Source organism: Pristiophorus japonicus, chromosome 9, assembly GCF_044704955.1.
Source record: "Pristiophorus japonicus isolate sPriJap1 chromosome 9, sPriJap1.hap1, whole genome shotgun sequence".
Lineage (NCBI taxonomy): Eukaryota > Metazoa > Chordata > Chondrichthyes > Pristiophoridae > Pristiophorus > Pristiophorus japonicus.
Genome location: NC_091985.1, coordinates 124,222,026 through 124,293,953, shown reverse-complemented (window position 1 = coordinate 124,293,953; position 71,928 = coordinate 124,222,026). Strand labels below are relative to the sequence as shown.

The window sequence follows — 71,928 nt, the reverse complement described above, 5'->3', positions numbered from 1 at the left end:
TGGTGCCTCTCTGGGTGTATGTGTTGTACTGGCGCACGCATGAATCTAAATCTGAATCGATGCCGGGCCACCACACATGGAATCTGGCTGTGGCTTTCATCATTACAATGCCTGGGTGGGTGCTGTGCAGTTCACAAATGGACATATCAGCGGCATTTGGTGAGAGGCGGGAGCAGCGTCGGAGCGGCCTATAAAGGCCCAGCGGGTGTTCCACAGGCAGCAGCAGTTGGTGAGAGGCGGGAGCAGCGTCGGAGCGGCCGATAAAGGCCCAGCGGGTGTTCCACAGGCAGCGGCAGTTGGTGAGAGGCGGGAGCAGCGTCGGAGCGGCCTATAAAGGTGTACTTGTTCAGCTACAGCGGGGAGAGAAGGCAAAAAAGAATTAGAAAGGAATCAAAAGGTGACGTCACAGCCAAGGGGGTAAGTGATTGGCTGGTGATTGGTGAGTAGCTTTTCTTTTTATTTTTTATATCAGTCAATAAACTGTAACATTGTTGTTACCAATTTAAGGGTATCTAAGGGTTAAGGCATGTCAGGAGAGCTCGGTCACATGATATGCTCCTCCTGTACCATGTGGGAACTCAGGGACACTTCCGGTGTCCCTGACGACCACGTGTGTGAGAAATGTATCCGCCTCCATCTCCTGACGGACCGCGTTGCGGAATTGGAGCTGAGGGTGGATTCACTCTGGAGCATCCACGATGCTGAGAATGACATAAGTGGCACGTGTAGTGAGTTGGTCTTAACACATGAGAAGGATCCACAGCCAGCTAGGGAATGGAAGACCAGCAGGAAGAGTAGTACAAAGAAGGTAGTGCAGGGGTCCCATCTGGTCATCCCCCTGCAAAACAGATACACTGCTTTGAGTGCTGTTGAGGGAGATGACTCATCAGGGGAGAGCAGCAGCAGCCAAGTTCATGGCACCGTGGCTGACTCTGTTGTACAGGAGGGCATGAAAAAGAGTGGGAGAGCGATAGTGATAGGGGATTCAATCATAAGGGGAATAGATAGGCGTTTCTGCGGCCGCAATCGAAACTCCAGGATGGTATGTTGCCTCCCTGGTGCAAGGGTCAAGGATGTCTCCGAGCGAGTGCAGGACATTCTAAAAAGGGAGGGAGAACAGCCAGTTGTCGTGGTGCACATTGGTACCAACGATATAGGTAAAAAAAGGGATGAGGTCCTACGAGACGAATTTAAGGAGCTAGGAGCTAAATTAAAAAGTAGGACCTCAAAAGTAGTAATCTCGGATTGCTACCAGTGCCACGTGCTAGTCAGAGTAGGAATCGCAGGATAGCACAGATGAATACGTGGCTTGAGCAGTGGTGCAGCAGGGAGGGATTCAAATTCGTGGGGCATTGGAATAGGTTCTGGGGGAAGTGGGACCAGTACAAACAGGACGGTCTGCACTTGGGCAGGACCGGAACCAATGTCCTAGGGGGAGTGTTTGCTAGTGCTGTTGGGGAGGAGTTAAACTAATATGGCAGGGGGATGGGAACCAATACAGGGAGACAGAGGGAAACAAAAAGGAGACAAAAACAAAAGACAGAAAAGAGATGAGTAAAAGTGGAGGGCAGAGAAACCAAAGGCAAGAAACAAAAAGGGCCACTGAATATAAAAGGGCTGCAGGAGGGGTAAAAACTAAAAATCATGGTTTAAAAACTAGGATGAAAACACTCTACCTAAATGCACGCAGCATTAGAAATAAAGTAAATGAGTTGACGGCACAAATCATTACAAATGGGTATGATTTGGTGGCCATTACAGAAACATGGTTGCAAGGTGGCCAAGACTGGAAATTAAACATACAGGGGTATCTGACGATTCAGAAAGATAGGCAAGAAGGGAAAGGAGGTGGGGTAGCTCTGTTAATAAAAGATAATATCAGGGCAGTTGTGAGGGATGATATTGGCTCCAATGAACAAAATGTTGAATCATTGTGGGTGGAGATTAGAGATAGTAAGGGGAAAAAGTCACTGGTGGGTGTAGTTTATAGGCCCCCAAATAATAACTTCACAGTGGGGCAGGCAATAATCAAGGGAATAATGGAGGCATGTGAAAAAGGAACGGCAGTAGTCATGGGGGATTTTAACCTACATATCAATTGGTCAAATCAAATCGCAAGGGGTAGCCTGGAGGAGGAATTCATAGAATGCATACGGGATTGTTTCTTAGAACAGTATGTAACAGAACCTACAAGGGAGCAAGCCATCTTAGATCTGGTCCTGTGTAATGAGACAGGAAAAATAAACGATCTCCCAGTAAAAGATCCTCTCGGAATGAGTGATCACAATATGGTTGAATTTGTAATACAGATTGAGGATGAGGAAGTTGTGTCAGAAACGAGCGTACTATGCTTAAACAAAGGGGACTACAGTGGGATGAGGGCAGAGTTGGCTAAAGTAGACTGGAAACAAGGACTAAACGGTGGCACAATTGAGGAACAGTGGAGAACTTTTAAGGAGCTCTTTCATAGTGCGCAACAAAAATATATTCCAGTGAAAAAGAAGGGCGGCAAGAGAAGGGATAACCAGCCGTGGATAACCAAGGAAATAAAGGAAAGTATCAAATCAAAGACCAATGCGTATAAGGTGCCCAAGGTTAGTGGGAAACTAGAGGATTGGGAAAATTTTAAACAACAGCAAAGAATGACTAAAAAAGCAATAAAGAAAGGGAAGATAGATTACGAAGGTAAACTTGCGCAAAACATAAAAACAGATAGTAAAAGCTTTTACAGATATATAAAATGGAAAAGAGTGACTAAAGTAAATGTTGGTCCCTTAGAAGATGAAAAGGGGGATTTAATAATGGGAAATGTGGAAATGGCTGAGACCTTAAACAATTATTTTGCTTCCGTCTTCACAGTGGAAGACACAAAAACCATGCCAAAATTTGCAGGCCACAGGAATGTGGGAAGGGAGGACCTTGAGACAATCACTATCACTAGCGGGGTAGTGCTGGACAGGCTAATGGGACTGAAGGTAGACAAGTCCCCTGGTCCTGATGAAATGCATCCCAGGGTATTAAAAAGATGGCAGAAGTTAGAGCAGATGCATTCGTTATAATCTATCAAAATTCTCTGGACTCTGGGGAGGTACCAGCGGATTGGAAAGCAGCTAATGTAACGCCTCTGTTTAAAAAAGGGGGCAAGCAAAAGGCAGGTAACTATAGGCCGGTTAGTTTAACATCTGTAGTGGGGAAAATGCTTGAAACTATCATTAAGGAAGAAATAGCGGGACATCTAGATAGGAATAGTGCAATCAAGCAGACGCAGCATGGATTCATGAAAGGGAAATCATGTTTAACTAACTTACTGGAATTCTTTGAGGATATAAATAGCATGGTGGATAGAGGTGTACCGATGGATGTGGTGTATTTAGATTTCCGAAAGGCATTCGATAAGGCGCCACACAAAAGGTTACTGCAGAAGATAAAGGTACACGGAGTCAGAGGAAATGTATTAGCATGGATAGAGAATTGGCTGGTGAACAGAAAGCAGAGAGTCGGGATAAATGGATCCTTTTACGGTTGGAAATCAGTGGTTAGTGGTGTGCCACAGGGATCAGTGCTGGGACCACAACTGTTTACAATATACATAGATGACCTAGAAGAGGGGACAGAGTGTAGTGCAACAAAATTTGCAGATGACACAAAGATTAGTGGGAAAGCGGGTTGTGTAGAGGACTCAGAGAGGCTGCAAGGAGATTTGGATAGGTTAAGCGAATGGGCTAAGGTTTGGTAGATGGAAAACAATGTCGGAAAGTGTGAGGTCATCCACCTTGGGAAAAAAAACAGAAAAAAGGGAATATTATTTGAATGGGGAGAAATTACAACATGCTGTGGTGCAGAGGGATCTGGGGGTCCTTGTGTATGAATCCCAAAAGGTTAGTTTGCAAGTGCAGCAGGTAATCAGGAAGGCGAATGGAATGTTGGCCTTCATTGCGAGAGGGATGGAGTACAAAAGCTGGGAGGTCTTGCTGCAACTGTATAAGGTATTGGTAAGGCCACACCTGGAGTACTGCGTGCAGTTTTGTTCACCTTACTTAAGGAAGGATATACTAGCTTTGGAAGGGGTACAGAGACGATTCACTAGGCTGATTCCAGAAATGAGGGGGTTACCTTATGATGATAGATTGAGTAGACTGGGTCTTTACTCGTTGGAGTTCAGAAGGATGAGGGGTGATCTTATAGAAACATTTAAAATCATGAAAGGGATAGACAGGATAAAGGCAGAGAGGTTGTTTCCATTGGTGGGGGAGACTAGAACTAGGGGGCACAGCCTGAAAATACGGAGGAGCCAATTTAAAACCGAGTTGAGAAAGAATTTCTTCTCCCAGAGTGTTGTGAATCTGTGGAATTCTCTGCCCAAGGAAGCAGTTGAGGCTAGCTCATTGAATGTTGTCAAGTCAAAGATAGATAGATTTTTAACCAATAAGGGAATTAAGGGTTACGGGGAGAGGGCGGGTAAGTGGAGCTGAGTCCACGACCAGATCAGCCATGATCTTATTGAATGGCGGAGCAGGCTCGAAGGACTAGATGGCCTACTCCTGTTCGTAATTCTTATGTTCTTATGTATCTCTGCCTTTCTTGGGTAAGACCACACGATTGCCCCACAGAAGACAGTCCGCCTGCAGGGACAACGCATATTTGCATCTGTGGAACGGCTTAATCGGCTCCTGCATCTCCGCTGGGACACTGGACCAGCTCCCATGGAGGACACAGTTTTTTAACAAGAACAACAAAGAATCCTGGCTGGTCCAGATCCTGATCTGGCGGGCCATAACGGGGGACTTTTCTTTCTCGAATGACTCCATGACCATGAGCAAGTCTGCTGGCTGTGCCATTTCTACCCGGTGGTGGGCAATGGCAGCCGAGTAAGAGCATCTGCGCAGTTCTCTATGCCCGGTCTGTAACGGATTACATAGTTGTATGTCGACAGCGTGAGCACCCATCTTTGGATGCGGGCAGAGGCATTAGTATTAATCCCTTTGCTCTCAGAGAACAGCGATATGAGCGGCTTGTGGTCAGTTTCAAACTCAAACTTGAGGCCAAGTAAGTACTGGTGCATTTTTTTTACCTCTTAATGCACACCACAGCCTCTTTTTCAATCATGCTGTCAGCCTTGGGCAAACTCCTTGATGCATAAGCGACCGGTTGCGAAATCCCCGATTCGTTAGCCTGTTGTAACACACGCCCGACCCCATATGACGATGCATTTCAAGCTAGCACTAGTCGTTTACAAGGGTTATACAGGACAAGCAGTTTGTTTGAACACAACAGATTTCTGGCTTTCTTAAAGGCAGCCTCTTGTGAATTCCCCCATACCCAGTCGTCTCCCTTGCGCAGTAGCGCATGTAGGGGTTCTAGCAGGGTGCTTAACCCAGGTAGGAAGTTACCGAAATAGTCAAGGAGTCCCAGGGATGACTGCAGCTCTGTTACGTTCTGTGGTCTCGGTGCGCTCTTGATGGCCTCCATCTTCGCGTCAGTGGATCTGATGCCGTCTGCTGCGATTCTTCTTCCCAAGAACTCGACCTCCTGCGCCTGGAAAACACATTTCGAGCGTTTCAACCTGAGCCTCACATGATCCAACCGACTAAGAACCTCTTTCAGATTCTTCAAGTGCTCAATAATGTCCCGACCTGTAACCAGTATGTCGTCCTGGAAGACCACGGTGTGCGGAACCGACTTTAGCAGGCTCTCCATGTTCCACTGGAAGATAGCCACAGCCGACCGAATCCCCAACGGGCACCGGTTATAGATGAACAGACCTTTGTGCGTGTTGATGCAGGTGACGCCTTTCGAAGACTCCTCCAGCTCCTGTGTCATGTAAGCCGAGGTCAGGTCCAGCTTGGTGAATGTCTTCCCTCCAGCCAGGGTCTGCCTTGGGTAATGGGTACTGGTCCTGCAGCGAAAAATGGTTAATCGTTACTTTATAGTCCCCACAAATTCTAACCGTGCTCACCTGCACTTTCGCTGGAGGTGTCCCATTGTGCTGCAGCCGTTGCACGCATTGTGCTTGAAGCGGCATTGATGGGGCCGATGATCACCTCCACAACACCAACAAGGTGTTAACTGCCTCGCATTAACAATTGATGGCGGACTCTGGGTCATCTGAGGTTGGGCAGCAGCAGCCGGCGGGTACGTTCTGCCATGTACATTTCTGCTCAAAGCCGACGTTACTTTATGCACAATACTGGCCGAAACTTCTTTACTTTGCGAAATCTGTTTGGTGTTGTTGCTGGTGGACATAAATGCCTCGGCTATCGTTATGGCTTTACTTAGATTCGGAGTTTCTACAGTCAACAGTTTGCGAAGGATTGTCTCATAGCCAATGCCCAATACAAAAACGTCTCCAAGCATTTGTTCTAGGAATCCCTCAAACTCACAATGTCCTGCGAGGCGCCTTAATTCGGTGACATAGCTCACCACTTCCTGGCCCTCCGATCGTTGACACTTGTAGAACCGATATCTCGCCATCAATACACTTTCCTTAGGATTTAGGTGCTCCCAGAATAACGTACACAATTCTTTATAGGATTTCTCTGTTGGTTTTGCCGGAGCTAAGAGATTCTTCATGAGGCCATAGGTTGTAGGCCCACAGACGGTTAGGAGGATCGCCCTTTGTTTGACAACATTCTCGTCCCCTTCCAGTTCATTGGCCACGAAGTATTGGTTGAGTATCTCCACGAAGGTCTCCCAATTGTCCCCTTCTGAGAACTTCTCCAGAACACCGACTGTTCTTTGCATTTTCGCGCGGTTGTTCGTTACCTTGTCGCCAATTGGTACACTCATAATAAAGGATGAAACCAAATACTTTGTACAATGAGCAAGTGTGACCTTAGCTCTTTTAATAAGACTCCAGAGTGCAGGTACCTGGTGGGTGGCCTGCTTATATACCGTGTTCCTAAGGGATGCTGGGATCCCTTGGGACTCCAACAGGTGGGTCCTCTGGTGGTCAGGTGTTATACAGGTTGCAAGGGGTTAAATATATAACAAAATATATCGGCAAATTCTGAGAAGTGCAAAAACAATAGGGTAGTAATAGTTGGGGATTTCAACTGCGCTAATATTAACTGAGATAGAATTAGTGTAAAAGGAATAGAGGGCGCAGAATTCTTAAAATGCTTCCAAGAGAACTTTTTTAGCCAGTACATAACAAGACCAACAAGAGAGGGACAGTTCTGGACTTAGGGGCCGAAATTCATCAACTCACCACCCGCTGCCGTCGACTGCCGCCCACTGCCGCCAACATTATTCTTGCAGATCCGCCCAGTGCCACTTTCGAGGTGGCCTGGAGCGGTGGGAGGGGAGTGCTGCCAGGAACCGCCCGCTGACGTCAGCGGATGGCCGAGTGGTGCAACTGACCTCCCGCCCACCGAGCTCCCATATTCATGCGGGCGGGAGTCGGTGGGAGTTGGCGCCAGAACGGAGGTGGACCGCTGGCTGGAGGTTGGTCTGTCCCCGACGGTAAGTATGAAGAACTTGAAAAAAAGGTTTGTGCACATTTTATAGATTTTTTTCCACAGCGACTTACCTGGATGGTCTTCTGATAGCTTTTTACATTTTTTACTGATGATTTTTTTTTCAGGTCCTCGACCCTCCATGGGCCTGACTCCATCCTCGGCAGCACTTGGGCAGCAAGCGCCTTTGTCGTCTAGAATGAGAGCTCCCGCCCGTTGCCGCCCAGATTGGCGGCGTATGTCGTCCATTTGCCACCCGCCGACCTTCGAGGGACCTCTGTGATGAATATCCCACCCAAAGTACCATCCGGTACCTCGGCGGCCATCGGCAGCACTTTGGGTGGCACTTGGGCGGGCGGAAGCCTTGATCAAAATCGGCCCCTTAGTTTTAAGGAATGAAGCTGGGCGGGTGGATAGGGTATCAGTGGGAGAGCATTTTGGTGGTAGTGATTATAATTCAGTTAGATTTAGCATAGCTATTGAACAGGACAGAGATAGACCAGGTACAAAAGTTCTCGATTGGGAAAAGGTCAATTTTACTAAGCTGAGATGTGATTTAGCAAAAGTGAACTGGAAACAGCTACTTGAAGGTATATCAGTATCAGAGCAATGGGAGGCATTCAAGGAGGTGATAGGAAAGGTCCACAGCAAATATATTCCCACAAAGACAAAGAGTAGGACTCGCAAATCTAGAGCCCCCTGGATGTCAAGCAGCATACAGGGTAGGATAAGGAAATAAAGGGAAGCTTTTGTCAGATACCGAGAGCTCAATACTACAGAAAGCCTAGAGGAGTATAAAAAGTGCAGGGGTGAAATTAAAAAGGATATTAGGAAAGCAGAGAGGGCATGATAAAATACTGGCATATAATCAAGAAAAACCCGAAGATGTTTTATAAATACATAAAGAGCAAGAGGATAACTAACGAAAGAGTAGGGCCTGTTAGAGACCAAAAAGATAACCTATGTGTAGAGGCAGAAGACGTGGGCATAGTTCTCAATGAATACATTACATCTGTCTTCAGGAGGAAGAGTAGTTAAGGAGGAAGAGTGTGAAATATTAGATGGGATAAACATAGAGAGAGGAAGTATTAAGAGGTTTAGCATCTTTGAAAGTACATCAATTGCAAGGCCCAAATGAAATGTATCCCAGGCTGTTAAGAGAGGCAAGGGAGAAAATAGCGGAGGATCTGACCATCATTTTCCAATCCTGTCTGGCTACTGGCATGCTGCTAGAGGACTGGAGAACTGCTAACATTATGCCATTGTTTAAGAAGGGAGAAAGGGGTTGTTATGTATGTACATAAGATTACACCTGGTCACTGGCTCACAATACGGAGTTAATTGTATAATTTCATACACTACAACTGGCGACGAGTCAAATACGAACATGCAAAAGTATGGCGAGCACAACACGATCGAGTATTGTTGGAATTCTTGAGAAATTCAATGAGGGGGAGGATTGGGGCGATTTCATGGATCGTCTTGACCAGTATTTCGTGGCAAAGTGGGTGAGAGCAGATCAAGAATCTGCTCTCACCCACTCTTCCTACAGAAAAGAATTACAAAGAACTGTGTGCTCTAGTTCAGAAACACCTCAAACCCACGGAAGGAATCCTCAGATCCAGATATTGCTTCTATACGCACGTTCGTCCAGAAGGCCAGGACGTAGCCGCATTTGTTGCCAACCTGAGACGTCTTGCAGGGCTTTGCAAATTTGGGCCTGCATTGGAAGACATGCTGCGTGACTTTTTCATGATCGGGGTCAACCACGAGGCGATCTTAAGTAAGCTGCTGGCTGCAGAGACGCCAGACCTCAGCAAAGTCATCACCATTGCCCAGGCTTGCATGTCCACACAGAAAAGCACAAAGCAGATATCGCGACAAAACAGGAACTCCACGGCAAGTACTGTGTACAAAATTGTATCGACGGCCGGCAGAGCTGCACATGGCAGGGCCTATTTGAGTGCATCTGCAAAACCGGGAGCCGCTCAAAGTTTGCCATCGAGGGCCTACTCGACTGCGTATGCGAGAACGGGAGCCGCTCAAAGCCCTCCATCAGGCGCAAATCCGAGCTCAACGTGTTGGCGTTGCGGGGGCAATCACTGACCACATCAGTGCCGCTTCAGGCAGTATGTATGCAGAGGGTGTGCAAAGACGGGGCATCTTCAGCGGACATGTCCACAACAGAGCAAGCGAGCTGCGACCCGCCATGTGGATGATGATCAATTCAGCGTGGATCTGGCGATGCAGCCCGAGGCATTTGAGAGCTCCGAGGAAGAAGTGCATAGCGTACGTGCATCCCTAACAAAGAGCCAACTGATAATGATGGTGGTAAAATTAAACGGCGTGCCGGTATCCATGGAATTAGACACGGGTGCGAGTCAATCGATAATGAGCCAGAGGACTTTTGAAAAGCTGTGGGAGACCAAGGCAGATAGACCCAAGCTGAGTCCGATAAATGCGAAGTTGCGTACCTGCACCAAAGCGCTCATACCAGTGATCAGTAGTGCAGCAGGGAGCGGTTCATGATCTACCGTTCTGGATTATCTCAGGCAACGGCCCATCATTTTTCAGCAGGAGTTGGCTCGAGAAAATAAAATGGAAATGGTACGATATCAAAGCTTTGTCATCAGCGGATGATGATTTGTGTGCTCAAATGCTGAGCAAATTTCCCTCATTGTTTGAACCGGGAATTGGCAGCTTCAAGGGAGCCAAGGTGCAGATTCACCTAGGCCCAGATGCAAGGCCCATCTGTCACAAAGCCAGGACGGTCCCGCACATGATGAGAGAAAAGGTCGAGCTTGAATTGGTCAGGCTACAACACGAGGGGTCATCTCACCAGTCGAATTTAATGAATGGGCCAGCCCCATTGTTCTGGTGTTAAAGAGCGATGGCACGGTCAGGATTTGTGAAGAATACAAGGTCACGATCAACCGAGTTTCGAAACAAGATCAGTACATGCTACCGAAAGCTGATGACCTGTTTGCAACACTAGCCGGGGAAAAATTGTTCACCAAATTGGATCTAACATCGGCCTACATGCCACAGGAACTGGTTGAATCATCAAAGAAACTTATGTGCATCAACATGCACAAAGGACTGTTTATTTACAACAGGTGCCCTTTAGCCATTCAGAGAAACATGGAGAGCCGATTGAAATCCGTCCCTAGGACCGTGGTATTCCAAGATGACATCCTAGTCACAGGTCATGACACCGCCAAGCATCTGCACAATCTGGAAGAGGTTCTGCGTCGTCTGGACAAAGTGGAACTCAGGTTGAAACGTTTGAAGTGCATTTTCATGGCACCAGAGGTCGAATTCCTTGGACGAAAGATTGCTGCAGACAGAATCAGGCCTACAGACGCGAAAACAGAGTCCATCAAAAATGCGCCCAGGCCCCAGAATGTGACGGAGCTGCATTCGTTTCTGGGTCTTCTCAACTACTTCGGTAACTTCTTACCCAAATTCAGCACAGTTTTAGAGCCTTTGCACAAGCTGCTCAGGATAGGAGACGACTGGTGGTGGGGTGAACTTCAAGACAGAGCTTTTGAGAAGGCTAGAAATCTGTTGTGTTCCCACAAGCTACTGGTACTGTATGACCCATGCAAGCGTCTAGTTTTGACCTGTGATGCGTCGTCCTATGGGGTCGGCTGCGTACTCCAGCAAGCCAATGAGTCAGGCAAACTACAACCAGTTGCATACATGTCTCGAAGCCTGTCCAAGGCGGAAAGAGCCTATGGCATGGTAGAGAAAGAGGCTTTAGCATGCGTTTATGGGTAAAAAAAAATGCACCAGTACCTGTTTGGGCTCGCTTCGAGCTGGAAACCAATCACAAGCCACTTATATCGTTGTTCTCGGAACATAAAGGTATCATTACCAATGCATCGTTCCGCATCCAGAGTGGGTGCTGACATTATCTGTCTATGATTATGTCATTCGCCATAGACCAGGCACCGACAACTGCGCTGATGCATTGAGCCGGTTACCATTGCCCACACCAGAGGTGGAAACGCCAATGCCCACAGAGCTACTCATGGTCATGGATGCCTTTTAGAGTGAAGGGTCGCCTGTCACTGCTCAACAAGTTAAGACCTGGACCAACCAGGATCCGACCCTATCAGTTGTAAAATGTTGTGTTCTTAACAGGGACTGGTTGACCATCCCCAAGGAAATGGGTGATGAAACCAAACCGTACAGCCGTCGCAAAGATGAGTTTTCCACCCAGTCCGACTGTTTACTGTGGGGTAATTGTGTTGTAATGCCCAAGAAAGGCAGGGTGAGATTTGTACAGGAGTTACATAGTACGCATCCCGGTTTTGTCATGATGAAGGCCATCGCCAGGTCCCATGTTTGGTGGCCTGGCATTGACTCGGACTTGGAGTTATGCATGCATCAGTGCAGCACTTGCATGCAGTTAAGCAATACCCCAAAGGAAGCTCCACTCAGTCTGTGGTCATGGCCATCCAAATCGTGCTCTAGAATCCACATCGACTTTGCGGGCTCCTTCCTCGGTAAAATGTTTTTTGTGGAGGTGGATGCATACTGCAAATGGATAGAATGTGTGATCATGTCATTCAGCACTTCCACTGCCACCATTGAGAACCTGAGAGCCATGTTTGCCACACATGGTCTGCCAGACATCGTTGTCAGCAACAACAGACCATGTTTCACGAGCCTGGAGTTTCAAGAGTTCATGAAACGCAACGGCATAAAACACATGAGGTCAACCTCGTTCAAATCCGCGTCCAATGGTCAAGCGGAGTGGGCAGTTCAAACCATCAAGCAGAGCCTGAAATGCATAACACGCGGTTCCTTGCATACACGTCTAACATGCATACTGCTCAGTTACAGGACAAAGCTACACATGCTCACCGGGGTCCCGCCTGCGGAACTATTGATGAAGAGAGGCCTCAAAACCAGGCTCTCGCTAGTCCATCCTGACCTTAACGATCATGTCGAAACCCGACGTCAACGTCAGCAGTGGTATCACGACCACGCCGCAGTGTCACGCGACATATCTGTAAATGACCCAGTGTATGTACTTAATCATGGTCAAGGGCTCACATGGCTCCCGGGCAATGTTACAGATAAGGAGGGTAACTGGGTGTATATGGTTAAGCTCAAGAATGGGCAGATGTGCAGGAAACACATTGATCAAATCAAGCTAAGACACACTGACGAAACGGAACAGTTGGAAGAAGACACCTCGAGCTTAAAGACGACCAACCAACTCACGTCCAGCCATCAGAAGTACCCACTCTGGTCAACGCCCAGCCCCAAGTCGTGAGAGACTCGGAAAGCACTGGGATTGTACTGAGACGGTCAACCAGGGAGCGAAGGGCTCCGGACTGTCTGAACTTGTAATATGGACATGTGCCAAAAACTGGGGGGGGAAATGATGCAATGTATGTACATAAGGTCTATCCACCAATAGGGGGCACTGCCGTCGGAGGTCCTAGGGTCATAGGTACCCTCGGTGCTTGGCCCGGTATATAAGCTGAACTTCACCTTTGTATCTTCACTTCAGGAAACCATTAAAGACTGACCAGGTTACACCTGGTCACTGGCTCACAGTATGGGGTTCATTGTAATTTTTCATACACTGCAGGGATAAACTGAGTAATTACAGACCAGTCAGCTTAACCTCGCTGGTGGGAAAATTATTGAAGAATATAAATCATCATTTAGAAAGTGACAAATTAATCAAGGACAGTCAGCATGGATTTGTTAATGGAAGATCACTAACTTGATTGAATTTTTTGAGGAGATAACGAGGAGGGTCGATGAGGGTAGAGCATTTGATGTAGTCTACATGGATTTTAACAAGGCCTTTGACAAGATCCTGCATAGCAGGTTGGTCAAAAAAGTAAAAGCCCATGGGATCCAAGGGAAAGTAGCAAGTTGGATCCAAAATTAGCTCAGTGGCAAGAAGCAATGTGTAATGGTCGACGGGTGTTCTGTGTCTGGAAGGGCGCAGTACTAGGTCCCTTGCTTTTTGTGGTATACATCAATGATTTAGACTTCAATGTAGGGGGCATGATTAAGATGTTTGCAGCTGATACAAAAAGTTGACATTGAGACTGCAGGAAGATAGCAATGGACTGGTCAGGTGGGCAGAAAATGCTAACAAAACAAGGGAATATACAATAAATGGTAGGATATTGAGAAATGTGGAGGAACAGAGGGACCTTGGAGTGCATGTCCACAGATCCCCGAAGGTAGCAGGACAGATAGATACGTAGTTAAGAAGGGATCATTTCCTTTATTAGCCGAGCCATAGAAGATAAGAGCAGGGAGGTTATGCTAGAACTGTATAAAACACTAATTAGGCCACAGCTGCACACAGTTCTGGTCACCACATTACAGGAAGGATGTGATTGCATTATGGAGGATATTTATGAGGATGTTGCCAGGACTGGAGAATTTTAGGCAGTTGGCGAGAGGTGGGAGCAGCGTCGGAGCGGCCTATAAAGGCCCAGCGGGAGCTCGAGGACCAGCAGCAGTTGGCGAGAAGTGGGAGCAGCGTCGGAGCGGCCAATAAAGGCCCAGCGGGAGCTCGAGTACCATCGGCAGTTGGCGAGAGGTGGGAGCAGCGTCGGAGCGGCCTATAAAGGCCCAGCGGGAGCTCGAGTACCAGCGGCAGTTGGCGAGAGGTGGGAGCAGCGTCGGAGCGGCCTATAAAGGCGTACTTGTACAGCTACAGCGGGAGAGAAAGCAAAATAGAAGTAGAAAGGAATCAAAAAGTGACGTCACAGCCAATGGGGTAAGTGATTGGCTGGTGATTGGTGAGTAGCTTTTCTTTTTATTTTTTATATCAGTAAGTGAACTGTAACATTGATATTACCAATTTAAGGGTATCTAAAGGTTAAGGCATGGCAGGAGAGCTCAGTCACGTGATATGCTCCTCCTGTACCATGTGGGAACTCGGGGACACTTCCGGTGTCCCTGGGGACTACGTGTGTGGGAAGTGTATCCGCCTCGAGCTCCTGACGGTCCGCGTTGCGGAATTGGAGCTGAGGGTGGATTCACTCTGGAGCATCCACGATGCTGAGAATGACGTGAGTATCACGTGTAGTGAGTTGGTCTTACCGCAGGAGAAGGGTCCACAGCCAGATAGGGAATAGAAGACCAGCAGGAAGAGCAGTGCAAGAAAGGTAGTGCAGGGGTCCCCTGTGGTCAGCCCCCTGCAAAACAGATACACCGCTTTGAGTACTATTGGGGGGGATGACTCATCAGGGGAGGGCAGCAGCAGCCAAGTTCATGGCACCGTGGCTGGCTCTGCTGCACAGGAGGGCAGGAAAAAGAGTGGGAGCACGATAGTGATAGGGGATTCAATGGTGAGGGGAATAGATAGGCGTTTCTGCGGCCGCAACCGAGACTCCAGGATGGTATGTTGCCTCCCTGGTGCAAGGGTCAAGGATGTCTCCGAGCGGGTGCAGGACATTCTGAAATGGGAGGGAGAACAGCCAGTTGTCGTGGTGCACATTGGTACCAACGACATAGGTAAAAAAAGGGATGAGGTCCTACGAAACGAATTTAAGGAGCTAGGAGCTAAATTAAAAAGTAGGACCTCAAAAGTAGTAATCTCGGGATTGCTACCAGTGCCACGTGCTAGTCAGAGTAGGAATCGCAGGATAGTGCAGATGAATACGTGGCTTGAGCAGTGGTGCAGCAGGGAGGGATTCAAATTCCTGGGGCATTGGAACCGGTTCTGGGGGAGGTGGGACCAGTACAAACCGGACGGTCTGCACCTGGGCAGGACCGGAACCAATGTCCTAGGGGGAGTGTTTGCTAGTGCTGTTGGGGAGGAGTTAAACTAATATGGCAGGGGGATGGGAACCAATGCAGGGAGACAGAGGGAGACAAAAAGGAGGCAAAAGCAAAAGACAGAAAGGAGATGAGGAAAAGTGGAGGGCAGAGAAACCGAAGGCAAAGAACAAAAAGGGCCACTGTACAGCAAAATTCTAAAAGGACAAAGGGTGTTAAAAAAACAAGCATGAAGGCTTTGTGTCTTAATGCAAGGAGTATCCGCAATAAGGTGGATGAATTAACTGTGCAAATAGATGTTAACAAATATGATGTGATTGGGATTACGGAGATGTGGCTCCAGGATGTTCAGGGCTGGGAACTCAACATCCAGGGGTATTCAACATTCAGGAAGGATAGAATAAAAGGAAAAGGAGGTGGGATAGCATTGTTGGTTAAAGAGGAGATTAATGCAATAGTTAGGAAAGACATTAGCTTGGATGATGTGGAATCTATATGGGTAGAGCTGCAGAACACCAAAGGGCAAAAAACGTTAGTGGGAGTTGTGTACAGACCTCCAAACAGTAGTAGTGATGTTGGGGAGGGCATCAAACAGGAAATTAGGGGTGCATGCAATAAAGGTGCAGCAGTTATAATGGGTGACTTTAATATGCATATAGATTGGGCTAGCCAAACTGGAAGCAATACGGTGGAGGAGGATTTCCTGGAGTGCATAAGAGATGGTTTTCTAGACCAATATGTCGAGGAACCAACTAGGGGGGATGCCATCTTGGACTGGGTGTTGTGTAATGAGAGAGGATTAATTAGCAATCTCATTATGCGAGGCCCCTTGGGGAAGAGTGACCATAATATGGTGGAATTCTGCATTAGGATGGAGAATGAAACAGTTAATTCAGAGATCATGGTCCAGAACTTAAAGAAGGGTAACTTTGAAGGTATGAGGCATGAATTGGCTAGGATAGATTGGCGAATGATACTTAAGGGGTTGACTGTGGATGGGCAATGGCAGACATTTAGAGACCGCATGGATGAATTACAACAATTGTACATTCCTGTCTGGCGTAAAAATAAAAAAGGGAAGGTGGCTCAACCGTGGCTATCTAGGGAAATCAGGGATAGTATTAAAGCCAAGGCAGTGGCATACAAATTGGCCAGAAATAGCAGCGAACCTGGGGACTGGGAGAAATTTAGAACTCAGCAGAGGAGGACAAAGGGTTTGATTAGGGCAGAGAAAATGGAGTACGAGAAGAAGCTTGCAGGGAACATTAAGGCGGATTGCAAAAGTTTCTATAGGTATGTAAAGAGAAAAAGGTTAGTAAAGACAAACGTAGGTTCCCTGCAGTCAGAATCAGGGGAAGTCATAACGGGGAACAAAGAAATGGCAGACCAATTGAACAAGTACTTTGGTTCAGTATTCACTAAGGAGGACACAAACAACCTTCCGGATTTAAAAGGGGTCAGAGGGTCTAGTAAGGAGGAGGAACTGAGGGAAATCTTTATTAGTCGGGAAATTGTGTTGGGGAAATTGATGGGATTGAAGGCGGATAAATCCCCAGGGCCTGATGGACTACATCCCAGAGTACTTAAGGAGGTGGCCTTGGAAATAGCGGATGCATTGACAGTCATTTTCCAACATTCCATTGACTCTGGATCAGTTCCTATCGAGTGGAGGGTGGCCAATGTAACCCCACTTTTTAAGAAGGGAGGGAGAGAGAAAGCAGGGAATTATAGACCGGTCAGCCTGGCCTCAGTAGTGGGTAAAATGATGGAATCAATTATTAAGGATGTCATAGCAGCACATTTGGAAAATGGTGACATGATAGGTCCAAGTCAGCATGGATTTGTGAAAGGGAAATCATGCTTGACAAATCTTCTGGAATTTTTTGAGGATGTTTCCAGTAAAGTGGACAAAGGAGAACCAGTTGATGTGGTATATTTGGACTTTCAGAAGGCTTTCGACAAGGTCCCACACAAGAGATTAATGTGCAAAGTTAAAGCACATGGGATTGGGGGTAGTGTGCTGACATGGATTGAGAACTGGTTGTCAGACAGGAAGCAAAGAGTAGGAGTAAATGGGTACTTTTCAGAATGGCAGGCAGTGACTAGTGGGGTACCGCAAGGTTCTGTGCTGGGGCCCCAGCTGTTTACATTGTACATTAATGATTTAGACGAGGGGATTAAATGTAGTATCTCCAAATTTGCGGATGACACTAAGTTGGGTGGCAGTGTGAGCTGCGAGGAGGATGCTATGAGGCTGCAGAGTGACTTGGATAGGTTAGGTGAGTGGGCAAATGCATGGCAGATGAAGTATAATGTGGATAAATGTGAGGTTATCCACTTTGGTGGTAAAAACAGAGAGACAGACTATTATCTGAATGGTGACAGATTAGGAAAAGGGAAGGTGCAACAAGACCTGGGTGTCATGGTACATCAGTCATTGAAGGTTGGCATGCAGGTACAGCAGGCGGTTAAGAAAGCAAATGGCATGTTGGCATTCATAGCGAGGGGATTTGAGTACAGGGGCAGGGAGGTGTTGCTACAGTTGTACAGGGCCTTGGTGAGGCCACACCTGGAGTATTGTGTACAGTTTTGGTCTCCTAACTTGAGGAAGGACATTCTTGCTATTGAGGGAGTGCAGCGAAGATTTACCAGACTGATTCCCGGGATGGTGGGACTGACCTATCAAGAAAGACTGGATCAACTGGGCTTGTATTCACTGGAGTTCAGAAGAGTGAGAGGGGACCTCATAGAAACGTTTAAAATTCTGACGGGTTTGGACAGGTTGGATGCAGGAAGAATGTTCCCAATGTTGGGGAAGTCCAGAACCAGGGGTCACAGTCTAAGGATAAGGGGTAAGCCATTTAGGACCGAGATGAGGAGAAACTTCTTCACCCAGAGAGTGATGAACCTGTGGAATTCTCTACCACAGAAAGTAGTTGAGGCCAATTCACTAAATATATTCAAAAGGGAGTTAGATGAAGTCCTTACTACTCGGGGGATCAAGGGGTATGGTGAAAAAGCAGGAAGGGGGTACTAAAGTTGCATGTTCAGCCATGAACTCATTAAATGGCGGTGCAGGCTAGAAGGGCTGAATGGCCTGCTCCTGCACCTATTTTCTATGTTTCTATGTTTCTATGAGAAAAGACAGGATAGGCTGAGGTTGTTTTCTTTGGAACAGAGGAGGCTGAGGTGAGACTTAATTGAGGTGTATAAAATTATGAGGGGCCTAGATAGAGTGGATAGGAAGGACCTATTTCCCTTAGCAGCGAAGTCAATAACCAGGGGGCATAGATTTAAAGTAATTAGCAGAATGATTAAAGAGGAGCTGAGGAGAATTATTTTCACCCTGAGGGTGGTGGGGGTCTGGAACTCACTCTGAAAGTGTGGTAGAGGCAGAAACCCTCATCACATTTAAAAAATACTTGGATATGCACTTGAGGTGCTTAAACTGTAAGGCTAAAGACCAAGAAAAGTGGGATTAGGCTGATTGTTCTTTTTCGACAGGCGCAGACACACGTATAGAATGGGAAGAAGGACTTGTTCTGCAATTAGTAATGAATTATATTTAACAAATGCACGCATACATTTTTATAAAAACAAAATACTGCAGATGCTGAAAATCTGAAATACAAAAACAGAAAATGTTGGAAAACACTCAGCCGGTCAGGCAGCATCTGTCGAGAGAGAAATATCCATTTTCATTAAGATATATTTTACTGGTCTGTGAATATTCATTCATAAACCTTAGTCCAATATGCGACTTTTTTAATATTGTAAGTGGCTGGGTTTTGTTTTTGCACAGAATATATAACAATAAGGATGTTATATAACATGTCATTTTTACTGTTTATAAGAACTGCAGTTCATTAGGCAGTGTCCGACACTGGCGGTGGAGTGCTGACGTCTGTACATTGCAGCGAGGGATTATGTGTGCACTCAGAGTGGATTTAGCCCTTGCAGGTTGATGTTTGTAGTCCTGGTTGTGCAGTGTGCACATACTGAAGGATTTCTACTGACTGCTTCATTGCCCATGGGGTAAGGAGCCAGAACCTCTTTTTTTACTGTACAGTAAGTAGTATTCCCTTCGCCCGTCTCATCGCCGACATTAAGGCGTCCAGTTGCCGATCATGGGCGAAATTCCCAGTTTAGTGAAAATTGCTGTTTCTTTGAAAATCCAACCCGGTGATGGACCTGTGTATTTCAAAGTGGATGGTCAGCGATTCGGACAAAACCGGACCATCAAACTGTTAACAGGAGCCAAGTATAAGATCAATATCGTCTTAAAGCCCGGGGTAGTGTCAGCGAAGTGAGTACAAAAGGCTACACTGGCGAGATCTTTTTATAGCAATTGAGTGTGGGTGGTGTTTATTTTTGCGGATGTTAAATGTTTTAATCACCTGGACCAGATAGCGGCCGTCTTTCCTTGTTAAACCTTGCTTGAGGTGAAAAGGTTCCCGTGGACCATCGATCCCGCGGTTTTGGGCTGCTCAGCTTCTTGCAGAAGATGCTGACATTCTCTACAAGGCGTTTATTAAAACCACCTTTGCTCCTATCGATTTATCTGGACGATTCTCCTTTTTATATGCATAAACATTTCAAATTGTCACACCGCCTGTTACAATGATTTTTTTAATGCCTGATCAATTTTTACTAATTGCTGCCGTTCTAAATCCAAAGAATGGGTATTATCAAACGGAGGGAGCGACAGAAGGTGCAAGCCAGATTGTAAAACAGGGTGTGGGTGCCAAGGCATTGGGTAAACACGGCTGTGGAGCTCCTGCTGGGGTTTTACTGTTGTATAAGACCAGAGCTGGCTCCACACTAATCCAAGACCCTCTCGCTTCTCTTCTCCGTGGCAGGATCATATTGCTAAAGCAAAGTGGAGAACGTGGTTACATTTCATTAAATATTTACAATTTTTTTTAATCAAACCTGCAAATTATATCCTCAACGATGATATGTTTTCCAAAAGTCAAGATCAGTATAGATATGATGGCTGGGATATTGGTTGGAACATTTTCTTTAAACACTAATCTCAAATCTTGTTTGTTTAGTTTGCAAATACAATGTTGACTGTGGCTAAACCGTAAAGCAGCTAAACGGAAGGATGCTGGAGTAACTGAAGGGAGGGCCTTATTTGATTGCAGGTCAATGATGATCGGAACAGTATTGATCCCCCTAGAAGAGAAATCGAGGGACCCGCAAGTGGTGGATTACACTGGGATCTATGACACGGAAGGAGTAGCTCACACGAAAAGCGGGGAACGCCAGCCTGTGCAAGTCAATATCCAGGTAAAAAAAGATTCAGAGATACATTGCTCGTGATGTTATTTTTTTTAGAAATACCTCAGGATTCCAACCTTCCCGAATACTTCTAACAGTTCAGAAGGTTGTTAAATAGTATGTGATTTTAATTTTTGACATTTACTAAATCCAGTTTGAATAGAGCAGGAGAAAATCGATAATATTATGGAGAAGCAAGGCTGGAGTGTTGAATGAAGAAAAACACATCAATGATAAGACTTTAACAATTCTATGCTTTATCAGATTCAGAGAGAGGAGAGAACATTATCATTCTGTATTACATTCGGAATTGTGGATTCCTTAGCGATTCACCTTCCTCGGGGACTTGCTATTCGGTGGGATGCAGCCTCATTTTCCATTAATTATTTTGCCAGACTGCACTATTTTTTAAAAATCCCAATTTTCTGTAAGGTCATTGAATAAAAAATAAAGATTTAAAAAATAAAATTTGTCTATATACATAAAAATAGGTGGCAGAAAATTAATTACGGGCAGGATTGTCGTCCTGTGGTTTGGATGAACAGCTTTTCACTCTTGTTTCCATGGTGTAATCTGAAGCCCAAAACTGAATCGATCTTCTTACCCACTGCTATTCATCGACTACCCTTTGTGTGATGCGAAGGGTAGCCATTCTTTGTGTCACTGGCATCCTGCATGGTTCCACCTCATAAAAGCCATCCTTTGTAAGTTCCTGTGTCCTTCGGCACCACGTTAATGAAAACTCCCGGAACAGCACCTGAAACCAGCCACCATCAACACTGCTGGTTAAAGAGGATAAGACTTGAAGTGATGAAATGCTGTTCATCCCATCAAGCCTGCTCTTTCCAATAGACGATGATTAAAGCAGTTGATAGAGTGAGATAGAAATTTATTCTGGTGGTGGAGTCCAGAACAAGGGGCATAACCTTAAAATTAGAGCTAGGCTGTTCAGGGATGATGTCAGAAAGCACATCTTCACACAAAGGGGAGTGGAAATCTGGAACTCTCTCAAAAAGCTGTTGAGTCTGGGGGGTCAATTGAAAATTTCAAAACTAGGATTGGTAATTTTTTGTTAGGCAAGGGTATTAAGGGTTATGGAACTAAGGCAGGTAGATGAAGTTCAGATAGAGATCAACCATGATCTAATTGAATAGGGTAACAGGCTCGAGGGGCTGAATGGCCTCCTCCTGTTCCTATGTTCGAGACCATGTACAATTTTCAGTCTAATATACTCTACTCAATTCATTTAGTCCTTGAGGGAGATAAATATTCACAGATAAAAATATATAGCTCTGCATAATTTCTTCCTGAACCTTGATGACAATTGAATGAAAACTCCAAGATATCAATATAATACTATAACCTACCACATTATTCAAACCCGAACAGTCACATTTCGCAAATCATATTCCGATGGCTCCAGTAACACAGGAACTATCATGTTCCGTAGAATTTCCTTTATGCTTCTTTTTATCTTTAAAACATTCAGACATGTTCTTAACTGCAAATTCAGCCAGTTCCCTTTTTAAAGGAATTCATTGACACTGCATTAACAGCGTTGCATTCACAGGGAACTGTCTTGGTGGTGTCAGATTGGCATTAGCATCAGTTACCTGCCTACTTTTCCCCTTGAGCCTAGGAACACTGGATAGCTCCCTACATGAAGGGGAATTTTTAATGCAGAAGTAAATATTAAGAATAGTGATTGCCTCAAGGTAAATCAAGATGAACCAGGTGGGAGCCTCGCTGATGTATGCAAATTGGGGACCTATATCGTACATAGGAGCCCGGTGCAAAATTAAGGGTCTACAGCACGGAGCAGGCACTGTGAAGCTTTGCTCAGTAAAACCTACTTTCAGGTTGGGCGGGCTTGCCTCTGGGCAGCCAGATGTGGTGCTGGTCTAGAGCTGGTAAGTTGCAGTGGAGGAGACCAGAACTTAGGCCTAAAAATATAAGATAGTCACTAGTATATCCAATAGGCAATTCAGGAGAAACTTATTTACCCAGAAAGTGGTTAGAATATGGAACTCACTATCACAAATAGTAGTTGAGGCGAATAGCAAAGATGCATTTAAAGTGATGCTAGATAAGCATATGAGGGAGAAAGGAATAGAAGAATATGCTGATAGGGTTAGGTGAAGAAGGGTGGGATGAAGCTCGTGTGGCGCATAAACACCGCATGGACCTGTTGGGCCGAATAGCCTACCTCTGTGCTCTAAATACTATGTAATAATAGGCAGACCACGTACCAGTGTGAGAGAGCAACTGAAATAAAAGCTATAAAACTATCAGGTAGAGGTGATAATGACTTACTCTCAGAAACTCATCAACAAAAAATACATTCCAGCAATAAGTCTTCAAAAAGAGACTATTGTGGAGAACTTGAAAGTCACAAATTGCTTGGTGGAGCCATTAAGCTCTTGAAAATCAAACGTTAAATCTTTCAGATGTGTGTAGGAAGTTGTTTTAGTTTCTTTGTTGGTCTATCACATTTTATTCTTCAGCAATTAGCAGAATTGTCAATTTCAAACTTCCCGACAAGGGAAGCAGTACTGTTAAGGAAATTCATGTGATATTTAGATAAATGTGGATGATGGTGGTCCATTTGAGCTCATCCATTCAGACAACCTACAATCCTCCATCACAGTTTCCAGCCAACGTTCCAAAGTTTTTGCCTCCACCCACTTACCCTAAAGTCCATGCCAAAAATTGGTAACTCCTTGTGTGGAAATGTTCCTGATATCAATCCTAAATTTGCCTATTGACACATTGAACCGTGTCTGACTGTCACGATTTAACTTGTATCTCCCCTGCTTTGTGGTTTTTATGATAGTTTTTGTGATATTATTGGTCCTTGCCATTACCTGTCCTATTGCTCGCTGTTCCAATTGTACAGCAGTGCAACACAGGTTGGGGGCTGAATCCCAGGAATGCATATTCCAAGGAGCGATATATTGAGCAGCAGATCTAGATGGATTTCCTATCAGTAAGTTAATATAGAAGTATTTACAATTGATATGGGGAATGGATTTTTTTTCATCTCTAATACCTCAAACGGAGAATAATTTAAATATACCCTCTAAATGAAATGTATACTTACAGTCTGTTGACAGTGTTAGCTTTTATTGATTCAATGGACGCCCTGTCATTGGTACTTTACTCAAATAATTTCAAGTAAATTAAATAGGTCACTGTGGAACTTAAGACTGGAATTAGTATCAATTTTTCTGACACTGCCCAGTATCAATTTATAGGATCAAAGCATTGAAAAGCAGTATTTTTATTTTGCAGTGGACTTGCTCTGATTAATACACACAACTATTTCTCAGGATCAGGTTCCTTTTATCCACATCTGAAAGACTGAAACATTAATTCAAGATAAACTAAATTACCTTGAAAATATCTCATAAAGGAACAAAAAGACACAAGCGTCAGTTTAAAATCTGGAAGATGATGTTCGTCTGATTACTAAATTGATTTTTATTGAATAGTGCTGCCCATGTTTGACTAGATTGTCTCTGTGTTAGCTTACTTATACATAGATTAAATAAGCAGGTGAAGATTATTTGTACTCCTTAAGAAACATTTTTAAAAAGTTAATCTGAAAGTATGTGTGAATTAAGAATTAGGGTTTGTGTTAGTTAAAAAAATAACCGGATCATTAAATTTGTGTTCTGCATTGCCCTCACAGTTATCAGTTATTAAAGTGAGTGCTCATAGATTAATCGCTTGAGTTTATTAAATTATTTTATAAAGTACATCAGGGAGGCCTTGGAGACCAAACTTGAGAGAATAATCACATTTCTTTACAGCGTGGTTGATAAAATAGAGAACAACATAATTTTAGTAATACCCTCACTATCCTATCTAAGAAGGATGAGTCAAATAGATGAGACAAACTCTAATAATTCAGTGATATTTTTCAAATGAATTTGTTTATTTTTACAAGAGATTGATGTCTCCATATCAAACATAATAAATGTGACATGATTAAGAGAGGAACAATTTTGTTTGTCAACAGAGGCATCTGTGAAAGGGTTTGTGCTGATTTGAAGCATGTATGTTTTCTGTCATCTTTCACTATTCCTAAATCGACTATTATGATCTCTGCAACATCTGGCAGTTTAAGTTCTAGCTATTGCTTGCTGGCTGGATAACTCTTTCTCAAGCTTCCAAACATTGGTTGCTCTTGATTGGCCAAGATTGATGTCATCATTTATGCAACACATCTGTGAGAATTCCTCCAATTAAAAATCACGAGAGCACAACATCAGCAATACGAGTGTCACAAATGAGCTCATTTCTAGAACATATTAGAAAGGTTTAATATGTAAATTGATTTATTAAAATACAGTTCATAATGCTGGCAAGAAGTCATTCAAGTAATACTAACTATACTCTTGCAGGATGCTCCCATGTGCCAGTATTGTTGAGTTAATGCTTTGTATCTCTGGTGCATAGGAGAGGGTCTCAAGACGGTATTCCAAAAAGTGAGATAATTACTTACTGTCTTCTATTAGTATAAATTTGCATAATGCAAACCCTTGGGTTTTAAAGAGGTTCATGTTTTTCAATATAAATAGTGAAACCCAGGTATATAAATCCAAAGGGATTTCAGGAGAAACTTCTTTACCAAAAGAGTGGTGAGAATGTGGAACTCGCTACCACAAGGAGTAGTTGAGGCAAATAGCATAGATGCCTTTAAGGGAAGCTATATAAGCTCATGAGGGAGAAAGAAACAGACGGTTAAGCTGGTAGGGATAGATGAAGAAGGGTGGGAGGAGGCGCGTGTGGAGCATAAACGCCGGCATAGACCAATTGGACTGAATGGCCTGTTTCTGTGCTGTAGATTGTTGGACCCAAGTTTCGGGTGGAGTTGCTCCTAGTTTTTTGGAGCAACTAGTTTAGTTTGGAGTATGTTAGAAATTGCAATTCTCGGATATTAGTTTGCTCCAGTTCTAGTGAGTTAGTTTAGGTTGGCTTTAGGTAAGGTACTTTTTTTTCAAAAGGGGGTGTGTCCAGCCACTCAGGCCTGTTTTGCAAGTTTCGGCAGTGAAAACTTACTACAAACTAACTTAGGATGGAGTGAGTATCCACTTTTGTAAGTTCTGAAAAACCTTACCTAGAGTTAAGTTTAGTGCAGGCACAGCCAGAGACGGCGAGTGGGAAGCATTAAACACAAAGGACACATCAACATCACAACGGGGGAGGGAAGTTAGATGATTTTCCATAAACACCTTCACAACAACATTAAAGAAGCAAAGTACATTTAAAGCACTAAGCACTAAACAAAGCAGTACACTAAACAAAGCACAAAAAGTAATAAGCAATTAATTAATAAAAAATAGAAGGAACCCTGAACCTAAAACACCAAGACCAAAGTAATAAGCAATCAATCAATAAAAAATAGAAGTCCTACCTTTATGTGAAGGGAAGGTGTCTCTGTCAGTGTCTCTCACCGTAGTGTCTCTCTCTCTCTCTGTATCTGACAGTGAGGAGTGGGTGTGTGTGTGTGTGTGTGTGTATGTGTGTGGGGGGGCGGGTGTATGTGGGGGGGGGTGGGAGGGTGTGTGTGTGAGGGGGTGTTTGTGTGGGAGGGTGTGTGTGTGTGGGGGTGTGTATGGGAGGGTGTGTGTGCGTGGGGGGGGGGGGGTTGGGAGGGTGTGTGTGTGTGGGGGGTGGGAGGGTGTGTGTGTGGGGAGGGGTGGGAGGGTGTGTTTGTGGGGGGGTGTGGGAGGGTATGTGTGTGTGGGGAAGGGGTGTGGGGGGGTGCGGAGGGGGTGTGTGTGTGAGGGTGTGTATGTGTGGGGGGTTGTGTGTGGAGCGGGGGGGTGTGTGTTGAGGGGGCGGGGTGTGTGTGGGGGGGGGAGAGACTGGAAGGAGAACAAAGCAGTACACTAAACAAAGCACAAAAAGTAATAAGCAATTAATTAATAAAAAATAGAAGGAACCCTGCATCTAAAACACCAAGACCAAAGTAATAAGCAATCAATCAATAAAAAATAGAAGTCCTACCTTTATGTGAAGGGAAGGTGTCTCTGTCAGTGTCTCTCACCGTAGTGTCTCTCTCTCTCTCTGTATCTGACAGTGAGGAGTGGGTGTGTGTGTGTGGTGTGTGTGTGTTTAGTGTACTGCTTTGTTCTCCTTCCAGTCTCTAACCCCCCCACACACACCCCGCCCCCTCAACACACACCACCCCTGCTTTGCTCTCCGAGCCTTCGATCATTTCGAGTGCCCCCCAACCCACGCTCCTCCATCCCTTGCCACGCTCCCCCTCCATCCCTGTTGCCACACACCCCCTCCCCACCCCGGTACCCACGCTCCCCCTCCACCTCTTGCCACGCTCCCCCTCCATCCCTTGCCACGCTCCCCCCTCCATCCCTTGCCACGCTCTCCCCTCCCCACCCCAGTTGCCACACACCCCCCCCTCCCCACCCCGGTTGCCACACTCCCCCCCTCCCTCCCCAGCCCGGTACCCACGCTCCCCCTCTATCCCTTGCCACGCTCCCCCTCCATCCCTTGCCACGCTCCCCCCCCCATCTCTTGCCACCCTCCCCCCTCCATCCCTTGCCACGCTCCCCCTCCATCCCTTGCCATGCTCCCCCCCCCATCTCTTGCCACCCTCCCCCCTCCATCCCTTGCCACGCTCCCCCTCCATCCCTGTTGCCATGCTCCCCCCCCCACCGGTACCCACGCTCACCCCCCCGGTACCCGCGCTCCCCCCCACGGTACCCACGCTCCCCCCCCCCCCGCCAGTACTCACGCTCCTCCCCCCCCCCCGGTACCCACGTTCCCCCGAGCCATTGCGCAGGTGCGCATGCTCCAGCGTGCCTGCGCAACGCTGATGGCACTGACAAGAAGGCATGATCCCTAGCCCTGCCCCCCTGCAGACTGAGATCGGCTTGCTCCTTCCCAGAGAGACTGCGCTGCGCCACGCCACGCCACGGTCCAGGAGGACCGGAGAATTGCTCCAGAATATTCTGGCGCACCTTCGAACCCAGCCAGGTCACGTAAGTCTCGGAGGTGCCCCCTTTTCACCAGATGCCGAAACTTGGGCCCTATGTAACTATAATTAATCTTGAATGTAAAGAAGTTAACATAGGAAAGAAATTCAATTAATTTAACTTTTGTGCTGCTCCACTCTCATTCATACCTCAGTAGCAGCACACGATAACTCAATCTATTGGCTAATGTTCCAAATGGCCTAGTACTGCCTGATCATTAGAGACACACGAGTTACACATTCTGTCATGTGTCTTACATGGCCACTGTTGGTACCATATCAAGATGTGCCACCAGAGGGCACAGCAGTGGGAGACTTGCAGGTTACCTGTACAGGTGTGCCTGGCCTAGTATAAAAGGCAGGCCACCAAGTGTGATCCTCACTCTGGAGTTAGCTAATAATCATCATCATCATCATCATAGGCAGTCCCTCGGGATCGAGGAAGACTTACTTCCACTCTTAACATGAGTTATTAGGTGGCTGTACAGTCCAATACTAGAGCCACAGACTCTGTCACAAGTGGGACAGATAGTTGTTGAGGGTAAGGGTGGGTAGGACTGGTTTGCGGCACGCTCTTTCCACTGCCTGCGCTTGATTTCTGCATGCTCTCGGCATTGAGACTCGAGGTGCTCAGCGTCCTCTCGGATGCACTTCCTCCACTTAGGGTGGTCTTGGGTCAGGGACTCCCAGGTGTCAGTGGGGATGTCGCACTTTATCAGGGAGGCTTTGAGGGTGTCCTTGTAGCGTTTCCGCTGCCCACCTTTGGCTCGTTTGCCGTCAAGGAGCTCTGAGTAGAGCACTTGCTTTGGGAGTCTCGTGTCTGGCATGCGGACTAGGTGGCCTGCCCGGCGGAGCTGATCGAGTATATCAGTGCTTCAATGCTGGGGATGTTAGCCTGAATGAGGACGCTGATGTTGGTGCGCCTGTCCTCCAGGGAATTTGTAGGATCTTGTGGAGACATCGTTGATGATATTTCTCCAGCAACTCGAGGTGTCTACTGTACATGGTCCATATCTCTGAGCCATACAGGATGACAGGTATTACTACAGCCTTGTAGACCATGAGCTGGGTGGCAGTTTTGAGGGCCTGGTCTTCAAACACTCTTTTCCTCAGGCGGCCGAAGGCTGCATTGGCGTACTGGAAGCATTGTTGGATCTCATCGTCGATGCCTGCTTTTGTTGATAAGAGGCTCCCGAGATATGGGAAGTGGTCCACGGTGTCCAGAGCCGCGCCATGATCTTATTGAATGGTGGTGCAGGCTCGAAGGGCCGAATGGCCTACTCCTGCACCTATTTTCTATGTTTCTATGTTTCATGACTGGGGGGCAGTGCTGTGCGGTGAGGACAGTTTGGTGGAGGACCCTTGTCTTACAGATGTTTAGCGTAAGGCCCATGCTTTCGTACGCCTCAGCAAGTTCGTCGACTATGTCCTGGAGTTCAGCCTCTGTATGTGCGCAGGCGCAGGCGTCGTCCGCTTACTGTAGCTCAACGACAGAGGTTGGGGTGGTCTTGAATCTGACCTGGAGACGGCTCAGGTTGAACAGGTTCCCACTGCTTCTGCAGTTTAGTTCCATTCCAACGGGGAGCTTGTTGACTGTGAGGTGGAGCAAGGCGGCGAGAAAGATTGAGAAACGGGTTGGGGCGATGACGCAGCCCTGTTTCACCCCGGTCCGGACGTGGATTGGGTTTGTGGTGGATCCGTTGGTAAGTTGTCGTGGAGCAGGCGGAGGATGGTGACGAACTTTTGGGGTCATCCAAAACGGAGGAGGACGCTCCGTAGACTCTCGCAGTTGACAGTGTCAAAGGCCTTTGTAAGGTCGAAGAAGGTCATGTATAAGGGCTGGCGCTGTTCCCTGCATTTTTCCTGTAGCTGTCGCGCTGCAAAAATCATGTCCATTGTGCCCCGTAGGGGACGAAATCGCACTGTGACCCTGGGAGGAGCTCCTCAGCCACGGGAAGAAGATGGTTGAGGAGGACTCTAGCGATGACTTTCCTAATGGCTGATAGCAGGGAGATTCCTTTGTAGTTGCCGCAGTCGGACTTGTCCCCTTTTTTAAAGATGGTCACAATTACTGCATCTCTGAGATCCCCTGGCACGCTTTCCTCCATCCAGATGAGAGAGATGAAGACTAAGGTCACCACAGTTCAAGTACAACACACTGCCTCGTGCAGTCATTGTTAGAGAATCTAAGGACACAACAAATGGCGATGGGAATACGAACTTTCACGCGGAAATGGCTAGCTTTGGTAGGTTGCAGCAGTTTGCTGATGGTGATGATTGGGACGCCTTTGTAGAGAGGCTAGAACACTTTTTCCACAGCAAACGACCTGGCAGGAGACGACCCGGCCGCACTGGCTAATAAGCGCCGTGCTATTCTGCTAACCAGTTGTGGGCCCAACGTCTATGGCCTCGTCAGGGACTTGCTGGCACCAGCGAAAACAACGACCAAGTCGTACAAGGAGCTCGTAACCCTGATCCAGGAGCAACTCAAGCCCAAGAAAAGCATCCTCACAGCCAGACACCCACCGGTGGTTCTACACCCACCGACGGCCCGAAGGCGAGGAAGTCGTAAAATACGCCGCAGACCTCAGGAGGCTGGCGGCACCGTGCTGGTTTGGCACCCACCTTAACAAAGCACTGCGAGACATTTTCGTTACTGGAATTGGCCATGAGGGCCTTCTTCACAAGCTACTGTCCGCGGATACCACAGTCACCCTGCAGAAGGCCATCTCTGTGAGCCAGTCTTTCATGACCTCGACCCGCGGCTCTAGGCAGATGTCTCATCCTCAGGACTCAAACCCGGCAGGTACTGTGCACAGAGTGGCGCCGTTCAGGAGCTGGACGGTAGAGCGTGAATCCTCTCAGGAAAGAGAGAACAGGCCCCCCGATTCCCTTAACTTAGAGTCCACCGAGGGGGGCTAATCGAGTAGCACCATGCTGGCGTTGCGGAGGGAATCACAGGGATCACCAGTGCCGTTTTAAAGGCTATGATGGCAAAGGCTGTGGCACAAAGGGCCACCTCCAGTGAATGTGTAAGAGAAATAGGACTCACTGTGTCGATGAGGAGTCCACAGATGGCCATGAATCCAGCGTGGATTATGAATTGTTAGACAGAAAGGCAGCCCAGTCCCATGGGGAGGTACATAGCATGTTTACCTGCACCAACGAGTGCTCCCCGCTGAAGATGGAAGTCGAGATAGAGGGGAGTCCAGTATTCATGGAAGTGGACAGAGGGGCGAGCCAGTCAGTGATGAATCAAGGAGCCTTTGAGAGGCTATGGGACAATCCGGCTGAACGACCCGAGTTGGCCCCAGTTCAGGCAAAACTGCGCACCTACACCAATGAAATCATCCCAGTCGTTGGTATTGTGAATGTAAAGATACTCCATGATGGCGTGATTCACAAGTTAACTCTGTGGATTGCTGCAGGTGATGGACCAACACTGCTCGGCAGAAGGTGGATGGAGAAGATCCAGTGGAAGTGGGAAGATTTCACCCCTCCAGCGATCGAAGCCCTCTGCGCTCAGAGGCAAAGCACCTGAGGGTAGACCCAACATCGATGAGCTGACCAGCACGGCACCCGAGACACAGACCGCCCAGCACGTGGAGATGATCCAGATGGGATGACCCGAACACACCTTCCAGGCTCCAGTGGCAGGACTCAGGAGGGAGAAAATCGGATCCAACAGTGACTTCCAAACTGCGGAGGCAGAACCTGGGGAGGAGAGGATCACCGCAGTTGACATCGTGGATGAAGCAAAGATGGCGCCCACACCATGAGGCGATGCGCTGAAGACAAAAATGGCTGCGGCCAGACCACGAGGTGCAGCGCTGATGGAGTAACACGTGGCACCAAACGGAGAAGCGGATTGTGGTAAAGCAAGCTAGGCTCTCTTAAAGGAGGCCGGCAACCCACTACAATTAAAAGGACAGTTCCACACAATTAAGCAATGTAACAAGAATTGTAAGTTAGAGACTAAGGGCCCAAGTTTCCACATGATTCGCGCCTGATTTTTAGGAGCAACTGGTGGAGAACGGCTATTTTAGAAATCGCAATTCTCCACCTTTTTTTTTTCTGCAGTTCTAGTCAGGTAGAACAGTTCTAGCTTAGAACAAAATTTTTTCTTCAAAAGGGGGCGTGTCCGGCCACTGACGCCTGATTTGAAAGTTTCCACAGTGAAAATGTACTCCAAACTAAAGTAGAATGGAGCCAGTGAAGATTTTTGTAGAACTGAAAAAACCTGTTCTACACATTAAAAAATCAGGCGCAGGTTACAAATTAGGCGTCCAGAACGAGGTGGCGGGGAGGGGGGGGGGAAGGGAACTCATTAAATTCGACAATAAATCCTTATTTATACTTCTACAAATATTATACAAATAAATTCAACCTGAATAAACATTTATAAGCCAAGAAAAGATTAAATAAACCATCTTCCTACCTGTGTGAAAGTGCTTCAGCCAGGGAGAATTCTGCAGCCGTTTGTGCCGCTGAGCGGGAGGGGGGGGAGAAAGCCGTTCATGTCGCTGAGCGGGAGGGGGAGAGAGAGAGAGAGAGAGAGAGGGGAGGGAGAGAGAGAGGGGGGGGGGAGGGAGGGAGAGAGAGGGGGGGAAGGGAGAGAGAGAGAGGGGAGGGAGGGAGAGAGGGGAGGGGAGGGAGGGAGAGAGAGAGGGGGGAGGGAGGGGGAGAGAGAGAGAGAGAGAGAGGGGGGGAGGGAGGGAGAGAGAGAGAGGAGGGAGGGAGGGAGGGAGAGAGAGAGAGGGGGAGGGAGGGAGAGAGAGAGAGGGGAGGGAGGGAGAGAGAGAGGGGAGGGAGGGAGAGAGAGAGAGCGGGGGGGGGGCGGAGAGAGAGGGGGGGGGTGGGGAAGGGAGAGGTCAGGTCGGATCGGATCCAGTCCGGGAGTCGGGTCCAGTGGGGGGGGGGGGGGGGGGCGGGTCGGGTCGGGAAACAGGAGCGCGGGTCGGGTCGGATCAGTCGCGGGGAGGGGGGGGAGAGCAGGTGTCGGGTCTCGGGTCGGGGCGGGGGGGGGGAGCAGGTGTCGGGTCGGAGCGGGCGGGGGGGGGAGCGGGTGTCGGGTCGGGTCTGGTCGGCGGGGGGGGGGGAGCGGGTGTCTGGTCGGCGGGGGGGGGGGGGAGCGGGTGTCAGGTCGGGTCTGGTCGGCGGGGGGGGGGAGGGAGCTGGTGTCGGGTCTTGTCGGGGGCAGGGAGCAGGAGCTGGCCGTGGGAGGAGCCTTATTCACGCAGCCCCAGTGAGGCCATTCAGCCAGGGCTAGGGGCTGCGTGCTTCGGGCCCCTCCCACACAGTTCGGCGCCTGGAGCTACTGCACTTGCGTGCCGACTGTAGCGCGCATGTGCAGAGGTCCCGGCACTGCTTTCAGCGCCGGGACCTGGCTCCGCCCCCCCACAGCTCGTGCTGGCTGCGCCGAGGGCCAGAGGACCTGTAAGTAGGTGGAGAATACCGAGGATTTTTTTAGGCGCCGTTTTAGGCGCGAAAAACGGGCGCCCAGCTCGGAGGGGCGCCCGTTTTTTTTCTTGTGGAAACTTGGGCCCTAAAGGTATAACAGATTATGTAAAGTGTGTAACTGACCATGTAAAATGTGTAACTGATAATCAGAATTGTATACACGCAACCAGCGAGGAAAAGTCGTGGGATTATACACAATGTGTGATTGATGATTTGAACTGTGGATATGCAACCAGCGAGGAAAAGTCGAGCGATTGCGATCGGACCCCTAGAGTGTCCATCATAAGCAAGGAAAAGCTGTACGATGCAGGATTACCACTGCACACAGCCAATGCAGCGGGCAGACACCAATCAGGTGCACGTAGGTCCAGCATGCTACCCAATGCAGCAGCCTGCGTCCTGGGAACCAAAGTCATGCACCACGAAGTGCAGCCACAAGCAGCCAACACACACGAGCTGCTAAGCAAGTGACCTCAGCAGGGCAAAGCACTGGTGGTGATACCATGCCCTGGGTCGGCTCCATCTCTCAGGCAATCGATGGCACCAACTGCCACAAGTCTGAAGGAGCAGACTGCACTAAGATCATACCCCTAGATGTAGGGTCACCCGCCACTGTCTCCCCAGAGGAAACAAGCATCAGTCAGGATCTCAAACCAAACGACGCTCAGGCCAGCGAGTCAGCAGTTCCCTGTGCACTGTTAGATGATGCTCTTCGGGGAGCAGCTGGGACCTAGGGCGTAAAGAAAGGACGGGGGGGGGGGTCACAGACATCGATGAACTTGCCTGACGCTAGGAACCACGGCAACAGCCCCGAGAGCAGGCTACGTGAGCCAACCAGCTTCACATTGCCAGCACGGGGCACTGAACCACCACAGGACTGCAGGGACACCACCCAGTAGCCCCAGAGCTAGCTTGCCCTTACGCACCGGTTTCCACATCGACAAAGCACCTAACGCTCTTGTCGCACCACAGAAACACAAAAAAAAAATGCAAAACCCACTTACATGAACTTGTGTGTACATGAATGCCAGGAGCCCCTGCTACACCAATGTGGGAGATGGAGCGGAGAATGGAGTGGTCAGGAACACACACACACAAACAGCAACCACTAGCATGCTACTGCACTAACTACCCACCCAAGGTTGAGCCGGCCTGCTAGAGGTCTACCAGACAGAACCCATATAGAGCTAAGTCCAGAGCATAAGTAATGCAGAGATGATTTGCACTGAGGGTTCAGGGGGTAGTGATGTCATGTATCTTACAAGGCCACTGTTGGTACCATATCAAGGTGTGCCACCAGAGGGCACAGCAGTGGGAGACTTGCAGGTTACCTGTACAGGTGTGCCTGGTCTAGTATAAAAGGCAGGTCACCAGGTGTGATCCTCACTCTGGAGTTAACTAATAAAGGACGAAGGTCACTACAGTTCAAGTACAACATAGTGCCTCTTGGAGTCATTGTTAGAGCATCTAGATGAAGAAGGGTGGGAGGAGGAGCGTGTGGAGCATAAATGCTGGCATTGACCAGATGGACTGAATGGCCTGTTTCTGTGCTGCAGACTCTATATGTAACTATAATTGATCTTGAATATAAAGAAGTTAACATAGGAAAGAAATTAAATTAATTTAACTTTTGTGCAGCTCCACTCTCATTCATACCTCAGTAGCAGCACGCGATAACTCAATCTATTGGCTAATGTCCCAAATGGCCTAGTACTGCCTGGTCATTAGAGACACAATAGATATACATTCAAGCTGGGATCAGAGGGCGAATTCGGAGGTGGGTCCACTGTCATAATATAAAAGATTGACAACGGGTCGGGATCCCGCTGTGAACCTGTCTGCCTCCATGTCAGTTTCCCAAGCGCTGGGTCTGGCTGCGCTTTACAGACCTGACGCTAAGTGGCGGGTGAGCCAATTGAAATAGTTAAGAGCTTGTTAAAAGGTACTTAAACAGCATTTTACCATCTACTTACTAGTCCAGCTTTTTCACGAGGTCCCCAGTTCTCGGGGATCACGTCAGGTAAGTAGATCAGGTTTTCAACGACTCTCCATTCTTCTGAAAAGGTGACAGCTGCAAAAGAGTTTTAAAAGCTACAATTTCACAGCTGTTCACTTTCCAATGTTAGAAGCTAGAGCCTTCAGGATTTGGAAGACACTTTTGAGCTTTATGCAGTTTGGAAGTGTTTGGAGTAAACTCTCCACTGTCACCTCCTTGGAACAACCTCTCTCACAATTGACACCCAAAGAGTGGTTACAATGTGGAACTCACTACCACAAGGAGTAGTTGAGACTCACCTTAAAAAAATCTCACCTTGGTCCTCAGAATCTCACCACGATCAGCCCCAATACCAACATCACCAGCAACAACTTTTTCCGCAATCACCTGGCGTTGGACAGGACACAGGGCATCAGCACCTGACCACACTGCTGCCCAGGACAGGGATGGTCTTACCATGGCCAGACTTACTTGACGCTGTACACCCTGGCTGCCACATGATGCGCCAGGTTGGCTCTATCCCACACCAGCACCATTATGCATCCCTGCAATGCCCAAGCCATTCCTTTCACACTCATCACCATTGTGGGGGTACCCTTATGTCTCATCATTCACTAGAACTCACTAAGCCACTTCCAAAGGTGCACACAAATCTGTCCAAGAAGCCCACGTGTTGAAAATAAAGATTTCAATGTTTGACAACACTCTGAGGCCATGATTTCACATACCGGGTCGGGATCGAGGTGGGTGAAGTCAGGGGTGGGTTCCAACTCCACTCCCGTCCCCATGCCGGCTTCCCCTGCCTGTGCCCTCCTGTGCAATGTGCAACCAGACTGCATTGGTCTTCTGGGGAGGACTCTTCCGCCCATTGGAAGGGAAGGGAACCTCCCTGCATGCTGTAACTCTCGATAAGCATCTGGAGGGAGTCATGGGAGAGCCTGGGTGCACCTTTGTGCAATGCTTGTCAGTATTTGCAGCACCTCAATGCTGCAGAACACTGACAGCACAACTGCCAAAATAAAGTTGGCCATGGTCCCTTTAAAGAAACCGGCTGATGACGCATCATCAAATGACGTCATCAGAACCGCTTCCTTTTAATTGGCCGGAAAGCTCGCAGGGAGGGCTTAACAAGCCCAATCAGGGGAAAGTCACGGGGGAAGTTGGCATGGGGGCAGGAGCGGGGTTGGAACCCACCCCTGACTTCGCCCACCTTGCTCCCAACCCGGTATGCAAAATCGCAGCCCCAGAGTGTATCTAGCCCGTTTACAAAGAGTTCAGATCCTTAGTTGGGCCTTAAAACAATAACAACCTAATTGAGATGTGACGAAGCTCCCACAACTTGTTTAACACTTGTGTGGCCAACATAGCGAATCCAGACCTTAAGACTATTTATAATATTATATACAGATCTGTACAGCTTTGAGGACTGAAATTATTATAGATGAAATAGGACCAAAATTTAGATTATGAAAAGAATAATATTGCTTTTTTATTGTTGAAAACAAATAGATAGACCTTATTTTTTATAAGGAAGTTGAAAAGTATATAAAGTTACTTCGTATAAATACAGAAGCAATATTATTCATTTCATAATTTTATGATAATTGATTTAAGTGAAAAAATGTATTGTCAGTAAAACTGACCTGGAGAAATTGTTTGCCCATTATTATTCAATTTCTTCTGATCTTTGTCTTCCTCTGCTTATTTTTATTGTCTTGCGGCATCTGTCTTTGTCCAATTTGTTCCTATCTTAGAACTCCTTCCCTTGCATTTTGGTGGGGATTTTCATTTCCACAGTGGGTCCCTCATCCATGCATTTGTTACATCTAGACATGACTATTCCAACAATTCCTGGCTGGCCTCCCACGTTCTACCCTCCATAAACTTGAGGTCATCCAAAACTCTACTGCCCATTTCCTAACTCGCACCAAGTCCTGTTCACCCATCACCCCTGTGCTCGCTGACTTACATTGGCTCCCGGTCCGGCATTGCCTCAATTTTAAAATTCTCATCCTTGTTTTCAAATCCCTCCATGCCTAGCCGCTCCCTATCCCTGTAATCTCCTCCAGCCCCACAACCCACCAAGATCGCTGCGCTCCTCCAACTCTGGCCTCTTGAGCATCCCTGATTTTAATCGCTCCAACATTGATGGCCGTGCTTTCAGCTGCCAAGGCCCTAAGCTCTGGAATTCCCTCCCTAAACCTCTCTACTTCTCATTCCTCCATCAAGATGTTCCTAAAACCTACTTCTTTGAGCAAGCTTTTGATTATCTGCCCTAATATCTCCTTATGCGGCTCGGTGTCAAATTTTGTTTTATAATGCTCCTGGAAGTGCCTTGGGATGTTTTACTACATTAAAGGCGCTATTTAAATACAAATTATCGTTGTTGTTGTTGGATTCCATCATGAATCTACTAAATACATTTTGCCTCATAGCAGAATAGGGCTGCTATTTTGTAAAACTGAACTGGATGAATTTGTGGGGGATTTTGTCCTATTATTCTTCGATGCCATGGCTGATAAGAGTACACAGGTTGCTTTCAGAGCTGATGTGGAAGGAAGCAGGCAGTATAGTATATTGAGGTAGAGTTTAAGAACATAAGAACAGAAGAAATAGGAGCAGGAGTAGGCCATTCAGCCCTTCGAGTCTGCTCCACCATTCAATAAGATCACGGCTGATCTTCTACCTCAACTCTATCTTCCCACACTATCGCCATATCCCTTGATTCCCTTAGTATCCAAAAATCTGTCGAACTCTGTTTAATAGGTTTAAAACATAGTTCAAGGAGTTGTTAATCACTCAGAGCATTAGGTGAAATTATTTTATAGTATTTGTCTGATGTATTATCTGTACTGTTGGATCCTTTCCTTTCTTAGCCACTAAAATCATTTTTATATCAGCACAGTGCGAGTTTTGTATTGTTACAAATCACTAAGACCCTGGGCACTATGCATCTGCACAAAGGGATTTTTGCATTTATGTAAAATATGTAAATATTCTAGCTACTATAGTGAGAATATTCCAATGAGTTAGAAAACTGTATTTATTTTTAACAATTCTTTTATCAAAAATATGAAAATAATATCTTTTAGGAGGAGAAATAGCCCTTCCAATTAGCAAACTAGAAACCCTGCTATTTCAACCTGAGACAACAAATGAAATGGTTGTCTTGCCATTTGCTACTTTTGAAAGCTGCATTGGACTGTAATATCATTTGCATATGACCTTTACATTTCTTTAAGCTGCAGTACAGGCCTGTATAAAAAAAATGCATCCTGTTAAATCATGGCTTAAATAGATTTGAGGAGGTGAACATTTTTTATTAAATTCATTTTGTGCTTTTTAAACTGAGGTCCTTAGTGCAATGAAATGGATTTTTTTTTCATTTCAAGCAGATAGTGTCAGCACAGGCACTTTCAGACCAAATATAGTATGATTAGACGCAGTGTAAAATTCCCAACATGTGTCTCATTCCCAACCTCAGAAGAATACCCAATGCTGAACCAGCATTTTCCACAGCCATCATCTGACCTCTCTAAGTACGATTGCCAATTTATTACAGATTTAGGGCTGTTTTGTTCTGTGGGACTAAAGAAACTGTATCGTGGTGGTGGTCCAAAGATCACTTCACATAAGGCCCTTAAAACCAGCAGACAAAGGATACTTTTATACCAGCAGATTCCAGGAGAGAGTTTTTAATAATTTCTGAATTTATGAAGAGAGATTTGTGCAATTGAACCCATTTTATTGGCGAAATGAAGACAAAAAGCAGGCAATGCTGAGGAACATGAATCATTTACTTGCAAACAGGAGTCATATTTTCCTTTGAATGTTACATTCATTGTAAAAAAATAAGTGTGGTGGTATAGCTCCATGATGACTCAGTGCGCTTAACCAGTGAGTAACTGAGGGCTACAAAACCACAACACATATAACCCTGTATTCCATTAGCTATTTTAAGGCCTTATCCACTGCCATTACTGTCTTATGAACCTGAACTCACCTAATCCATCTGCTATTCCACATTACCCAGCTTTTTCTTTTACCAAAACGTACCACACCACATTTACTGACCTTGAATTTCATCTGCCACTTTTTGCCTATTCCACCGTATCATCAATATTCCCGAGCAGCTTCCTTTGGTCTTCAGAACTATTTCTACGTCTCCTATTTTACTATCATCTGCCAATTTGAAGACCACTCCCTCTAGCCCTATAATCCAAATCATGATGTACACAGTGAACAGAAGTGGTCCCAGAACAGAAACCTGTGGGACACTGCAATCCAATTTCAATCACTCTGAGAATCTGCTGTCTCTTTCCTCCTTTCCAAACAGTTTTTAATCCAATTTGTATCTTTTCTTAATTCTCTCAATTTTCTCCAGTTGTCTCCATTTGATTGGGCAGGATTGTTTGTCTTCTATAATGAATACTTGTATAAAGTGAGTAAGTAGGGTTTGATTCTTGCAGGAGTTTAGTGATAGTGAAATTCAGTTTCATAAATATCTACATTTTTAAGTTAAATAACAACTTGCATTTACATATAGCGCCTTTAACATAGTAAAACGTCCCTTGGTGCTTCACAGGAGTGTTATCAAACAAAATTTGACACTGAGCCACATAAGGAGATATTAGGATATATGACTAAAAGCTTGGTCAAAGAGGTAGGTTTTAAGGAATGTCTTAAAGGGGAAGAGAGAGATAGAGAGGTTTAGAAAACAAATTCCAGAGTTTAGGGCCTATGCAGCTTAAAGCATGGCTGCCAATGGTGGAGCGATTAAAATAGGGTATGCGCAAGAGGCCAGAATTGAAGGAGCGTAGAGATCGCAGAGAGTTGTCAGGCTGGAGGGGAGGCTACAGAGATTGTGGGTGGGTCGAGGCCATGGAGGGATTCGAAAACAAGGATGTGGATAATTTTTTTTAAATTTCCGGACCGGAAGCCAATGTAGCTCAATGAGCACAGTGGCGAAGTGTAAATGGGACTTGGTGCGAGTTAGGATATCAGGAGCAGATTTTTGGATGAACTCAAATTTATGGAGGGTGGAAGATTGGAGCTCCACGATAACATGTAAGCCGTGATCCTGACCAACGGATCCACCACTTCCCAATTCACGCATGGGTCAAGCAAGGCTGTGTCATTGTACCAATGCTCTTCTCGATCATCCTTGTTGCAAAGCTCCATCTCACCCTCAATAAGCACCCCGGAGTGGAGCTAATCTACAGGACAAACAGGAAATTGTTTAACCTCTGTCGCCTCCAGTCCAGATCCAAGGTTGTTCCATTCTCTGTCACTGAATTACAGTATGCAGACGACGTTTGCGTTTGCGCACACTCAGAGGTCTAATTCCAAACCATCATCAACACCTTCACCGAAGTGTACGAGAGTATGGGCCTTACACTAAACATGCATAATACAGAGGTCCTCTACCACCTGGCCCCGTCACACAGTACTGCCCCCGATTCTTAAAATCCATGACAAGACCTTGGACAACGTGGACCATTTTCCATACCTCGGGAGCTTACTGCCAACAAGGGCAGACGTCGATGATGAAGTCCAACACCACCTCCAGTGTGCCAGTGCAGCCTTCAGTCACCTGAGGAAGAGAGTGTTTGAAGACCAGGATCTCAAACCTGGCACCAAGCTCATGGTCTACAGAGCAGTTGTGGTACCCGCCCTCCTTTCTGTTTCAGAGACATGGACTATGTACAACAGGCACCTTAAAACACTGGAGAAGTACCACCAACGCTGCCTCCGCAAGATCTTGCAAATCCATTGGCAGGATAGACGCACCAATATCAGTGTTCTCACTCAAGCCAACATCCCCAGCATCAAAGCATTGACCACACTCGATCAACTCCGATAGATGGGCCACATTGTCTGCATGCCCAATACTAGACGCCCAAAACAAGCGCTCCGACACAGCAAGCGAGTCCCAGGTGGGCAGAGGAAACGCTTCAAGGACACACTCAAAGCCTCCTTGAAAAAGTGCAACATCCCCACCGACTCCTGGGAATCCCTGGCCCAAGACTGCTCAAAGTGGAGGAGAAGCATCTGGGAAGGAGGAGAAGCATCTGGGAAGGCGTCGAACACTTCGAGTCTCTTCGCCGGGAGCAAGTGAAAACCAAGCGCAAACAGTGGAAGGAGCGCATGACAACCCAAGCACCCCACCCATCCATTCTTTCAACCACCGTCTGCCCCACCTGTGAGAGACTACAGGTCCCGCATTGGACTCATCAGTCACCTGAGAACTCATATTAGTGTGGAAGCAAATCATCCTCAACTCCGAGGGACTGCCTAAGAAGAAAGAAAATTAAAATAGGGTATACACATGAGGCCAGAATTGGAGGAGTGGAGGATTGTTGGACTGGAGGAGGTTACAGAGATCGATTGGGTCGAGACCATGGAGGGATTTGAAAACAAGGATATGGAGAATTTTAAAAGGCGTTTCTGGACCGGGAGCCAATTTAGCTCAGTGAGCACAGCGGTGATAGGTAAATGGGACTTGATGCGAGTTAAGATATCAGCAGCAGAGTTTTGGATGAACTCAAATTTATGGAGGGTGGAAGATTGGAGATCGACCAGAAGAATATTGGAATAGTCACGTTTAGAGGTAACAAAGGTGTGGATGAGGGTTTCAGCAGCAGATGAGCTGAGGCAGAGTTGGGCTATGTTACAGAGGTCGTCTTGGTGATGGCGTGGATGTGTGATAATTAGACAGAGGGAGATGGCAGTAGAGGAGACCTTGTTATTGTGTGGAGTGCAATTTGTGGCCCATTATGGACTCTCAGTGTATCCAGGGGAAACACATTTGCAATAGTGTAGGAAAATTGAGTCTCTGTAGCAGATCTCTGATTGAGGACCAATTGGCCACAGTGCAGAAACATCCTGTGAGATCCTTAGGCTGTTCAGTGGAGAGGCCCCTCTGCCCAGCAATGTCTTTCTCCCCAAGAGCCACTACCAGCTGTTCCTGCTCAGTCATGCTCTCCTCATCACCCAGTGCACTCCCCTCTGGTTCACTCCTTAACTACTCCTCTCTGAGCTGGTGCTTGGGAGGTAGACAGTGAATGACGCTGTGTGATGTGAAGTCCTGACTGTGCCAGATGCAGAGTGCTTCGTGATTTAGAATCATAGAAACTTACAGCACAGAAGGAGGCCATTTGGCCATCATGCCTGTACTGGCTCTTTGAAAGAGCAGTTGTTTTTTGTCCGTAACCCTGTACGTTCTTCATCCCCTGTCCAACTCCCTTTTAAAATTATTTATGGAATCAGCTTCCACATCCCGACAACATAGAACTTCTTGCGAGATATATCTACGGAAAGGAAAAGAGGTTGGAATGATTTCCGGAACAGCAGAGCTCACCTGCCTTTTAATAGGAATGCCATGCTGGTTTCATGACCTGGTTTGGTGATAATGAATGTATGACATAATTGAAGAAGAAGCTGAATGCCATTATTAACCCACAGCTGCCACATGCCCTCTGATGTTCCCATCTCTATCACCCACTATGGCTCTCCCCCCACCACCGTCCCCGCCGCCCTCCCCGCTCCCCCACCCCCGCTGCCATATGCCGATTGCTTCCTCTTTATAGGGGGTAAGAGGTCAGAGATTTGGGGAGAGGTACCAGCTGTTAGAAACATGGAATGATAAAGCACATGAGGAGGCCATTCGGCCCATTGTGTCTGTGCCGGCTCTTTGGTGGAGCTACACAGTTAGTCCCAATCCGCTGCTCTTTCCTCATAGCCCTGTAATTTTTTTCCCCTTCAAGTATTTATTCAAATTCTCTTTTCAAAGTTACGACTGAATCCACTTCCACCACCTTTTCAGGCAGTAAATTCCAGATCATAACAATTCACCTATCTGTTAGCTTCGAAAGAGAAAGCAAAGGTCCCATGCTTCAGAAAGTATTACATGTGCTTTCAATGCGTTCATTTATTTCACAAATCATTTTTGTGTTACATGCATAAAGTCCGTTGGAGTACTTACCTAAGGTCTGTTAAAGTTTAATTACATTTTCATCGCTGGCATATATAAAAGTGGAATTGTATGCTGTTTTCTAAAGAAATTGTGTGCTTCAATAGTCAGTGAAGTGTTCACATGCGTTGCTTGTTGTGCAGTTTATGATGCAACTTTTTCCAGTCAAGAATCGATTTGTTTATTTTCACAGTTATTCTGAGTGAGATGACTCACCTTGTTTCGCTAAGAGTCGTGGCATTGGCATTGGTCATGGTTACAAGCAGCAGATAGCGTAATAAACTGAATGATCTGATTATAATGGATTAAGTTAGGTTAGATTAGATTAAATCAGAGGGACCGAATTATTTTCGTGGCTCATTTTGTGATTCTATCTATTTCTTTAAAGCACAAAGTCTATATTAACACTAGCACATGGACAGAAAGATGGGGCCTAGGAATTTGCCCATTTTGCAAGAGTGAAAGGGAAAAAGAGGATGAGGTATGAAAAAATCCTGCGCGATATTGTGTACGCATAAATAACTGAGAAACTGAGCCAGGAGGAAAGTAACTTAACTTAACTGTGCTTTTATACAACCCAAAATGGTGTCCCAAACTGGCATGAACCAGAATTAATACAACAACTGTGAATAGCTCCCGCAGGGTCCTAATGCCTGTCCTGTGAGAGTTCGTGCAACAACCAAACAGAGTATGAACACAACATATTTCCCCCCTTTTGAAAACCACAGTCTAAGTACAGTCAAAGTTCTTGAGATAGCCAGGTGGAGTTCTGATTCGTTGAGCCGGCGTGGAGCTTGCGGTGTTTGATCAAGGTTTTCGGTTGGGAAACAGAATGGTGCCACTGTTCCATCCTGCTGGTCTGTTGGCCTGTGAGTTGGAATCAGTCTACGGGCATTTGATCGAGTTCCATCATTGAAGGTGTGAGGGCTGAAATTTCACCCGATCTGTTTTGGAGGTAAAAGTACAGATGCGAGCTTATGACTCCAGTTTGGGCGCTTAACTCTGACCCAATCTCCGTTTTTCAGTTGGGGCCTTTGAGTGCATCGTTTTGTGTTAGTGTACGACTTCGCTTTTCGTTGGCGTTACAAAATCTGAGATGCGAGTGTGGTTATCTTCGCACTAGGTTAGGCTGGGAATGTCCAGTGGCCAGCAAAGATTCCGCCCAATCATGAGCTCAGCAGGTGTCTTTCCTGTTAGCGAATGCTTTGTCGAATGTTTGGCCTGCTGTGAGGTGGGCTTTCAAACCCTCTTTGATGATGCGGTTAAAATGCTCAGCACCTCCATTGCTTTGAGGATTATACAGAGCAGTAAGGCGATGCTCGATAGCATGATAAGTGAGCAAATCCGCGAACTGGTCGGGCACAAACTGTGGTCCATTGTCAGTGATAATGACCTCTGGGAGGCCCCACTTCGTGAATATATGCTGCAGAATAGTGACGATCGTTGATGAGATCACTGACCTTGTAGCGATTTCAGACCATTTGGAATGCAGGTCATGTACTACAACAAGGAAACGCTGGTGCTGTGGAGCTGCTTCAACTGGACTGAAGATATCCAACTGAAGTTGTTGACATGGTATTTGTCCCCATGGAATGGGCTTCATTGGCGTTGGTCGGATATTTGTGGCCTTTTCGCTCAGACTGCATGCTTCGCAGTGCGAGACAAACTCCTCAATGCGAGTGTCAATCCCAGGCCGCCATACTGAATCACGACATCTCTGCTTCATGCGGACATGTCAGGGTATCCATCGTGTGCCAATGAGAGAACTGTTGAAGTGACTTGGGAATTACTGCTCTATCACCACGAGCTAGGCTGCCATCGTTCCAAACGGAAAATTCATTGCGAAGTCTGTGGAAGGTTTTCAGCTCTTCCGGAATTTGCTTAGGCCACTCAGTCTGGAGGAAGTGGCACATGTGCTGGAGTGTAGCATCACTCTGTGATTTGGTTTTGAGTTTGTCTGAGGAGACAAGGTTTCTGATGGACTGAGTGATGATCGACATGACATATGTGTCGTCATCTGTGAACAAGTCAGCACCAGAGTCCGAAGCAGGTGTCGAGCAGCTGAGCATGTCAGCTACATGGTTGCAACTTCCAGCGATGTACTGTACATCAAAGTTATACCGATGAAGGCGATCTGACCATCGACTGATTCGTAGTGGTCTGTGTCCAGAACCAGTCGTAGCGAGTAGTGTAGTTAACGATTGGTGATCCGTACGGTGGGTAAATTTCCTGCCATAGAGGTAGATGTGCCAGTGTTCACATGCATACATGCAAGCAAGTACTTCACGATCCCCTGTAGAGTATTTACGTTCTGCAGATGAGAGCGTGCGCGAGGCGACGGTGGATGGGCATTCCAGGCCGTCAATCCATTGCGAGAGCACAGCACCCAAGGTGGTGCCTGATGCATCCGTGGTGACATACGTAGTGGCATTTGGATCAAAGTGCGCGAGGATAGGAGGGGCTGTGATTTTCTCCTTCAGCGTGGTGAATGCCTGAGCTTGGGAATCTGTCCATTCCCAAGGGATGTCGTGGCGCAACAACTAGTGAAGTGGTTCGGCAATGTGCGCATAGTGCGGGACGAACTTCAGATAGAAGTTGCAACTGCCAATCAATGATGAAAGTTCTTTGGCGTTGGTAGCCTCCTGCATTCGCTGGATCGCGTCAATGTTGTCAAGGTGTTGTGATGTAGTCCTTTCTACTAGGGGGATCAAGGGATATGGCGAGAAAGCAGGAATGGGGTACTGAAGTTGCATGTTCAGCCATGAACTCATTGAATGGCGGTGCAGGCTCGAAGGGCCGAATGGCCTATTCCTGCACCTATTTTCTATGTTTCTATGATTCTGTAGCCCAGAAAGTTTATTTCACCAGCAGTGAATGTACACTTATTGGCATTAAGTGTAATGTTATGTGTTGCAAGTCTAGCCATAACGGTATGAAGTCGCTGGTCATGTTCTTCCATTGTCCGTCCATGGACGACGATATCGTCAAGCAGATTGAGGGCTCCCTCTATGCCTGCTAGCTTAGTAGTGACAATCTCTGAAATGCACTTGGTGCAGAAGATAGTCCATAGGGCATGCGTCGATTCTGATACAGACCATCATGCGTCATGAATGCCATGAGCGGTTTGCTGTCCTCCACTCGAGGTATTTGCAAGTAACTGCGGCGCATGTCGATTTTCGTAAAAACTATTGAGCCGTGGAATTCTGAAGACAGTTCGTAAATGGTAGGAAGAGGGTACTTGTCGGGGATGATGGCCTTGTTGACCTCTTTCAGGTCAATGCATAGGCGGATCTCCCCATTTTTACGCCAAGCAATGACTAAGTTCAAGATCCAGGATGAGAAGTCGATGCTCTCAATGATACCCCCAGATTCGAGTCGCGTTAATTCTGCGGATATTTGGTCACGAAGCGCGAATGAGAGACGGGGAAGTCACTGCATAACCGATTTGATGGAAGGGTCAATGTGGGGACAATGGCAAAATTTTGTTGTCACTCCAAACCCTGTAAAAATTGATGGATACTGCGTATAAGGTGGCCAAGGTTAGTGGGAAACTAGAAGATTGGGAAAATTTTAAACGACAGCAAAGAATGACTAAGAAAGCAATAAAGAAAGGAAAGATAGATTACGAAAGTAAACTTGCGCAAAACATAAAAACAGATAGTAAAAGCTTTTACCGATATATAAAACGGAAGAGAGTGACTAAAGTAAATGTTGGTCCCTTAGAAGATGAGAAGGGGGATTTAATAATGGGAAATGTGGAAATGGCTGAGACCTTAAACAATTATTTTGCTTCAGTCTTCACAGTGGAAGACACAAAAACCATGCCAAAAATTGCTGGACACGGGAATGTGGAAAGGGAGGACCTTGAGACAATCACTATCACTAGGGGGGTAGTGCTGGACAGGCTAATGGATCTCAAGGTAGACAAGTCCCCTGGTCCTGATGAAATGCATCCCAGGGTATTAAAAGAGATGGCGGAAGTTATAGCAGATGCATTCGTTATAATCTACCAAAATTCTCTGGAGGTACCATCGGATTGGAAAGCAGCTAATGTAACACCTCTGTTTAAAAAAGGGGGCAGATAAAAGGCAGGTAACTATAGGCCGGTTAGTTTAACATCTGTAGTGGGGAAAATGCTTGAAGCTATCATTAAGGAAGAAATAGCGGGACATCTAGATAGGAATAGTGCAATCAAGCAGACGCAACATGGATTCATGAAGGGGAAATCATGTTTAACTAATTTACTGGAATTCTTTGAGGATATAACGAGCATGGTGGATAGAGGTGTACCGATGGATGTGGTGTATTTAGATATCCAAAAGGCATTCGATAAGGTGCCACACAAAAGGTTACTGCAGAAGATAAAGGTACGCAGAGTCAGAGGAAATGTATTAGCATGGATAGAGAATTGGCTGGCGAACAGAAAGCAGAGAGTCGGGATAAATGGGTCCTTTTCGGGTTGGAAATTGATGGTTAGCGGTGTGCCACAGGGATCGGTGCTGGGGCCACAACGGTTTACAATATACATAGATGACCTGGAAGAGGGGACAGAGTGTAGTATAACAAAATTTGCAGATGATACAAAGATTAGTGGGAAAGCGGGTTGTGTAGAGGACACAGAGAGGCTGCAAAGATATATAGGTAGGTTAAGTGAATGGGCTAAGGTTTGGTAGATGGAATACAATGTCGGAAAATGTGAGGTCATCCACCTTGGAAAAAAAAACAGTAAAAGGGAATATTATTTGAATGGCGAGAAATTACAACATGCTGTGGTGCAGAGGGACCTGGGGGTCCTTGTGCATGAATCCCAAAAAGTTAGTTTGCAGGTGCAGCAGGTGATCAGGAAGGCGAATGGAATGTTGGCCTTCATTGCGAGAGGGATGGAGTACAAAAGCAGGGAAGTCCTGCTGCAACTGTACAGGGTATTGGTGAGGCCGCACCTGGAGTACTGCGTGCAGTTTTGGTCACCTTACTTAAGGAAGGATATACTAGCTTTGGAAGGGGTACAGAGACGATTCACTAGGCTGATTCCGGAGATGAGGGGGTTACCTTATGATGATAGATTGAGTAGACTGGGTCTTTACTCGTTGGAGTTCAGAAGGACAAGGGGTGATCTTATCAAAACATTTAAAATAATGAAAGGGATAGACAAGATAGAGGCAGAGAGGTTGTTTCCACTGGTCGGGGAGACTAGAACTAGGGGGCACAGCCTCAAAATATGGGGGAGCCGATTTAAAACTGAGTTGAGAAGGAATTTCTTCTCCCAGAGGGTTGTGAATCTGTGGAATTCTCTGCCCAGTGAAACAGTTAAGGCTAGCTCATTGAATGTATTCAAATCACAGATAGATAGATTTTTAACCAATAAGGAAATTAAGGGTTATGGGGAGCGGGCGGGTAAGTGGAGCTGAGTCCACGGCCAGATCAGCCATGATCTTGTTGAGTGGCGGAGCAGGCTCGAGGGGCTAGATGGCCTACTCCTGTTCCTAATTCTTATGTTCTTATATTGTCAAAGTCCACCGTGTACACAGGTGTGCCAGCTGGGTCGTAAACTTTGAACCCAAGTTTGTTGAAAAGGTCAACACCCATGAGGCTTCGTCCTTTCATGACATAAAAGAGAAAGTTCTCCAATGTTATGTCCTTGAAGTATATCGGGACAGAAATATGACTCCAAGTACCTCAATTTTGAAGTCGGAGTACGTATGTAGTATGGAAGTTGTGGGCTGCAGTTGACAGTTCGTGAAGTGGGTTTTGTACACAGCCTTGCTCAAAATGGAGACTTTGACTGAGGCAGCAGGGCGTGCCATCAATGTTTACCTCTCTGTCCTTGAATTTGCCAGAAACGATGTGTGAAATGTCACTAACGGTGTAAACCATACTGGGTTCATCACTATCGGGGTTGTCCACATGTCGAATATGCTGCAATGAGTGACAGACACTAGCAAAATGGTTCATTTGACCACATTCAGAGCATTTCTTCCCACGTGCAGGGCAGTTAGGACTCTTTGCTGAGTGTGATTTCTTCCCACAGTTAAAGCAGTGGAAGTTAAGCCCGTGATCCGTAGTGGGTGGCTTATTACGAACCCTGGGTCTCTACTGTGACATCCACTTTGGACGAACACCTTGCACGTGGGCTGTAGCTGCAGTCTGCTGTACAGGGGAAGTGGGGAATCTGATCGCTTTTGAGTCGTAAAGCGCTGATTCGATTTGGATGACCAAATTAGTTGCTTTGTCTAATGTCAATTTATCATCCTCTAATTAGCAAGCGTTCCTGAATGCAGGGGATCATTGTTTTCTCAATAATTTGATCCCTGATCATTTTCTCTGTGAGTGCTCCAAAGTTAGACGTAGCAACGAGGTGAGTTAATGAAATGATGTACTGTTTGATTGGATCACTGTTCCCTTGCCCCCTTTGACGGAATTGGTATCTCTCCATCACGATACTTTTCTTTGGCCCAAAATACTTCTCTAAGGCACTTACCATTTTGTCTTAGGACTCCGTGTCTTCGATTTGGCCAAAGATATGTTGGCCTTCGGTGCCGAGGCAGTGGGTAAGTATTGCATGGCGGCGAGCTGGTGTTACGTTGTCGTCGTCTAACCTACTCGCCGTGATGTATGTAGAAAAACTTTTTATCCATCTCGGCCACGGAATTGGAGGGTCCCCGGATGAGGAGAGGAAAGGTGGGGGTGTAGGAAGGTTAATTTGAGTCATCTTCATCATCAAATTATGTTGTGTACACGTAAATAACCAACAAACTGAGCCAGGAGAAAAGTAACTTAACTTAACTGTGCTTTTATAGAACCCAAAATGATGTCCCAAACCGGCATGAACCAAAATGAATACTGCAACTGTGAATAGCTCCCACAGGGTCCTAATGCCCGTCCTGTGAGAGTTTGGCAACAACCAAACAGAGTACGAACACAACACGCGATGTCTCCTCCAGCATTGCTACTCACCACAGCCATGACGCTCCCTCTGCCTGTGATGACCAGCGCGTTTTCTTCTGAAAGTGGAGAGGATGTGCAGGCCTCTGAGGGCTTCCATTTGGCCCCCATTCTCGTAGAGCAGCTTTGAGGAATTGAGCATGAATACTGAACACGCAGTACACATTGTGCTTTTTCGCAGTGAGCTGACTCAAAGGCTTTCTCTCTGGTATTTAACCTCCTCCCATTGTGGGCTCTTGTTACAAATTTTGCGTAGCCTTCTCCCACAAGAAAGGCGTGTGTTAGTGAAATCCTTATGAGGTGTCTTGAGAGTGTGCCTGTCATGGACAAAAAGTTGGCGTGTTGTATGAAAATTGCGAAATGTGGTAAAGCGAGGGTTATAATGATGGTAACAGTAGGACGTTCACAGTGTGTGAGTAGGAGGAGAAGGACATGCAGTGACTGTAGGAGAGTGAAGGAAACTGGGGCAGGGGAGTATTGAGTAGTGAGGCTGCAGGTGTGAGGGGAGAGTAGTTGAGGTGAGAAGTAAGATTCTTATCTCGAGAACTCTGGTGAGGTCATTGAACCTCTTTCGGCTTCACAGCCATGTCCCGGGAGATAAGCTGTTGGCTTTGACCTCCTCAGTGACCTCTTCCCACTGGCGCTGGAGGTGTTGCTGAGAGGGCTTTCTGCCCCCTGGAGGGGTAACAGGATCTCCTTCTCCATGTCCACTGTCTGCACCAGGGCCTTCAACCTTGGGTGCCTTCTCTGGATCTCTTCCAGCCATTTCTCCATTTGCAAAGTTACCCTGCTATTTGCAGTCAGAGTGCACCTCCCCTTAAAGAGATGTTGGCTGTCTTTAGATGGCGTCCGACAGGTCCAAATTCCCACTCCCCCAAACAAACATGCAGCCAATGAATAGCGCAGGTAGCGGTGGCTGCTTGCCTGGCACATGGCAATGAGCTATCAGCACCAATTTAAAGTGGTGTCTCTGGCCAAGTTAACAGGTGGGTGCACCACGTTGCCCAACCCTGCACTGCGCTGCCCACCCCAGCTCTGTGCTCCCGGCCCCTGCATCATGCTCCCTGTCCCCTGCACTGTGCACCTTGCCCCTTGCAGCCTGCCAGCTGCACCACCCTCCCTGGCCAGCCCTCCCCAATCCCTGCATCGCCTCCCCGGCCCCCTGCATCGTCTTCCATGCCCCCTGCATCGCCCTCATTCCCCATGTACCGCGCTCCCCGTATCTGCACCGCGCTCCCCGTTCCTGCCCCGTGCTCCCCACCCCCTGCACCACGCGCCCCTCACCCCTGCACCATGCTCCCTGTTTCTGCACCGCACTCCCACCCCCTGCACCACGCGCCCCTATCCCTGCCCCGCGCTTCCTGTCCCTGCACCGCACTCCCTACCCCTGCACCACGCGCCCCTACCCCTGCCCCGCACTACCTGTCCCTGCACCGCGCTCCCCTGTCCTTGCCCCGCACTCCCCTCCCACTGCACCGCGCTCCCTTGTCCCTGCCCCGCGCTTCCCTCCCCCTGCCCCATGCTCCCCTCCCCCTGCACTGCGCCCCACTCCCCTTGCCCCGCGTTCCCCTCACCCTGCCCCGTGCTCCCCTCCCACTGCCCCGTGCTCCCCTCTCCCTGCACTGCGCTCCCCTCGCCGTGCACTGCGCTCCCCTCCCCCTACACTGCGTTCCCTGTCCCTGCACCGTGTTCCCTGTCCCTGCACTGCGCTCCCCTCCCCCTGCACTGCGTTCCCTCTCCCTGCACGGTGCTCCCTGTCCCTGCCCCGCGCTCCCTGTCCCTGCCCCGCGCTCCCTGTCCCTGCCCCACGCTCCCTGTCCCTGCACCGCGCTCCCTGTCCCTGCCCCGCGCTCCCTGTCCCTGCCCCGCGCTCCCTGGCCCTGCCCCGCGCTCCCTGTCCCTGCCCCGCGCTCCCTGTCCCTGCACCGCGTTCACTGTCCCTGCACTGCGCTCCCTGTCCCTGTACCGTGCTCCCTGTCCCTGCACCGTGCTCCCTGTCCCTGCACCGCGCTCCCTGTCCCTGCACCGCGCGCTCCCTGTCCCTGCACCGCATTCACTGTCCCTGCACCGCGCTCCCTGTCCCTGCACCGCGCTCCCTGTCCCTGTACCGTGCTCCCTGTCCCTGCACCGCGTTCACTGTCCCTGCACCGTGCTCCCTGTCCCTGCACCGCGTTCACTGTCTCTGCACCGTGCTCCCTGTCCCTGCACCGCATTCACTGTCTCTGCACCGTGCTCCCTGTCCCTGCACCGCGTTCACTGTCCTTGCACCGTGCTCCCTGTCCCTGTACCGCACTCCCTGTCCCTGTACCACGTTCACTGTCCCTGCACCGTGTTCACTGTCCTTGCACTGCGCTCCCTGTCCCTGTACCGTGTTCACTGTCCTTGCACCGCGCTCCCTGTCCCTGTACCGCGCTCCCTGTCCCTGCACTGTGCTCCCTGTCCCTGCACCGTGCTCCCTGTCCCTGTACCGCGCTCCCTGTCCCTGCACCGTGCTCCCTGTCCCTGCACCGCGCTCCCTGTCCCTGCACTGTGCTCCCTGTCCCTGCACCGCGCTCCCTGTCCCTGCACCGCGCTCCCTGTTCCTGTACCGCATTCACTGTGCCTGCACTGTGCTCCCTGTCCCTGTACCGCGCTCCCTGTCCCTGTACCGCGTTCACTGTCCCTGCACCGCGCTCCCTGTCCCTGCACCGCGTTCACTGTCCTTGCACTGCGTTCACTGTCCTTGCACTGTGCTCCCTGTCCCTGTACCGTGCTCCCTGTCCCTGTACCGCGCTCCCTGTCCCTGTACTGCGTTCACTGTCCCTGCACCGCGCTCCCTGTCCCTGTACCGTGCTCCCTGTCTCTGCACCACGCTCCCTGTCCCTGCACCGCGCTCCCTGTCCCTGCACCGCATTCACTGTCCCTGTACCGTGCTCTCTGTCCCTGCACCGCGTTCACTGTCCCTGCACCGTGCTCCCTGTCCCTGCACCGTGCTCCCTGTCCCTGCACCGCGTTCACTGTCCCTGCACCGCGTTCACTGTCCCTGCACCGTGCTCCCTGTCCCTGCACCGCGTTCACTGTCTCTTCACCGTGCTCCCTGTCCCTGCACCGCGTTCACTGTCTCTGCACCGTGCTCCCTGTCCCTGCACCGCGTTCACTGTCCTTGCACCGTGCTCCCTGTCCCTGTACCGCGCTCCCTGTCCCTGTACCACGTTCACTGTCCCTGCACCGTGTTCACTGTCCTTGCACTGCGCTCCCTGTCCCTGTACCGTGTTCACTGTCCTTGCACCGCGCTCCCTGTCCCTGTACCGCGCTCCCTGTCCCTGCACTGTGTTCCCCGTCCCTGCACTGTGCTCCCTGTCCCTGTACCGCGCTCCCTGTCCCTGCACTGTGCTCCCTGTCCCTGCACCGCGCTCCCTGTCCCTGCACTGTGCTCCCTGTCCCTGCACCGCGCTCCCTGTCCCTGCACCGCGCTCCCTGTCCCTGTACCGCATTCACTGTGCCTGCACTGTGCTCCCTGTCTCTGTACCGCGCTCCCTGTCCCTGTACCGCGTTCACTGTCCCTGCACCGCGCTCCCTGTCCCTGTACCGCGCTTCCTGTCCCTGCACCGCGCTCCCTGTCCCTGCACCGCGCTCCCTGTCCCTGTACCGCGCTCCCTGTCCCTGCACCGCGTTCACTGTCCTTGCACTGCGTTCACTGTCCTTGCACTGTGCTCCCTGTCCCTGTACCGTGCTCCCTGTCCCTGTACCGCGCTCCCTGTCCCTGTACCGCGTTCACTGTCCCTGCACCGCGCTCCCTGTCCCTGCAACGCGCTCCCTGTCCCTGCACCGCGCTCCCTGTCCCTGCACCGCGCTCCCTGTCCCTGCACCGTGCTCCCTGTCCCTGCATCGCGCTCCCTGTCCCTGTACCGCGCTCCCTGTCCCTGCACCGCGTTCACTGTCCTTGCACTGCGCTCCCTGTCCCTGCACTGTGCTCCCTGTCCCTGTACCGTGCTCCCTGTCCCTGTACCGTGCTCCCTGTCCCTGTACCGCGCTCCCTGTCCCTGTACCGCGTTCACTGTCCCTGCACCGTGCTCCCTGTCCCTGTACCGCGCTCCCTGTCCCTGTACGCTCCCTGTCCCTGCACCGCGTTCACTGTCTCTGCACCGTGCTCCCTGTCCCTGTACCGTGTTCACTGTCCTTGCACTGCGCTCCCTGTCCCTGTACCGCGCTCCCTGTCCCTGCACTGTGCTCCCTGTCCCTGCACTGTGCTCCCTGTCCCTGTACCGCGCTCCCTGTCCCTGCACTGTGATCCCTGTCCATGCACCGCGCTCCCTGTCCCTGCACTGTGCTCCCTGTCCCTGCACTGTGCTCCCTGTCCCTGCACCGCGCTCCCTGTCCCTGCACCGCGCTCCCTGTCCCTGTACCGCATTCACTGTGCCTGCACTGTGCTCCCTGTCCCTGTACCGCGCTCCCTGTCCCTGTACCGCGTTCACTGTCCCTGCACCGCGCTCCCTGTCCCTGTACCGCGCTCCCTGTCCCTGCACCGCGCTCCCTGTCCCTGTACCGCGCTCCCTGTCCCTGCACCGCGTTCACTGTCCTTGCACTGCGTTCACTGTCCTTGCACTGTGCTCCCTGTCCCTGTACCGTGCTCCCTGTCCCTGTACCGCGCTCCCTGTCCCTGTACCGCGTTCACTGTCCCTGCACCGTGCTCCCTGTCCCTGCACCGCGTTCACTGTCTCTTCACCGTGCTCCCTGTCCCTGCACCGCGTTCACTGTCTCTGCACCGTGCTCCCTGTCCCTGCACCGCGTTCACTGTCCTTGCACCGTGCTCCCTGTCCCTGTACCGCGCTCCCTGTCCCTGTACCACGTTCACTGTCCCTGCACCGTGTTCACTGTCCTTGCACTGCGCTCCCTGTCCCTGTACTGTGTTCACTGTCCTTGCACCGCGCTCCCTGTCCCTGTACCGCGCTCCCTGTCCCTGCACTGTGTTCCCCGTCCCTGCACTGTGCTCCCTGTCCCTGTACCGCGCTCCCTGTCCCTGCACTGTGCTCCCTGTCCCTGCACCGCGCTCCCTGTCCCTGCACTGTGCTCCCTGTCCCTGCACCGCGCTCCCTGTCCCTGCACCGCGCTCCCTGTCCCTGTACCGCATTCACTGTGCCTGCACTGTGCTCCCTGTCCCTGTACCGCGCTCCCTGTCCCTGCACCGCGCTCCCTGTCCCTGTACCGCGCTCCCTGTCCCTGCACCGCGTTCACTGTCCTTGCACCGCGTTCACTGTCCTTGCACTGTGCTCCCTGTCCCTGTACCGTGCTCCCTGTACCGCACTCCCTGTCCCTGTACCGTGTTCACTGTCCCTGCACCGCGCTCCCTGTCCCTGTACCGCGCTCCCTGTCCCTGCACCGCGCTCCCTGTCCCTGCACTGTGCTCCCTGTCCCTGCACCGCGCTCCCTGTCCCTGTACCGCGCTCCCTGTCCCTGCACCGCGCTCCCTGTCCCTGCACGGCGCTCCCTGTCCCTGTACCGCGCTCCCTGTCCCTGCACCGCGTTCACTGTCCTTGCACTGCGTTCACTTTCCTTGCACTGTGTTCCCTGTCCCTGTACCGTGCTCCCTGTCCCTGTACCGTGCTCCCTGTCCCTGTACCGCGCTCCCTGTCCCTGTACCGCGTTCACTGTCCCTGCACTGTGCTCCCTGTCCCTGTACCGCGCTCCCTGTCCTTGCACCGTGCTCCCTGTCCCTGTACCGCGCTCCCTGTCCCTGTACCACGTTCACTGTCCCTGCACCGTGTTCACTGTCCTTGCACTGCGCTCCCTGTCCCTGTACCGTGTTCACTGTCCTTGCACAGCGCTCCCTGTCCCTGTACCGCGCTCCCTGTCCCTGCACTGTGCTCCCTGTCCCTGCACTGTGCTCCCTGTCCCTGTACCGCGCTCCCTGTCCCTGCACTGTGCTCCCTGTCCCTGCACCGCGCTCCCTGTCCCTGCACTGTGCTCCCTGTCCCTGCACCGCGCTCCCTGTCCCTGCACCGCGCTCCCTGTCCCTGCACCGTGCTCCCTGTCCCTGCACCGCGTTCACTGTCCTTGCACCGCGTTCACTGTCTTGCACTGTGCTCCCTGTCCCTGTACCGTGCTCCCTGTACCGCACTCCCTGTCCCTGTACCGTGTTCACTGTTCCTGCACCGCGCTCCCTGTCCCTGTACCACGCTCCCTGTCCCTGCACCGCGCTCCCTGTCCCTGTACCGCGCTCCCTGTCCCTGCACCGCGTTCACTGTCCTTGCACCGCGTTCACTGTCCTTGCACTGTGCTCCCTGTCCCTGTACCGTGCTCCCTGTACCGCACTCCCTGTCCCTGTACCGTGTTCACTGTCCCTGCACCGCGCTCCCTGTCCCTGTACCGCGCTCCCTGTCCCTGCACCGCGCTCCCTGTCCCTGCACTGTGCTCCCTGTCCCTGCACCGCGCTCCCTGTCCCTGTACCGTGCTCCCTGTCCCTGTACCGTGCTCCCTGTCCCTGTACCGCGCTCCCTGTCCCTGTACCGCGTTCACTGTCCCTGCACTGTGCTCCCTGTCCCTGTACCGCGCTCCCTGTCCCTGTACCGCGCTCCCTGTCCCTGCACCGCGTTCACTGTCTCTGCACCGTGCTCCCTGTCCCTGCACCGCGTTCACTGTCCTTGCACCGTGCTCCCTGTCCCTGTACCGCGCTCCCTGTCCCTGTACCACGTTCACTGTCCCTGCACCGTGTTCACTGTCCTTGCACTGCGCTCCCTGTCCCTGTACCGTGTTCACTGTCCCTGCACTGTGCTCCCTGTCCCTGTACCGCGCTCCCTGTCCCTGCACTGTGCTCCCTGTCCCTGCACCGCGCTCCCTGTCCCTGCACTGTGCTCCCTGTCCCTGCACCGCGCTCCCTGTCCCTGCACCGCGCTCCCTGTCCCTGCACCGTGCTCCCTGTCCCTGCACCGCGTTCACTGTCCTTGCACCGCGTTCACTGTCCTTGCACTGTGCTCCCTGTCCCTGTACCGTGCTCCCTGTACCGCACTCCCTGTCCCTGTACCGCGCTCCCTGTCCCTGCACCGCGCTCCCTGTCCCTGTACCGCGCTCCCTGTCCCTGCACCGCGTTCACTGTCCTTGCACCGCGTTCACTGTCCTTGCACTGTGCTCCCTGTCCCTGTACCGTGCTCCCTGTACCGCACTCCCTGTCCCTGTACCGTGTTCACTGTCCCTGCACCGCGCTCCCTGTCCCTGTACCGCGCTCCCTGTCCCTGCACCGCGCTCCCTGTCCCTGCACTGTGCTCCCTGTCCCTGCACCGCGCTCCCTGTCCCTGTACCGCGCTCCCTGTCCCTGCACCGCGCTCCCTGTCCCTGCACGGCGCTCCCTGTCCCTGTACCGCGCTCCCTGTCCCTGCACCGCGTTCACTGTCCTTGCACTGCGTTCACTGTCCTTGCACTGTGTTCCCTGTCCCTGTACCGTGCTCCCTGTCCCTGTACCGTGCTCCCTGTCCCTGTACCGCGCTCCCTGTCCCTGTACCGCGTTCACTGTCCCTGCACTGTGCTCCCTGTCCCTGTACCGCGCTCCCTGTCCCTGTACCGCGCTCCCTGTCCCTGCACCGCGTTCACTGTCTCTGCACCGTGCTCCCTGTCCCTGCACCGCGTTCACTGTCCTTGCACCGTGCTCCCTGTCCCTGTACCGCGCTCCCTGTCCCTGTACCACATTCACTGTCCCTGCACCGTGTTCACTGTCCTTGCACTGCGCTCCCTGTCCCTGTACCGTGTTCACTGTCCCTGCACTGTGCTCCCTGTCCCTGTACCGCGCTCCCTGTCCCTGCACTGTGCTCCCTGTCCCTGCACCGCGCTCCCTGTCCCTGCACTGTGCTCCCTGTCCCTGCACCGCGCTCCCTGTCCCTGCACCGCGCTCCCTGTCCCTGCACCGTGCTCCCTGTCCCTGCACCGCGTTCACTGTCCTTGCACCGCGTTCACTGTCCTTGCACTGTGCTCCCTGTCCCTGTACCGTGCTCCCTGTACCGCACTCCCTGTCCCTGTACCGTGTTCACTGTTCCTGCACCGCGCTCCCTGTCCCTGTACCGCGCTCCCTGTCCCTGCACCGCGCTCCCTGTCCCTGCACTGTGCTCCCTGTCCCTGCACCGCGCTCCCTGTCCCTGTACCGCGCTCCCTGTCCCTGCACCGCGCTCCCTGTCCCTGCACGGCGCTCCCTGTCTCTGTACCGCGCTCCCTGTCCCTGCACCGCGTTCACTGTCCTTGCACTGCGTTCACTGTCCTTGCACTGTGTTCCCTGTCCCTGTACCGTGCTCCCTGTCCCTGTACCGTGCTCCCTGTCCCTGTACCGCGCTCCCTGTCCCTGTACCGCGTTCACTGTCCCTGCACTGTGCTCCCTGTCCCTGTACCGCGCTCCCTGTCCCTGTACCGCGCTCCCTGCCCCTGCACCGCGTTCACTGTCTCTGCACCGTGCTCCCTGTCCCTGCACCGCGTTCACTGTCCTTGCACCGTGCTCCCTGTCCCTGTACCACGCTCCCTGTCCCTGTACCACGTTCACTGTCCCTGCACCGTGTTCACTGTCCTTGCACTGCGCTCCCTGTCCCTGTACCGTGTTCACTGTCCTTGCACAGCGCTCCCTGTCCCTGTACCGCGCTCCCTGTCCCTGCACTGTGCTCCCTGTCCCTGCACTGTGCTCCCTGTCCCTGTACCGCGCTCCCTGTCCCTGCACTGTGCTCCCTGTCCCTGCACCGCGCTCCCTGTCCCTGCACTGTGCTCCCTGTCCCTGCACCGCGCTCCCTGTCCCTGCACCGCGCTCCCTGTCCCTGTACCGAATTCACTGTGCCTGCACCGTGCTCCCTGTCCCTGTACCGCGCTCCCTGTCCCTGTACCGTGCTCCCTGTCCCTGTACCGCGCTCCTTGTCCCTGTACCGTGTTCACTGTCCCTGCACCGCGCTCCCTGTCCCTGTACCGCGCTCCCTGTCCCTGCACCGCGCTCCCTGTCCCTGTACCGCGCTCCCTGTCCCTGCACCGCGCTCCCTGTCCCTGTACCGCGCTCCCTGTCCCTGTACCGCGCTCCCTGTCCCTGCACTGCGTTCACTGTCCTTGCACTGTGCTCCCTGTCCCTGTACCGTGCTCCCTGTCCCTGTACCGCGCTCCCTGTCCCTGTACCGCGTTCACTGTCCCTGCACTGTGCTCCCTGTCCCTGTACCGTGCTCCCTGTCCCTGTACCGCGCTCCCTGTCCCTGTACCGCGCTCCCTGTCCCTGCACCGCGTTCACTGTCTCTGCACCGTGCTCCCTGTCCCTGCACAGCGTTCACTGTCCTTGCACCGTGCTCCCTGTCCCTGTACCGCGCTCCCTGTCCCTGTACCACGTTCACTGTCCCTGCACCGTGTTCACTGTCCTTGCACTGCGCTCCCTGTCCCTGTACCATGTTCACTGTCCTTGCACTGCGCTCCCTGTCCCTGTACCGCGCTCCCTGTCCCTGCACTGTGCTCCCTGTCCCTGCACTGTGCTCCCTGTCCCTGTACCGCGCTCCCTTTCCCTGCACTGTGCTCCCTGTCCCTGCACCGCGTTCACTGTCCTTGCACTGCGTTCACTGTCCTTGCACTGTGCTCCCTGTCCCTGTACCGTGCTCCCTGTCCCTGTACCGCGCTCCCTGTCCCTGTACCGCGTTCACTGTCCCTGCACCGTGCTCCCTGTCCCTGCACCGCGTTCACTGTCTCTTCACCGTGCTCCCTGTCCCTGCACCGCGTTCACAGTCTCTGCACCGTGCTCCCTGTCCCTGCACCGCGTTCACTGTCCTTGCACCGCGTTCACTGTCCTTGCACTGTGCTCCCTGTCCCTGTACCGTGCTCCCTGTACCGCACTCCCTGTCCCTGTACCGTGTTCACTGTTCCTGCACCGCGCTCCCTGTCCCTGTACCGCGCTCCCTGTCCCTGCACCGCGCTCCCTGTCCCTGCACTGTGCTCCCTGTCCCTGCACCGCGCTCCCTGTCCCTGTACCGCGCTCCCTGTCCCTGCACCGCGCTCCCTGTCCCTGCACGGCGCTCCCTGTCTCTGTACCGCGCTCCCTGTCCCTGCACCGCGTTCACTGTCCTTGCACTGCGTTCACTGTCCTTGCACTGTGTTCCCTGTCCCTGTACCGTGCTCCCTGTCCCTGTACCGTGCTCCCTGTCCCTGTACCGCGCTCCCTGTCCCTGTACCGCGTTCACTGTCCCTGCACTGTGCTCCCTGTCCCTGTACCGCGCTCCCTGTCCCTGTACCGCGCTCCCTATCCCTGCACCGCGTTCACTGTCTCTGCACCGTGCTCCCTGTCCCTGCACCGCGTTCACTGTCCTTGCACCGTGCTCCCTGTCCCTGTACCACGCTCCCTGTCCCTGTACCACGTTCACTGTCCCTGCACCGTGTTCACTGTCCTTGCACTGCGCTCCCTGTCCCTGTACCGTGTTCACTGTCCTTGCACAGCGCTCCCTGTCCCTGTACCGCGCTCCCTGTCCCTGCACTGTGCTCCCTGTCCCTGCACTGTGCTCCCTGTCCCTGTACCGCGCTCCCTGTCCCTGCACTGTGCTCCCTGTCCCTGCACCGCGCTCCCTGTCCCTGCACTGTGCTCCCTGTCCCTGCACCGCGCTCCCTGTCCCTGCACCGCGCTCCCTGTCCCTGTACCGAATTCACTGTGCCTGCACCGTGCTCCCTGTCCCTGTACCGCGCTCCCTGTCCCTGTACCGTGCTCCCTGTCCCTGTACCGCGCTCCTTGTCCCTGTACCGTGTTCACTGTCCCTGCACCGCGCTCCCTGTCCCTGTACCGCGCTCCCTGTCCCTGCACCGCGCTCCCTGTCCCTGTACCGCGCTCCCTGTCCCTGCACCGCGCTCCCTGTCCCTGTACCGCGCTCCCTGTCCCTGTACCGCGCTCCCTGTCCCTGCACTGCGTTCACTGTCCTTGCACTGTGCTCCCTGTCCCTGTACCGTGCTCCCTGTCCCTGTACCGCGCTCCCTGTCCCTGTACCGCGTTCACTGTCCCTGCACTGTGCTCCCTGTCCCTGTACCGTGCTCCCTGTCCCTGTACCGCGCTCCCTGTCCCTGTACCGCGCTCCCTGTCCCTGCACCGCGTTCACTGTCTCTGCACCGTGCTCCCTGTCCCTGCACAGCGTTCACTGTCCTTGCACCGTGCTCCCTGTCCCTGTACCGCGCTCCCTGTCCCTGTACCACGTTCACTGTCCCTGCACCGTGTTCACTGTCCTTGCACTGCGCTCCCTGTCCCTGTACCATGTTCACTGTCCTTGCACTGCGCTCCCTGTCCCTGTACCGCGCTCCCTGTCCCTGCACTGTGCTCCCTGTCCCTGCACTGTGCTCCCTGTCCCTGTACCGCGCTCCCTTTCCCTGCACTGTGCTCCCTGTCCCTGCACCGCGTTCACTGTCCTTGCACTGCGTTCACTGTCCTTGCACTGTGCTCCCTGTCCCTGTACCGTGCTCCCTGTCCCTGTACCGCGCTCCCTGTCCCTGTACCGCGTTCACTGTCCCTGCACCGTGCTCCCTGTCCCTGCACCGCGTTCACTGTCTCTTCACCGTGCTCCCTGTCCCTGCACCGCGTTCACAGTCTCTGCACCGTGCTCCCTGTCCCTGCACCGCATTCACTGTCCTTGCACCGTGCTCCCTGTCCCTGTACCGCGCTCCCTGTCCCTGTACCACGTTCACTGTCCCTGCACCGTGTTCACTGTCCTTGCACTGCGCTCCCTGTCCCTGTACCGTGTTCACTGTCCTTGCACCGCGCTCCCTGTCCCTGTACCGCGCTCCCTGTCCCTGCACTGTGTTCCCCGTCCCTGCACTGTGCTCCCTGTCCCTGTACCGCGCTCCCTGTCCCTGCACTGTGCTCCCTGTCCCTGCACCGCGCTCCCTGTCCCTGCACTGTGCTCCCTGTCCCTGCACCGCGCTCCCTGTCCCTGCACCGCGCTCCCTGTCCCTGTACCGCATTCACTGTGCCTGCACTGTGCTCCCTGTCCCTGTACCGCGCTCCCTGTCCCTGTATCGCGTTCACTGTCCCTGCACCGCGCTCCCTGTCCCTGCACCGCGCTCCCTGTCCCTGCACCGCGTTCACTGTCCTTGCACTGCGTTCACTGTCCTTGCACTGTGCTCCCTGTCCCTGTACCGTGCTCCCTGTACCGCGCTCCCTGTCCCTGTACCGCGTTCACTGTCCCTGCACCGCGCTCCCTGTCCCTGCACGGCGCTCCCTGTCCCTGCACCGCGTTCACTGTCCTTGCACTGCGTTCACTGTCCTTGCACCGTGCTCCCTGTCCCTGTACCGTGCTCCCTGTCCCTGTACCGTGCTCCCTGTCCCTGTACCGCGCTCCCTGTCCCTGTACCGCGTTCACTGTCCCTGTACCGCGCTCCCTGTCCCTGTACCGCGCTCCCTGACCCTGCACCGCGTTCACTGTCTCTGCACCGTGCTCCCTGTCCCTGCACCGCGTTCACTGTCCTTGCACCGTGCTCCCTGTCCCTGTACCGCGCTCCCTGTCCCTGTACCACGTTCACTGTCCCTGCACCGTGTTCACTGTCCTTGCACTGCGCTCCCTGTCCCTGTACCGTGTTCACTGTCCTTGCACTGCGCTCCCTGTCCCTGTACCGCGCTCCCTGTCCCTGCACTGTGCTCCCTGTCCCTGCACTGTGCTCCCTGTCCCTGTACCGCGCTCCCTGTCCCTGCACTGTGCTCCCTGTCCCTGCACCGCGCTCCCTGTCCCTGCACTGTGCTCCCTGTCCCTGCACCGCGCTCCCTGTCCCTGTACCGCATTCACTGTGCCTGCACTGTGCTCCCTGTCCCTGTACCGCGCTCCCTGTCCCTGTACCACGTTCACTGTCCCTGCACCGCGCTCCCTGTCCCTGTACCGCGCTCCCTGTCCCTGCACCGCGCTCCCTGTCCCTGTACCGTGCTCCCTGTACCTGTACCGCGCTCCCTGTCCCTGTACCGCGTTCACTGTCCCTGTACCGTGCTCCCTGTCCCTGTACCGCGCTCCCTGTCCCTGTACCGCGCTCCCTGTCCCTGCACCGCGCTCCCTGTCCCTGTACCGCATTCACTGTGCCTGCACTGTGCTCCCTGTCCCTGTACCGCGCTCCCTGTCCCTGTACCGCGTTCACTGTCCCTGCACCGCGCTCTCTGTCCCTGTACCGCGCTCACTGTCCCTGCACCGCGCTCCCTGTCCCTGTACCGCGCTCCCTGTCCCTGCACCGCGTTCACTGTCCTTGCACCGCGTTCACTGTCCTTGCACCGCGTTCACTGTCCTTGCACTGTGCTCCCTGTCCCTGTACCGTGCTCCCTGTACCGCACTCCCTGTCCCTGTACCGTGTTCACTGTCCCTGCACCGCGCTCCCTGTCCCTGTACCGCGCTCCCTGTCCCTGCACCGCGCTCCCTGTCCCTGCACTGTGCTCCCTGTCCCTGCACCGCGCTCCCTGTCCCTGTACCGCGCTCCCTGTCCCTGCACCGCGCTCCCTGTCCCGGCACGGCGCTCCCTGTCCCTGTACCGCGCTCCCTGTCCCTGCACCGCGTTCACTGTTCTTGCACTGCGTTCACTGTCCTTGCACCGTGTTCCCTGTCCCTGCACCGCGCTCCCTGTCCCTGTACCGCGCTCCCTGTCCCTGCACCGCGTTCACTGTCCTTGCACCGCGTTCACTGTCCTTGCACTGTGCTCCCTGTCCCTGTACCGTGCTCCCTGTACCGCACTCCCTGTCCCTGTACCGTGTTCACTGTCCCTGCACCGCGCTCCCTGTCCCTGTACCGCGCTCCCTGTCCCTGCACCGCGCTCCCTGTCCCTGTACCGTGCTCCCTGTCCCTGTACCGTGCTCCCTGTCCCTGTACCGCGCTCCCTGTCCCTGTACCGCGTTCACTGTCCCTGCACTGTGCTCCCTGTCCCTGTACCGCACTCCCTGTCCCTGTACCGTGTTCACTGTCCCTGCACCGCGCTCCCTGTCCCTGTACCGCGCTCCCTGTCCCTGCACCGCGCTCCCTGTCCCTGTACCGTGCTCCCTGTCCCTGTACCGTGCTCCCTGTCCCTGTACCGCGCTCCCTGTCCCTGTACCGCGTTCACTGTCCCTGCACTGTGCTCCCTGTCCCTGTACCGCACTCCCTGTCCCTGTACCGTGTTCACTGTCCCTGCACCGCGCTCCCTGTCCCTGTACCGCGCTCCCTGTCCCTGCACCGCGCTCCCTGTCCCTGTACCGTGCTCCCTGTCCCTGTACCGTGCTCCCTGTCCCTGTACCGCGCTCCCTGTCCCTGTACCGCGTTCACTGTCCCTGCACCGTGCTCCCTGTCCCTGTACCGCGCTCCCTGTCCCTGTACCGCGCTCCCTGTCCCTGCACCGCGTTCACTGTCTCTGCACCGTGCTCCCTGTCCCTGCACCGCGTTCAGTGTCCTTGCACCGTGCTCCCTGTCCCTGTACCGCGCTCCCTGTCCCTGTACCACGTTCACTGTCCCTGCACCGTGTTCACTGTCCTTGCACTGCGCTCCCTGTCCCTGTACCGTGTTCACTGTCCCTGCACTGTGCTCCCTGTCCCTGCACTGTGCTCCCTGTCCCTGTACCGCGCTCTCTGTCCCTGCACTGTGCTCCCTGTCCCTGCACCGCGCTCCCTGTCCCTGCACTGTGCTCCCTGTCCCTGCACCGCGCTCCCTGTCCCTGCACCGTGCTCCCTGTCCCTGTACCGAATTCACTGTGCCTGCACCGTGCTCCCTGTCCCTGTACCGCGCTCCCTGTCCCTGTACCGTGCTCCCTGTCCCTGTACCGCGCTCCCTGTCCCTGTACCGCGTTCACTGTCCCTGCACCGCGCTCCCTGTCCCTGCACCGCGCTCCCTGTCCCTGCACCGCGTTCACTGTCCTTGCACTGCGTTCACTGTCCTTGCACTGTGCTCCCTGTCCCTGTACCGTGCTCCCTGTCCCTGTACCGCGCTCCCTGTCCCTGTACCGCGTTCACTGTCCCTGCACTGTGCTCCCTGTCCCTGTACCGTGCTCCCTGTCCCTGTACTGCGCTCCCTGTCCCTGTACCGCGCTCCCTGTCCCTGCACCGCGTTCACTGTCTCTGCACCGTGCTCCCTGTCCCTGCACAGCGTTCACTGTCCTTGCACCGTGCTCCCTGTCCCTGTACCGCGCTCCCTGTCCCTGTACCACGTTCACTGTCCCTGCACCGTGTTCACTGTCCTTGCACTGCGCTCCCTGTCCCTGTACCATGTTCACTGTCCTTGCACTGCGCTCCCTGTCCCTGTACAGCGCTCCCTGTCCCTGCACTGTGCTCCCTGTCCCTGCACTGTGCTCCCTGTCCCTGTACCGCGCTCCCTGTCCCTGCACTGTGCTCCCTGTCCCTGCACCGCGTTCACTGTCCTTGCACTGCATTCACTGTCCTTGCACTGTGCTCCCTGTCCCTGTACCGTGCTCCCTGTCCCTGTACCGCGCTCCCTGTCCCTGTACCGCGTTCACTGTCCCTGCACCGTGCTCCCTGTCCCTGCACCGCGTTCACTGTCTCTGCACCGTGCTCCCTGTCCCTGCACCGCGTTCACTGTCCTTGCACCGTGCTCCCTGTCCCTGTACCGCGCTCTCTGTCCCTGTACCACGTTCACTGTCCCTGCACCGTGTTCACTGTCCTTGCACTGCGCTCCCTGTCCCTGTACCGTGTTCACTGTCCTTGCACCGCGCTCCCTGTCCCTGTACCGCGCTCCCTGTCCCTGCACTGTGTTCCCCGTCCCTGCACTGTGCTCCCTGTCCCTGTACCGCGCTCCCTGTCCCTGCACTGTGCTCCCTGTCCCTGCACCGCGCTCCCTGTCCCTGCACTCTGCTCCCTGTCCCTGCACCGCGCTCCCTGTCCCTGCACCGCGCTCCCTGTCCCTGTACCGCATTCACTGTGCCTGCACTGTGCTCCCTGTCCCTGTACCGCGCTCCCTGTCCCTGTATCGCGTTCACTGTCCCTGCACCGCGCTCCCTGTCCCTGTACCGCGCTCCCTGTCCCTGCACCGCGCTCCCTGTCCCTGTACCGCGTTCACTGTCCTTGCACTGCGTTCACTGTCCTTGCACTGTGCTCCCTGTCCCTGTACCGTGCTCCCTGTACCGCGCTCCCTGTCCCTGTACCGCGTTCACTGTCCCTGCACCGCGCTCCCTGTCCCTGTACCGCGCTCACTGTCCCTGCACCGCGCTCCCTGTCCCTGCACGGCGCTCCCTGTCCCTGCACCGCGTTCACTGTCCTTGCACCGTGCTCCCTGTTCCTGTACCGCGCTCCCTGTACCGTGCTCCCTGACCCTGCACCGCGTTCACTGTCTCTGCACCGTGCTCCCTGTCCCTGCACCGCGTTCACTGTCCTTGCACCGTGCTCCCTGTCCCTGTACCGCGCTCCCTGTCCCTGTACCACGTTCACTGTCCCTGCACCGTGTTCACTGTCCTTGCACTGCGCTCCCTGTCCCTGTACCGTGTTCACTGTCCTTGCACTGCGCTCCCTGTCCCTGTACCACGCTCCCTGTCCCTGCACTGTGCTCCCTGTCCCTATACCGCGCTCCCTGTCCCTGCACTGTGCTCCCTGTCCCTGCACCGCGCTCCCTGTCCCTGTACCGCGTTCACTGTCCCTGCACCGCGCTCCCTGTCCCTGTACCGCGCTCCCTGTCCCTGCACCGCGCTCCCTGTCCCTGCACCGCGCTCCCTGTCCCTGTACCGCGTTCACTGTCCCTGTACCGCGCTCCCTGTCCCTGTACCGCGCTCCCTGTCCCTGCACCGCGCTCCCTGTCCCTGCACCGCGCTCCCTGTCCCTGCACCGCGTTCACTGTCCCTGTACCGTGCTCCCTGTCCCTGCACCGCGTTCACTGTCCCTGCACCGTGCTCCCTGTCCCTGCACTGCGTTCACTGTCCTTGCACTGTGCTCCCTGTCCCTGTACCGTGCTCCCTGTCCCTGTACCGCGCTCCCTGTCCCTGCACCGCGTTCACTGTCCTTGCACTGCGTTCACTGTCCTTGCACCGTGCTCCCTGTCCCTGTACCGCGCTCCCTGTCCCTGTACCGCGTTCCCTGTCCCTGTACCGCATTCACTGTCCCTGCACCGCGCTCCCTGTCCCTGCACCGCGCTCCCTGTCCCTGTACCGCGCTCCCTGTCCCTGCACCGCGTTCACTGTCCTTGCACTGCGTTCACTGTCCTTGCACTGTGCTCCCTGTCCCTGCACCGCGTTCACTGTCCCTGCACCGTGCTCCCTGTCCCTGCACTGCGTTCACTGTCCTTGCACTGTGCTCCCTGTCCCTGTACCGTGCTCCCTGTCCCTGTACTGCGCTCCCTGTCCCTGTACCGCGTTCACTGTCCCTGCACTGTGCTCCCTGTCCCTGTACCGCGCTCCCTGTCCCTGTACCGCGCTCCCTGTCCCTGCACCGCGTTCACTGTCCTTGCACTGCGTTCACTGTGCTCCCTGTCCCTGTACCGCGCCCCCTGTCCCTGCACTGCACTCCCTGTCCCTGTACTGCGTTCGCTGTCCCTGCACCGCGCTCCCTGTCCCTGTACCGCGCTCCCTGTCCCTGCACTGTGCTCCCTGTCCCTGTACCGCGCTCCCTGTCCCTGTACCGCGCTCCCTGTCCCTGTACCGCGCTCCCTGTCCCTGTACCACGCTCCCTGTCCCTGCACACTCGTTTTCTAGGCTGGGATTTCTTAAAAAGGGCTCATTGATTTAATTTTTGCATTTCCTTGGATTGCAAGTCCCAAAAACCACCCAGTTGGTTATCGTGTGAATGCAGATTTACTGCTAACAAAACTGGTGTTATATCCTCTACCGCCTGCTCAGAGGGGCGCTTGGCCCATGTACCAATTGCAGTCAGCCCCACAGCACCTGCCACATTATTATATATAAAACATCGAGAGCTTAGCACTGGCTCAGGTTTGTTCTGCACAGACTACAGATTCTCATAAAAAAACACTGTCAACGCAAAGCGAAAGATGTAAATGATCCAGGAGAGCAGCTTGTCTTATTCTGAGTCAATCAGATGATTCAACAGGGTAGATGACATTAATTACTTCAGGGAAAATTGAATAACTCAGGTAAATCTAATTTCATTCTGATAACATTGAGTTCTATGGTTTAGTATTTTGAAATCTGATTTGGCTTTGAGGTGGACTTTTCCAGTGAACCTCAATTTTAACTGGAATTTTTTTCTCCCCCTCTTCCTCTTCAGTTCAACGACATCGGCACCTTTGAAACTGTGTGGCAAGTGAAGTTCTACAACTATCACAAGCGTGATCACTGCCAGTGGGGGAACAGCTTTGGCAGCATTGAGTACGAGTGCAAACCAAATGAGACTCGCAGCCTGATGTGGATCAACAAGGAGATGTTTACCTAGGACGCAGTATTACAGGATATTACTTTGAAACATCGGAATGGACAAATTATAGCTGTCTACACACAAATAAAAACACCAAGCCTTAATGCAAACACAATTGGGCTGAAATTGCACAGTGTGATATTAGTAATGAAAGCATTAATGCTCAAATGAATTTGCTTTGCCTGCTATTTTAATGTAGGTATTAACCCACTTGTTTTAAACAGACAGAAGAATTTGATTTTAAAAAAGTATTTGATACAAGCACATTAACACATTTGTTATTAATATCACTCAACACAATTTAAACTCCAGTGTCTCCATTCTGTAATATCAGTGAGGAGCTGCACTTCAGTGTAAAATTGCTTTGTCCACTGTCTTAACAAAGCAGATTGATGCCTTTGTTAAAATAACAGAAAAAGAAATTTTCTATAAATGGGTTGCTGATATTGCACAGTGTGATTTCAACTCAGCTGCGTGTTGAGAGAGAAATATAGATAATTCTGTAAGGACAGCCTTTTAAGATACCATCACAATTACAGTTCACCAGACACAAACCAGTACTTTCTGTTGTTTTGTTATGTGCTAAATCATTTTAGTCTACCTCCAATTGGGTGCAAGTGATCTGGTGGTGAGTTGTGGGAGTAAGCAGTTCTGTAGTTAGTGTTAGCCGGTCCGGGATCAATTTGCATAAAAGATTCGCTTAAAATGTACACGACGTTCAATCATGTTTTTACACGTATTTGCGATTCAATCTGTTTCTCAAATGGTTAATATTTTATGCATTATGATGTGTTGCTGTATTCAGTAGCAGGCTTTTGTATAATAGTACAATGTGATGTGCTCTTTTGTAATGTTTTCTGGTTGGTTTGGGGGGTAATGAGAGAGAACTGCAAACCATGTTACCTGTGGATAATATGCAATAATAAAACAATTCTATATGCATCAGTAAGCCCTTGCAAGTTAAATCTTTTGATGATATCCAGTGCTGCTCACTTAAAACATTGCTTTATTTATTTTGCAAACATTTTGTTGGACTGGAATGCAGATTCCCATGGGGAGCAATTTTTGGCTCAAAACTTTTTACGTTGACCTAGAAATTAATCTTGGGCAGTGACACAAAACAGGCGGTATCGGATCGACCGCCTGTTATACGCAGCGCCCGATATTCAGTTCCGTTGACTACAATGAATATTAAGCGCTGCGTATAATGGGCAGCCAATCCAATATCGCCTGTTTTGCCTCACCGACCGCAACGTAGTTCTAGGCCAATGTCTTCATTTTCAGACGAAGAATTAGGAGTTAGTTATGTCCTGGGTAGTCACATAATAATAAAATCACATACCATAATCATTGAGTATATTCATGGTAGAGATCAATAGATTTTTGGGCATTAAGAGAATCAAGGGAAATGGGAATAGAGTGGGAAAGTGGAGTTGAGGTAGATGTTCAGCCATGATCTTATTGAATGGCAGAGCAGACTTGAAGGGCCGAATGGCCTACCCCGCTCCTATTTCTTATGTATCACATAGCCCTGCAAGAAGGCCAGGTTGGAGGAGCTGCTTGCAGGTAGCTCTACTCTGCTCATAAGGTCTACAGGGTCCTGATCCAGCTACCTGAACCTTTGTGAGCAACAGTGCAGAAGGAGATAGCACTTATCATGACAGGCAATCGTAGAAATTTGCAGAATGATACAGCAGGAGTGGCAGCCCACTACTGCAGTTAAAGTCACCACAGCCCTGAATTTCTATGCATCTGGGTCATTTCAGACTGCAACTGGAAACATCTGTAACATCAGTCAGGCTGCAGTTCCATCCTTCAGACTACAGACACGCTGTTTGCCATTGCATTTCCCACAGACCCCAGGAGCCAGCAGGAAAGGGCGGTGGTGTTTGCAGCCATTGTGTGATCTCCGCAAGTGCAGGGTGTCATCAGTTGCACACATGTGGCCACCAGGGATACTCCAGCGAGCCCGACACCTTCATGAGCCACAAAAGGGTTTCCACTCTCTTAATGTCCAGCCGATCTGTGAGCAGGTGCACGGGAACACCATCATCCATCGCTTCTCCTTCGCACCACACAGAACACCTCCACCCAGAACATTATCTGAAACAATCCGTCTATCCTCCAATAAAGAACTTCCATTCCACTGCCCATCATTCATATACATGCCATGTGCAGACAACAGCATCACATGAAAGGGATGTTACCAAAAGAAGCAAGAAGAAACAGAAAATGCTGGAAATATCAGTGGGTCAGGCAACATCTGTGGAGAGAAAAACAGAGTTAATGTTTCAGGTCAATGACCCTTCTTCAGAACCCAGGTGTCAGCCCATAGTGCCATTTTTTAATGTCACTTCTTTTTTAATCTGCGGTGGTCCCCAGTAGTATCATCATGAAAGGTGGACGCCTGCTGATGCTCAGATCAGAGCTTCTGAGATGCTCGTGGTTGGTAAGGTGTAGGATCTTGGGAAGTCTGGCCCAGCTGGCACTATGGCAGGCATTGGTTGAGGGGGATGGCAAGAGACCGAGCATGCTGGCAGTTGAGAGAGGGCAACATGTGCCATTCCATTGTTCCATTGCTACTCCCACAGGACTGTGGCTCAGCACTCAATAAATGTCAGCCTTGCTAGCGATGCCTACATCCCGAGAATTAATTCTTAAAAATGTAATCTCTGGCCTGTATTGTGTGAAAAACACTCCTCAATATATTAAAGATCTGGTTCCTACATGCAGTGGGCAAGATACAAGTATCATCTGGCATGTGTCAATAATATAACTCACAAGTAGGAAAGTGAAGAGTAAGTTATGCCTAAATTAGATGAAAAGTATCTGCATGCTATACTATCCCCCTCTCATATGCCGTGACATTAAATCACATACTAGTGCAGTTCAGATCTCCTGCTTTGATCATGAGAGCCTATTATCTTTTTCCTGTCTTCAACAAAAAATATTAGCCAGCACACAGCTTAGTTGTGTGTATCATAAAGAGTAGTGCAAGTTGGAGTGTGTTTCAGGGCTGTAACACAGCATAGAATTAACTAACATTGATAAATCGTCATATTGACCTTCCATGGCTAATGGATTGGCTAATCCTTTGTTATATTACAACCTTGGAACACAGTCCATCCTGTGAATGATCTTGCATGTTATCTCCCACACATCAGTTTGAGTGATTCTATTTACACATTTGCCTGTTGCTGTTGCCCCCGTATATTTTTGAACTATTGGGGTAAATCATCTTCACCACCTGGGTGGTAACTTGCCTGCTCGTTGTAAAACACGCCTGATTGAATTGGTTCTATGGAATGGCAATGAAAAGCAGACAGGTTCTGTAAAAGGTGCACAATCTGCTCTGCCAGGTCATCACCCAGGTGGTGAAGATGAAAATCTACCCCCTTGTCTCTTCTCTTTCAGTATTTACAGCACCATACCTGTTCTCCACGTGAGACTGCTGTGTATGCAACTTTAAGGTAGGTAATAGTGGCACATAGTGACCTGTCCACCGGTTAAATTTTGCTCCGTGTAATGAAAATGTTTTAATTCTCATCCTTGTTTTCAAATCCCTCGATGGCTTCACCCCTTCCTCTCTCTGTAACCTCCTCCAGGCCTGCAATCCTCTGAGGTCTCTGCGCTCCTCCAATTCTGGCTTCTTGCACATACCTGATTTTAATCGCTCCAGCATTGGCGGCCATGCCTTCAGCTGCCTGGCCTAGCTCTATAATTCCCTCCCTAAACCTCTCTGTCTTGCTCTCCACTTTTAAGACGCTCCTTAAAACCTGCCTCTTTGACCAAGCTTTT

The 71,928-nt window shown here is 50.9% G+C and overlaps 1 protein-coding gene across 1 annotated transcript; it reads left to right on the top strand.

The window, feature by feature from the left end:
• The first annotated feature begins 19,185 nt into the window (after nt 1-19,185).
• Nucleotides 19,186-68,148, top strand: cnrip1b (cannabinoid receptor interacting protein 1b). Its single transcript, XM_070888771.1, is given in 4 exon segments — nt 19,186-19,235; nt 19,237-19,527; nt 20,369-20,513; nt 67,984-68,148. Coding segments are annotated over 4 exon segments (651 nt in total).
• Nucleotides 68,149-71,928: the final 3,780 nt, after the last annotated feature.